The sequence below is a fragment of the Acomys russatus genome, chromosome 32 (assembly GCF_903995435.1).
Source record: "Acomys russatus chromosome 32, mAcoRus1.1, whole genome shotgun sequence".
Classification (NCBI taxonomy): domain Eukaryota; kingdom Metazoa; phylum Chordata; class Mammalia; order Rodentia; family Muridae; genus Acomys; species Acomys russatus.
This window is the reverse complement of record NC_067168.1, coordinates 30,870,796-30,942,884: the sequence shown is the minus strand read 5'-3', so window position 1 is coordinate 30,942,884 and position 72,089 is coordinate 30,870,796. Positions and strand designations below refer to the sequence as shown.

Here is a 72,089-nt window from a genome sequence, read left to right as displayed (position 1 = left end):
GGCTGAGAGCCCACATCTTAAATCACAAGCAGGAAGCAGAGAACGAACTAGGAATGGCTGTCTGGCTTTTAAGTCTCAAAGCTCTACCTCACCACAATGACATATTTTCTCCAGCAAGGTCAGTCTTCCTAAACTACCCAACTTACACCAGCAACTGGGGACCAAGAATTCAAATACATGAGCCTATGGGGGACCTTTTCATTCAAAAACACTCCACTCATAAAATTGGAATCTATGAGAAGTGAAGACCTGGTTCATATTGTGTCGGAAGGACCCTGCGGTTTGAGGTTGCAGTCCTCCCAGTCCAGATAGCCTTTCTGAGCTCAGCACTAGATGAAGGACTCCCTCTCGCCAGCAGAGCCTCCTATTCTCTGCCTGACCTCATCTGGAGAGTGTCTTTAGGCAGAGATGCCCCAACCACATTTGATATATGGCCTTTGGCACAGCTCCCTGCTAGCTCTCCCCTCCCTGCACCTATAGGATAATTAGGTACTGTGTTCCTTTCATTCATATGATAGGAGCATGGCTGCCAAAATTAGACCAAACATCCTTGAAGTGCCTGGTTTCAACCAATTATGTATACCTATCACGGGAGCCTCTCACCGACTCCCCAAGGACTGTATATAACCCTTGTTCTTCTCCAATAAAGTTAAACTATCTCCCTGAAGTGGTTCCCAGAAGGTCATTCTCAATCAATGTTCACAGCTTTTTGGGCCCTGCACCTCGCCTTCTGCTCCTCCTACCTTCCTGGGCTGGTGGCCAACAGACCAGCACCCCGCCCCGCCCCCCAGGGATGAGGAGACCCACAGTATTGCAACAGGTAGGAATGACAGCAAATCAGAAGAGATGCCAACCACATCATTTACAGCCCTAGAGGTCCCTGCTGGGATGGACCACAGCACTCTGAATACTTGGAGCTGAGTCACAGACATTCTAGGAAGAGCCCAAGGCAAGACTTGGACAGCCAGGGTGACACAGACAGCAACCATGTCTCTAATCCCTTGAGCTGCACGAAGGTTTTTTCCTGGGCCGAGAAATCCCAAATATCTCCCATGACTTAATATTTTATAAATGCGTTTGATTCATTTATATTGGAAATGTTATTATTCCTCCTTCAGACAGAAAAGTTAGTGATATCTTTAAAACAGGGGATCTCCTGACAACTGGGCAGTTTAATAGCCATCTGGTGGCTACTGGGAAAGTGCTTGGGTTTCAAATGGTACTACCCCAGTCTTCAAAGACAAGAGCAGAGCCAGCTCCTCAAGAAAGCCTGGTGCTCTACAACTTTGAAAAATACCTGTTTCTGACAGGGTCACTTAAGGGCAGTAAAGTTATTCAGTCTGTAGCCATGTTTCATGGCACTGGTGACTGCCACTAAAGGCACTATTGCTAGCCTTAGCTTGAGGCCCTTTATAGCACAGCATGGCCCAATCAGAGCTTTGAAACGTGTGGCGCCCTGGGAATGTTTGGGAAAGTGAGAATTATGATGCAGTAGGGTAGGACTGGGGCTGGGAACTGTATTTATAACAAGCTCCTGAGGTCTGATGCTGGTGGTGATGGTCATGGTCCAGTGACCGCACTGGGGAAATCGGGGTCTAGGGCCATGGATGGCTTCAGGCTCGCTTCCGAGTCAGATGCTGTGAAAGTATAGACTGCTGACCAATCCCACCCACCAGAGATTTAACTGTAGTAAGTAGCCTTTCCAACTGGTTCCTAAGTGACAATAATGCTCCTCCCCTGGGCATCTCGCTTTCTGAGTTACTTGCCTAGACTCGAGAGCCTACAGCCTCTCTAGACATAATAATGGTAGCCCCTCCTTACATTGGGAGAGAACTTATGTGGCCCTGTCCCCCATGAAGTTCTCAAGGGCAGGGCTGCTTCTTGTATTCATTCAACCCAGTGTGAATATGGCAAGAGTAGTTAATGCTGACTGGATGTACAGCAAAATCATCATCATCATCATCTGGTGGAAACTTTCTTTTCTCATTAATTAATTTATTTACTCACTTTACATCCTTATCACAGTCCCCCTTGCTCTTCTCCTCCCAATACCCCCCTCACACACTCCTCCCCCTCCTCCCCTCCTCAGAGAAGTGAAGGCACCCTATGAGTACCAACCAGCCTTGGCACATCAAGTCAAAGCAGGACTAGGCACATCCTCTCCCACTGAGGCCAGACAAGGCAGCCCAGCTAAGGGGAAGGGATCCAAAAGCAGGCAACACCGTCAGAGGTAGAAACTTTGTTAAGTGTGTCCTGTCTCCGCGGGCACAGAGCCAACCACCACCTGCCAGAGCTTGCCCTCAGCTCGTTCTTACATGTCCCAGTGACTCTCTCTCTTCTCTAGTCGGTCCCTTCTTGCAAGTGACAAGGTCTGGAGAGAAAGAAGCCGGGGACCCTTCCATTAGCATCTCTTACACCTAAAACAAGACCTGTCCAAATGTAGGTGGCCCATAAATACAGGAAGAGAAGAAGGAGAGACAAAGGGAGGGAAGCTATCCCCATACTATGTAGTTTGTTACCAGTGTGTTTGCAATATAATTAAATGGAATACGTTGCTAAGGAGGAGCTTTCTTCTGGAACTTTGTCTTAGCTCCTTCCTACCCATGAAGCCGTTTTTGTGACACTTCAAAGTTCTTAACAAGGAGGTTAAAACTGAAAAGGCAACGTGTTACCACACCATTGGCTGGCTGGCACAAAGTAGCTGGCAACCGGGTTTCTGGCAAGAGTGTGGCTAGAGCGTTCTCTGTTACTTGCTTGGGGCTTGTCAGAAGACTGATCTGTCCTACAGGGACGGCAGCCAGCCGCCCACCGAGGATGTCCTGTTTGCCCAGCTAAGCCACCTGGCCCCAGTAAATCAACTGTCTCTCGGCTCAATAATTAGCTTCCTTTCCTGGTGATGAGATCCAAGACAGCAAATCTATACAGGGGTCTACTACATGCTGGTGGTTTCTGGGAGTCAATCTGGGGGGTTACAGGGCAGTCAAATGGAGCCTATTCCTGCAGGAGGTCACCGTTTTCCTGGAGAGTAAAGCGAGTGACTTGGTGACTTTATTTACAGCAGCTGACGAGAAGGGTGACCATTTATACTGGTTCTTAAGGGATGTGCTAACTCAGAGGCCTAACATAGCGACACAATGCTGGCACCAAGGAGGTAATGCTGGTGGATGAGGATTGCCTTGAGTGTGAGACCAGCCTGGGTTATGGCAAGAGCATGTCTCAGAAAAAAGGGGTGGGGGGAGGTTTTCAGGCACGGTAGCACATGCCTTTAATCCCAGTACTTGGGAAGCAGAGGCAGATGGGTCTCTTGTGAATTTCAGGCCAGCCTCAACTACATAGTAAATTCTAGGCAACCGGATCTACATAGTGAGACCCTATCTCAGAGATGGGGGGAGGAGGGAGGAGGGGAGATCTAGAGCAGATCTACCACGGAGTGCACTTGACAGCTGACACAAGTCATTTTAAGGTCTCAGTCCCAGTCCAAACTACTAGGAATGAGGCGCGTGGTTACAAGTGGCTGGTACCAATTTCCTCTTTCTCACCACAAAAGAACTGTGGGAAATGGTGCTTAGCCACCGGGTGCTCTTGCTCTGTTCAACCTGCCCTTTTGTGAGCACCAGGTGATGCTCTCCTCCGAGGCTCCCACCTTCGCCACCACAGTGCGTCCAGCTCTGCTTTTTTGGCTCAGGATCCTCACCTCCATCGCCCGCCTTGGCACGTCCTCACAGGCTACTTTTGTAATTGGAACTTCGCCAGTCATTTACCATGAAGACTTGTTGACAGTTCTGGACTCCAGCTGACATGGAGTTGTTAGCCCACAGATCTCTCTTAAGCAACAGAGTGTTGCAGCTTTCTGTCTCGCTGTATTTCCAGATCATCTGCTAGTGTGTCTTTAGAGATTATAAATTTCCTGGAGTTGTACAGGAGAGAGGGGGTGCCATGTCTTTTTAGAATGGGGAAGGCTTTGGTCTCATTTTTCTTTCTTTCTTTCTTTCTTTCTTTCTTTCTTTCTTTTTTTTTTTTTAATAACAAACTTGTGTGGGTATGCCTTTGTGTGGAGGGGCATTTGCACATAAGTGTAAGAAAGGTATGTGGAGACCAGAAGTCAATTCCAGACAGTGTTTTTTGTTTGCTTGTTTGTTTGTTTGAGACAGGATCTCACTACGTAGCCTTGTCTGGCCTGGAACTCATTCTGTAAACCTGGTTGGCCTTGAACTCAGAGATTCACCTGGCCCTGCTCTTGAGTGTATGGGATGCCACACTCAGCAACACCTGGCTTTTTTAAAAAATATAAGTCAGATATTATAACTAAGGTGATCAAAAGCCCATATACATCAGTACAAAAATCAGAATTGTATGCAATCTTTATGATACTGTTAGATTTGCATGAATCTCTTAATATAATTACTGACTAAATGTTTTGTCTTGTTGTTTTTCAAGACAGGGTCTCTCTGTGTTAGCCTTGGCTGTCCTGGACTCGCTTTATAGACCAAGCTAGCCTCGAACTCACAAATTTATTTATTTTTAATTTCTTCACTTAATATCCCTATTGTAGCCCCCTCTCTGGCCTCCTCCAGGTCCCCCCTCTCTCCCCCTTCCCCTTCCCTAGCTTTTTATATGATGCTAGAAATCAAATTCTGGTCTTCATTTTCTCACAGCAAGCATTCTACTACCTAAGATGTCCCCCAAGCCCCACGATCCCCTTCTCAAAAGGGCTCTTGTGTTTGTTTGTTTGTTTGTTTGTTTGTTTTTTCGAGACAGGGTTTCTCTATATTTGCCTTGGCTACCCTGGACTCGCTTTGTAGACCAGGCTGGCCTCAAACTCACAGTGAAATGCCTGCCTCTGCCTCCCAAGTGCGTGCGCCACCATACCCGGCCTCTCTAAAGGGCTCTTAAGTGGGGCCAATGTTGCTGGTATATGGGCCACTTGCTGATGCAATGACATTCTGACGGAAGACAGGTAATTGGCAATTACATAATAGTAAGCTAATACATGGAAAAAACACAGGATAGTGCCAATGAGATGGTTTAGCTGGTAAAGGCACTTGCTACCAAGCCTGACTACCCACGCTAGATCCTCAGGACTTCATATGGTAGAGGAAGGTAAAGGAAAGGTAACAAGCTACCCTCTGGCTTCCACATGCACAGCACTACCACCATCCCCACATGCTCATGCTGCACACAAAATAAGTGAATAAATATAATTTTAAAACAGTTTAAATGAGACACAGAGTAGCAAGATAGCAGAAGTGGGGACCACAGTGAGAAATGAAAATGGGGAGAGAGTGTTAAAATTAGGTTCTTAGAACCTGACTGTTGTCCAGGGGGAAGGGAAGTCTGGAAATGAGGAAGAGACTAAGGACACAAGCTAATAGTCATTTCAACAATGCTAATACTTAAGGAATACTTAGGTCATTTTGAGCAAGCACTAAGTACTCTATAGAGTCATGTAGCTGAGGCTCCTCGATAGCCCTATGACATAGGTGGCTGTGGTAGGCGGGACAACACCACGTAAAATGCCTATGCTCTGAGGCCATGTAAATATGGCGAAGAACAATTAAGGCTGCAGGTTAAATGTTATCATCTAAGCCTAAGCTAGAGAGGTTGCCTTGGATTTTCTGAACAGCTGTAATGTAATCATAGACTACTGAAGATAAAAGTAGGAAGGAAAAGCCGGACATAGTGGCTCATGCCTTTAATCCCAGCACTCAGGAAGCAGAGGCAGGAGGATGTCTGTGAGTCCGAGGCCAGCCTGGTCTACAGAGTGAGTCCAGGACAGCCAAGGCTACGCAGAAAAACCCTGTCACAGAGCCATTTCAGGCTTTACAAACAGAAGCAAGTCTCAAATCAGGCTGCCTCCAGGAAAGAAAAGCGTAGAACATGCATTTTGCCCTAAGACCCCAGAAGACTGACAGCTCTGCCACCATCTTCAATTTAGCTCCTTAGGACCCCAAGCCATAAGATAACAAATTCCAATTGTTTTAAGTCACCAAGATGTTAGGTCTTTGTTATAGCACCCACAGGAAGCTAATATAGCATCCTTTGAGACTAAGAAAATGAATCCCAGGGTCCCTTTACTTGGCAGTAAGTAACCGCCTAATTTGGAGTCTGAACTCCGGAGATGTACTTGGCATCAGTGAACAATGTATTTCAGTCAGCAAGCATCTGGATTTAAGAAATAAGTCTTGGCAGGATTTCGTGACAACGTAATATGCATAGATTCAGAAAATGAAATCTAGACTAGGTGTGTGGGGATACATTATAATCCCAGGTAATTGGGAGCTAAAGCAGGAGGTCGGAGTGTTCTCAAAACTCAATTAACAGGAGGTGATGGAGGGAGTTGAGCAGGAGGGGGAGGAGGAAGAGGAGGAGGAGAAAGAGAGAGGGGAAGAGGAGGAGGGTGGAAGAGGAGAGGGGGTGGAGGAGAGGGAGAAGAGGAAGAAAGAAGACAAGAAGAGGCAAAAGAAAGGAGATCTAGGGTAACACCAAGGTTTTCTAGTTTACCTTTTTGCTGGAGAAATGACATCTTTCCACTGTTTACAGATAAGCAGCAGATGAGCAATTGGATCTTATAGGGAGAGAGTGAAAATGTATTTGCGTTTAATGCCCATCCTCAAATCCAGACTTGGCCAGTTGTCGAGCCAAACTAGGATAGCTTCTCTTCAGGAGACAGGTGCTCAAGATAGTCTTCACCATGCTGCCCCCCCCCTCCACCCGTTCAAGTTCAAGGGAAACAAAGTGGGGGTGGGAGATGGGCACATGGCCTGTGGGGAGACTGTCAAACAGGCTTGGACTCTTAAGGGTGAAGCCAGGGCTTTGTACATGCTATGAAACACTGCCACTGAGCTGTACCCCCAGCCCTTTAAAACAATATTATGTAGAGACAGGGTCTCACTGAGCTACCCAGGCTGACCTTGAACTAACTCTGTAGGCCTGACTGGCCTTAAATTTATGATCCTCCTGCCTCAAACGCCTGAGTAGCTGGGATTCTTGGCCTTTCTGTGCCACCAGACCTGGTTTATCCTTCAAAGACCTCTTAGCAGTAGGAGAATCAGTATGGTTAAGCGCTTCTCTTTCACATCATGCGCTTTCCTCAAAGTCAGACTGTAAAACACCTGCCTGCGAAACATCAATAGATCTTCCTTCTTTAATTGACAGTACAATGTGAGGACAAAGTTGTTTTAAGTTCAGAGAAAAAAAAAACCTGATGTTAAACACAGCCACAAAGTGCTGCCAGAGGGAAGCGATGTTGACATCTCACAGGCTTTGGTGTGGCAAGGGCTGGGTTCTGCCGGATATCACTTGTGTGGTCTCAGGCAAGTTACCTCACCTCTCTGGGCCAACCCCTCCTAGTTCTCAAAATGGAGATTCTAAAGTGCTAGGTGTATGAGACCCACTCAGTTGAAAACTCTCGAATAAGAAAGAAAAGCAGAGGACTCTACCTATAGCTTACCATCACCTGCCAAGGGCGATCATTTTCACACAGTCTGTTTTTTATCAGTCCTCAGACGTGGCTCAGTCTTGGCAGCTACTAGCCATGTGAGGCAGGGATTGCTGATATTCATTGCATAGCTTAGATTACTCGTTATCAAGGTTCAAAGTGTGGCTTCCAAAATTTGACAACCTCCCGCCCCAGCACACACACAAAAGTGGGTTCCCACCAGGCCCAGCTTCAAGCCACAACTGTCCTTTAAAAAGATAAGATTCGTCTAGAAGCCCAAGGTGGAGACATCAATTCTTTCCCTCCCTCTCTGAGTTAATTTCCTTTCATGCTTACAAACTATGGTCTTTTCTCAAAAAGCCACATATTTTCTGTTCATAGTAGTACATGCCTGGCATCCCAGCACTCTGAGAACGGAGACAGGAACAGGGGAGTGCTGAGGCCAGCCTGGCCTTCACAGCGATATCTCAGATGTGAGAGGCCTGGGGGTGCTTCAAAGACTCCATGGATAAAGGCTCTTACCACCAGGCAGCTGTGGTGGCTCAAGCCCTTGATTCCAGCACTGAGAAGGCAGAGGCAGGTGGATCTACAAGTTTGAGGCCAGCCTGGTCTACAGAGTGAGCTCCAAAAGAGCCAGGGCTACACAGAGAAAGCATGTCTCAAAAAGAAGAAGGAGGAGGAGGAGGAAGAGGTAAAGAAAAAAGACCACACAACTAGATAATCTCAGTTTGAACTGAGACCCATATGGAAGAAAAAGAAATGGACTCCTTAATTCCTGCAAATTGTCCTCTGATATGTGCTGTGGTCAAAGAGTACACACACACACACACACACACACACACACACACACACACACACACACACACACAGAGAGAGAGAGAGAGAGAGAGACAGACAGACAGACAGACAGACAGACACAGAGCGATTAAATGCAATGACAATCTTAAAGGTCTTAAAAGCCACATGCTTATTCAAAGAGGTCTCCCCGTGTCTTCACCCAGTCTTCGTGCCCTTTCCTCCTTATTAATCTTCATACAATTTACATCTGTATGAAACTGTGTCATAGATGGATGTCTGAGTGCTGTCTGTCCCTTCCGTGCCTAGGTGAGTGCGAGAAGATGGAGTCTCATAATGGTTATGCTCACAGTTCCCTGCTGCATTCCTGTCCCTTAAGACCGATCTGCCATGTAGCAGATGCTCTATGCGTTTTTATTAACCGAATGTTTGAAAGCAGATGTTCAGTTGATGATTATATAACTTATTGAATCAGGTTCTGCAAAATCCTGTGACTGAGCATTCTTTTATCGGCCTCCTGTGGTTGGTGAGGAAACAGGCTTGAGGAACTTACCCAGGACATACAGACAGAATAAGGTGGGACGGAGACTCAACCTATACTTATGTCCCGTTCCACTCTGGAGCAATGCCACAACAAGACATTGTCATTTATAAAGCTCACACTCAAGAACCACACAATCGAGGTTACAAAGGGACCACAGCCACATGTGCACACACACAGACACACACACACACACACACACACACACACACACACACCACAGAGCATAGTAAGTTAACATTTTTTGTGTTCCTTATCTAAACCTCTCCTGGTCCACAATGCAACACGCGAGCCATTACTTGGACTCACTCAAAAGGATCTCTAAGTTCCCCTCCAAATCTGACACTGATTGACATAAAAGTACTTGATAACCATACAAGTAAAAACAGGAAGTCTTTTAACTCATAGTTATGTTTCCTGGCTCATGCTAAAGCCACATAACCCAAGCACAAAGGCAAAAATGCAGACACATTCTAAAAAGGACAATATTCCTTTAACAAAACTATCAGCCAATACAGACAGACCTGTTAAGGGTCCATTTGGAAACAAGAGATACCCTCTGCTCTAAACCACAGACTGAGTTCCTGCCCATGATGCAGACCGTGGATTATGGGGGAGGGTGTGGGAATCATTCTGTGAGCATGTGAGAGCAAGCACTAGTTTATGAGAAGAGGAAAGTGGCTGTGCCTGCAGAAGATTTTGGATGTATGAGGAAGGTCACCTCCAGGGCTGGGGTAGGCTTGCTAAAGACTGACCTCAGTGTGCAGAAAGTAAAGGCAGATTGTCTTTTTTTATTAACTTTTTTTTGTTTTTACATATACATGTATATTATTATACATATGTACAATAAACTACCTCCAGCAAGAAGAACCATGAAACAATCAGTAATTATCTAAATGTTACATTCTTAGTGATTTGGCTATTTGCATTTGGCAGACTTGAAGAGAACATCTTTCCTACCTTGGTGCGTCTAAAATTCCAAATGTAAATCAATATCTAGACTATCTTGTCATTATCAACTTAAAACATCTATCTAAACCTAAAAACATCTTAACCTCTAAACAACTAAGCTTAATTGTAAAACTAAACTATCTGGTCTTCAACCCTATCAGAGACTTGAGAAGGAATAAAAGTAATTAACTGAGTATACAGGGGGCACAGGTTAGCAGCTTCCCAAATGAGAAGATGACAGAGACAGTTTGCTACCTGAGCAGTCACCCAAAACTAGCTATAACCCCGGAGCACTGCCTTCAGCCTTCTGGCCCAATACATCTGACAGACATATGTGTGACGCAGGAACTATTGAGGACTTGCCTACCCTGTCTTAGCAGAGTTTGGCTGTCAACTCTGCCTGCATCCAAGCTTGCCTCCTTTTAGGCAGAATTCTGTCTGTAATAGAAATGAGGACATTTTGCCCACTGGCTTGTTTGCCACATTTGAAGCCATCTCCATAAGGAGATTCTTTGATGCTCATCATCCTCTTTGAGGTAGGCTGGGTGTTGCCAGGAGTTAACCTGTCTCATTGTCAATGAATCTTTATTTTTAATTCACTAGTGTAGAATTTTGTATATAGATGCAAAATAAGTTTAATTTTGGATACAGTAGTATAGAATTCAAATTTAGTATTATACTTCACACACTATATATATATATATATATATATATATATATATATATATTTCTACTCTAATATGCAATATTGTACCCATATAACTCAATTATAATACAAGGTTTACTTCCAATACTTTGAAAGTGCTATTGCAGGCTGTTTAGGATAAGTAAGTTATAACAAGTTAATTGTTAGTTGATCAAATCATGGTCATATCAATCACTAGTCTATTTTTATCACAAGAATATACACTTAAGTGCAACAGATAGATATGATTCAATAGAAAGATAAGGTAAAATAGTTAGATAAGGTCTTCAAAAACCTCAGAGTCATACACAATATGGTATTTAAGGCAGATTGTCTTTAGGTTCAGCGTGAGACACACACACAGCGCAGCGGCCGCTTTTCTGGGCTCCTTGGCTGAAGCTCCTGTTAGGCAGTTGCTAGTTTATCTGATTTCACCTGCCTCGCTCTGCAATGTTTCCCAACGGTGAATATAGTTCGTCTTTCTTTCCCACACCAGAACTGACCACAGTACTTAGGGAACTCCAGACTTCAATCAGTTTAGAAATAATCTCTCAGAGTTGTTGTAAGGAATAGTGACAATATTTAGAAAGGTTTCCGCAAACACTGGGTGTTCCTTTTGGGAAGTGTGTTTGCTTCACTCTGAGTTTAAGCTCCACCCACTGACCCATGCTGAAGCACTAGTTAATAATTGACTAGCCATTTTCCAAAGTTAACTAGCTTGAACTAAATGCCAACACAATGATTACATAAGAATTTGTTAAGACTTTAGTCGTAAATAGTACAAGTAAATTGAAACAAATAAAATAGAAAATGAATTAATAATAAAAGACTTAACACTTAGGGAGGGCAGACAATAAATGTAAAAGTTGTTCAAACATCGTAAAATTGGCAAATGGTACTGACAGACAATTCATCAGAGAGGAAATTTAAGTGACCAAGAAAAGAGAAATTTGAAATAAAGTTTTCATATTTATAAAACTTAAGGACTATCAAACAAAACAATAGCTCTTTTAAAAACATCAAATTAGTAAGAATGAGGAGAGAGAGAAAGGGGAAAGGAAAGAAGGAAGGAAGGGAAGGAGGAAGAAAAAACACTACAGTGTGGAAATTGTGCATTTTCAAATGAGGTTTTCTTTGTAGAACGGTCAATGCTAATATAAATTCCCTAGAATGTAATTTCTTAATATTATGAAGACTATATCTAAAAAGGATATAATTTGATTCAGTAGCTACAGCTCTATAATCTACCCTTGGACCACGATCTAGAATTTATGTAGAATGATATTCATCTCAGTGTAATTTGACATAGGAGGGAAATACCCAAATGTTAAATTAACTACACTGTAAAAACACAATTACTAAATGTTTTTTTAAAAATATATAGTACTTTAAGAAAATATTAAGCTATTATGTAAATAAAACAATGGGAATATAAAAATATATTTTGAAATTGAAACACTGTCATGAAATTTTGTGTTTCCAATTATGAATATATATATATACACATATGTACATATGTGTGCATCTGGTATGTTTTATGTATACATATGGTGTATAACATATGTATATATAATTTTACATATATATTCTAGTTAATTGATTCCAGATACCAAATAAATATCTTTCACACTTTGAAACTGTAACCCTTCTAAATTAAAAAACGTGTGTGTGTGTGTGTGTGTGTGTGTGTGTGTGTGTGTGTGTGTGTGTGTGTGTGTGATGCTGGCGATTGAACCTAGGGTCTGGGAAAGAACGCTACCAACTCAACTACAGCCCCAGTCCAGAATAAAGAACCTGAGACTATTGTTAATGCTACCTTTTAAAACGCAAATCCAGAGGGCTGAAGTGTGCCTCAGTGATTAAGAACACTTGATGCTCTTCCAGAGAACCTGAGTTGGTTTCTAGCCTCTAAGTCAGGTGCCTCACAACCATCCGTAACTCTGGCTCCAGGGGCTCTGAGAATGCTGGCCTCTGCAAGTGCATGCACATACCCACATGCGGGCACACCTACCTATAACACAGAAAAAACGGCGGGCGGGGGCAGGGGGTGTTGTTTTATTGTAAATTGAGACTGGACCTGTATATCAGAGGTAGACTGCTTGCCTCCTGTTCATGAAGCCCTAGGTTCACCCAGTAATACCAGGGAAACAAAGAATCATCTGGACCATTTGCCAAACCCCAGGAAACAAAGAACAGAGCGTCTCCCATTTGATTGACACAGTCCTACAGTTCTGAAAACAGAAAGAGGCGTGCAACCATGGCCTTTACAAAGCAGAGTAAGGCTGGCTTGAAAATGGGAAAACAGTAACACAGCAAAGAAACTGCGGGTGAATGTTTTGTAAATACTCTTTTAAAACCCCCAAAATAAAATGCTAGAAATAGAGCCTAAGCATGAACTAAAATAAAAATGAATCACAGTTAAGGTAGAGTCACTGGAGGGTGTTGAAGTTATGATTCAACACATTAAAGATCGAAGCAAGTTAAGGACTTATGCCGGAAGGACAGTCAATTTTCTTTGAGGGTGTGGTCATACCTGGGTGGAGGTTTGTTTGTTTTTGTTTTTTTTTTTTAATGCCTCTCTCTCTCTTTCTCTCTCCTCTCTCCTCTCTCTCTCTCTCTCTCTCTCTCTCTCTCTCTCTCTCTCTCTCTCTCTCTCTCTCTCTCTCTCTCATCTCTCTCTCTCTCTCCTCTCTCTCTCTCTCTCTCTCTCTCTCTCTCTCTCTCTCTCTCTTCTCGTCTTGTTCTGCTGTCTGTGTCTGTCTCTGTGTGTGTGTGTGTGTGTGTGTCCCCGTCCGGGTGTCATGGCACACAAGTCAAGGTCAGAGACAACTTATAAGAGTTGCTTCAGGGGCTGGAGAGATGGCTCAGAGGTTAAGAACACAGTCTGCTCTTCCAAAGGTCCTGAGTTCAATTCCCAGCAAACACAGGGTAGCTCGCAACCATCTGTAATGAGATCCAGTGCCTTCTTGTGGTGGGCAGGTGCACATGCGGGCAGAATACTATATAAATAATAATTTAAAAGATCTTTAAAAAATTTCTCTCCCTCCACCATGCAAAGCTAAGGAATCAAGTTGGGCCGTCAGCGTTTGCGGCGTGTGCCTTTACCTATCGAGCCATCAAGCTGTCTCTCCAGCTCCAGCCCCTTTCATGGGTTATTAACTCAAAAAAGACATGAAGTTGGGAAAGAGATAAAATATTTTATAGCCAAAATGCAATGTATATGTGCAGGAAAATTTCAAATACATCAGTAAAAGATGAAAGGTGTAAAGATGTATACCTCTTGCCACCGATTTTAAAAAGGAAATTGTAAAAATCCCAGTATCTGCTCAACACATGTTTAGCTGTCACAGACGAAATAAACAGGCCTGGAGCTGCATCTTTCACTCTAAAGTGTATGGGTTTGCCTATATTTGTGTCTGTGTGTGAAACAAAAAGCCGTTATTTTTAGATTTACTTTTTGTGTTTGTGTGGGTGTTTTGCCTGCATGTATATATGGACACCTTGTGCATGCCTGATGCCCTCAGAGGTAAAAAGAGTGTGTTGGACCCACTGGAACAGGACTTCCAGATGGTTATGAGCTGCCCATTGGGTGCTGAGAACGAAACCCACCTAGGTCCTTTGCAAGACCAGCAAATGCTCTTAACCCCTGAGCCATCCCTCCACCCTCCCCACCCCCCCCCCCCACCGACTCAGCTTTATTCTTCCTGGAAAACACTATGAGTAGCTTTTTAAAGTCAGAGATGGGCTTAGCATGCCCCCTGTATCATGACTATGAAATCAAGTTAACTTTAGAATAGTATCAAGAAAGAGGAAAGTATTAAAGACCAGCCCTCCAGGGCGCCTCAGCACTGCAGACTCAATCTTTGGATTTCCCGGCTGTGTGTCCCAGTCCCTACATCCTAAATCATTTAAAGATAATGATCCCTTGATTCCATTTCCTTAAATGGCATAGCTTTTTTATTTTAAAACTGAGACTATAAAAGTCCTGAGAATAGCATTTCTGTGCTTTCACCACCCACACCCCCAAATAAAGTGAAGTGAATTACTTGGGTACAGTAGTAGCACACATCTGTTACCCCAGCACCGGAGCAGCTCAGCTACAGGATCAGGATGAGTTCAAGGCCAGCCTGCTGTACAAAATACAGCGGCCAGATCGAAGACTTCCTCTGTTATCTGACAGTTCACTGCACCGTGTTCCGTGTCCCACCGTCTCATCCTATTGCAAGGGACTTCTTCTGTTCCTTTTATTGCATCAGCAGGAAAACTCAAAGCTTGCACAGCGGTTTCACATCTCCAGCAGCCTCGCTATTTCCTGTTCTGTTTGTAGCTAAATTCCTCCTAAGAGTCCTTAATGGTCGCCGCCTCCCACTCTCCTCTCGGATGGTTCCGACTTTCCTCCTGTCTCCATCACATGTCCTGGACTCATTTTTGTAGACCAGGCTGGCCTTGAACTCACAGAGATCCACCTGCCTCTGCCTCCCTAGTGCTGGGATTAAAGGTATGCGCCACCACGCCCAGCTCATGTTTTTGTTTTTGTTTCTTGATAAAAACCTAAATTTTTCTGGATTTGGTAGCTCAAGCATGCAATCCCAGCTCTTGGGAGGCAGAAGCATAAAGCTCATGTGTATTCAAGAACAGTACAGGATATAAAGTAAAAACCTGTCTCAAAAAGCCATGAAGAAAGGGAGAAATAAAGGGAGGAAAGAAGGAAGATGGGGAGGAAATAGGAAGGGAGAGAAGAAGGAAAGGAGAGAGAGAGAGAGAGAGAGAGAGAGAGAGAGAGAGAGAGAGAGAGAGAAAGAGAGAGAGAGAGAGAGAGGAGTGTGTTATATTTTGTTCTGGTACCTGACCATCAAATGTTCCACAGGAGCCTCCTCAGCTCCTAGGGGTCAATCATGGTAGGCAGTATACCAATGTATTAGTGGCTACTTCTGACCCACCAGCCCATTAACGATTTGTTTAGGTGTGATGCTAGGATGTGATTTGAGTCAAGTAACTATGAGAGGAAGACAGTGGGGCACTCTAGGAAAAGTGTTCTGAGTAAAGGAGCAAAGCAAAGGGAAACACCCCCACTGTTTCTGCCTGTGTCTGTGGAGTCACAGCTGGAGCTACATACACCATGGGCACAGTAGCTCTACCATGTGGTAGACTAAGAACTGTTCTGGCCTCCGACCACAGATCTTAAGGCAAAGTTCCCCAGCATTAGGTAAATCTTCCATCCTAATATTTGGTCCCTGACCCTGGTGGCTCCCACTGAACCTTTATGACTTCCTGAAGGAAGGAGTGCCTGATGGGACGTTCTTAAAACTCATGGGGTTTCTAAGAGTATATGAAAATATCTGAGAAGGCAACTCTTGGTGGGCTTCTAGACATCTTCAGCAGAGGTGGAGAAGCTAACCAGCTGAAAAGGCAATGTGATCAGAAGGTTGTAATGGTCAGGTCCTGGTTCCCTAGACCATTGGAGAAGAGAGGAACTGAAGATTGGCTTGATCACTGATGGCTAGTCCTGAAGTCAACCATACCCATGCAATGAAAGGCTTCATATAACAAAATGATGATGACAAAAGTCATAATTTAGAGAACCGTTGAGCTACAGCTAATGGTTAGTGCACCCAGAGGGGCCACAGAAGCCCTGCACCCTTCAACCACATCTAGTCCTCCCCCCCCCCCCAAGCTGGCTATTTTCACTGCCTCTCTTAAAGTCTTCTTAAATAAATGGGTAAACATCTCCCAGAATTCTCTAAACCATACTAGCAAAAATTAACCGGACCAAAGGAAAGGGCCGTGGGAAGCCCTGTAACGGCAGGTTGCTCAGAAGTACAGATCACAATCTGGAACTCCTGGTCAGCACCTGAAGTACAGGGCAGTCTTGTGGAACTGGGCTCTGAAGCTGTGGGGGCTGACGGGGGCTGATAGGCACGGGGTGGAAAAGGCCGACAGCTGTTCCCTGTTGTTAACCCACAGCAACCTCGGAACAGTCGGGAACCAATTGCCACAGTTGGCAAAGATGCAAGCCGTTCTTGGTGGGCACCAGCTGGCCTCTCTGTAGGCACTACCAGACCCTGTAGGTTGAGGTTTCAGTCTCCAAGGCTTCTCTCCCCAATTCAGAGGTTGACTCCAGATCCTGGAGTTGGGATATAAACTGGAATCTCAACACTCCACCCTTGGTTTCAGTCACATTGCTCCAGGAGCAGACAGAACCCAGGGAAGTTGGCTGGCATTTATTTGTTTATTATGAACACTACTACAAAGGGTCAGAAGAGATGCCCAGTACAAAGGATAGGAAGGAGCACAGAGCTCTGATGATCTTGTCCATCTCCTCACTCCCTGGGAACCTCCATAGGTCCAGCTATCTAGAAGCACTCCGGCCCAAACCCTATTCTTTGTGGGTTTTGGTCGGTCAGTTGGCCAGTTGGTTTGTTGGTTGGTTCATTGGTTGGTTTGGTTTTCTGAGACAGAATTTCTGTGTATAGCCTGGCTGTCCCAGAACATGCTCTATAGACCAGGCTGAAGCAGATTCATATAGATCCACCTGACTCTGTCTCTCGAGGGCTGGGACTAAAGGCGTGAGCCACCTCACAGGGCTCTATGGTTTTTTAGGAGAAGGACATTGTATATGATGCCAATGGAGGAGGTATAGAAATCCAGCAAGGCCTGTCTGCTCAGATTCTCAGCTCGCCCTTGCAGCGTTCCCTCCTCCTGGAACAGGACCAGGAAGAGCCCTTCTGTGCTAATGAGCGCTCTCAGCTGTGGCAAAAGCAACTTAAGGGAAGAAATGTTTAACTGCATTCGCAGTCTAAAGGGATCTAGTCCGCCGAGCCAGGGGGAGGCATGGCGACAAGAGCAGGAGACCACTTTGTGTCCTATCATCAGGAAGTGGAGAGAGATGAGTCCTAGTGCGAACCTCTCTTCCCCCTATCCCTTAAATTCAGCCTGAGACTCCAGCCCATATGGTGGTACCACCCACATTCAGCATGGGTCTTTTCTACCCAGTGAAACCTGTCTAGAGACACTTTGCAGATACGGTCAGAGGTGTGTTTTCTAGGTCTTTCCAAAGCCAGTCAGGTTGACCATGAACCTTAACCATGGACAGTTTTGGAAGTCCAAAGCTTATGATCTGCTATCAAAGGTAGAAGAAAGGGCTTGTTGGTAACCAGCATCAAGGCAGAGCAAAGAGGGAGGAATAAATACCCTTCAGCTGCTTCTTTCACTTTGTGACCAAATACATGGCAAGAAGCAATGTAAGGATGTCACTGTGAGCTCTGTTCCCTCAGGCTACTTAGGTCCTTCCTCATATACTTTTAATTAAAATCAAATTATAAGTACATCACCTTTCCTCTCCCCACTTCAGCTCCTCCCAACTCCCCACTCCAATGCTTTTCGTGTCCCCAACTCTCAAATTGATATCTTCTTTCTCTTTTATTATTTTTGTTTTTATGTATGTATAAATATTCAAAAATATATAAACACAGTCTGCTGGGTCCATTTTTGTTGTTTGTGTGTATGTGGTTTCAGGGCTGGCCACTTTGTATTGATTAGTCAACTAGAAGCTCGTCCCTGGGGAAGGCCGGTTCTCCTCCCGGCAGTCACTGCTTGCCTGTAGCTCTTTGTGTAGGGGCAGGACCTAATGAGAGTTTTCCCTTTCCCTGTGGATTGATATTGTCATTGTACCAGACTAATTTATACAACAACCATTTCAAGGGGAGACTTTTCACAACAGATCTTGGTATTCTGGTTCTTACAGTCTTTCCACCCCCTCTTTGGCAACGATCCCTGAGCCATAAATGCAGAAGCTTCGCTGTAGATGTATCAATCGGGGTTGGGTTCCCTATGGTCCATTCATCTCTGTGCTGTTGAGTAAGGAGCACTCATGTCATGGACCCAGAGACCGGAGAAAGTGCATGCCTCTCTGTCGATGCACTGTGGGGGCCAATCTGAGTGTTCTCAACTTGGCTATTGAAAAGACAGAAGGATAGTCCCAGACTGACAGATGCTACTGTGCCTCAACAGTTTGGGGGCCCAAAAGAGCTAGCAGAATCTGAAAGCTCCTCAGTCTCCCTAAAGAAAATGATGCCCAATAATATGCCATCAGAAAGCCCTTTAAACCAAGAAGGTCAGAAGGCCAGGATCAAAGCACTTGTGAGTCAGCGTCTTCTTTCTCCACGTGTCCTGCAACACAAATGCCTACATAGTGTGCTGAAGAAACAAAGCGCTAAGAGAAACAGGAGGCTGCAGAATATGCTAAACTTTTGGCCAAAAGAATGAAGGAAGCCGAAGAAGAACACCAGGAACAGATTGCCAAGAGACATGGCCTGTCCTCGCTGAGGGCCTCTACTTCTAAATCTGAGTCCAGTCAAAAATATGTCTTTAAAAGAATCAAATAAATTATCATTCATATATGAATGATATATATGCATATATGCATATGAACATATAGACAGATAATAGATGATAGATAGATAGATAGATAGATAGATAGATAGATAGACAGAAAGAAAGATAGATATGGGTTGGGTGGTTATTGGTTAGTGAGATGGACCTCAGTGAGTAAAAAATGCCTGCCAGCAAGCCTGAAAACCTGAGCTCAATCCCTGGTTCCCCCATGGTGGAAGCAGAGAACATACTCCTGCAAGTTGTCCTCTGAATAAACTTTTTAAAATTAGTTTAAAACAGTGCAGGATAAGGAAACATCCATCCAAAGTGAAGACCTGGTAGACAGGGCTGACATTTCATTTTGTGTTGGGCACCACTGCATCCTGGCACTTATTCATCTGAGCTTTCTGTGTCAGAATTTCCGGGAGAACCATGAACCTGTTTTAATAAGCTTTCCTGGTGATTCTGCCATATGATCAAGTTTAAGAATTATTACAAAGATGATTACTGATGTCTCTCTCCTGCCTTCTGGGCTGGTGCACCCAGAGAGCCACAGCACCATATTGGGAGGTAGGAGAAGTCAGAGTGCAAGGAAGGAACCCAACCTCACATACAACCACATGACCTGGGAGATGGCCCCAGGCCTGGCAGACGCTGAATTGCAACCGTGTGAGAGGTCTTAAGCAAAACCACTTTAAAGCCATCCCCGGACTCTTGGCCCGGGACAAATGTCAGATGATAATTACAGGTCATTTTATGCCACGAAGCTTGTGGTTTCTTTGCTTCAAAGCAATAGATAACCTTAGCATCCTAAGTTTTCATGTACCAATATGGATCATTGTTCATCCAACTTACTCAACCGTGATATCTGTCAGTGTTAAATCTCTATAAAATATGTTTATTTATTGATGCATTCTCCTGTTATGATCTTTATATTAAATAGTAGGATATTGGCTGCACATTAAATTGTTTTCATAAGTACTTCTGCATTGGTTGTGTACTAAACTATTTTGATAGCCTATTTATTGGCATATAACATACATACCATGTGACTCATGTGTTTAAAATGAACTGTTCAATGGTTTTAGTACACTCAGAGTTGTGCAAGTGTCAGAGAATTGTCACAAGACCCAAGAGACCATACGTCCTTTGACTGTCAACCCCATCTGACACTTTCCTCCCTTTCCCAGGCAAAAACTAATCTCCATGCTCCTAAGACTTTCCTATTCGAGGCATCTAATGTAAGTAGAGTCCTGCAGAATGTGGTCTTGGTGGCTGCTTTCTCAGAGTTCTCAAAGTTCATCCACGCAGTAACTTGTATTAGTACTTTGTTCTTCTGATGGCCAAAGAATATTAAATTTAAAAAGAATCTGTTATAAAAACAGGTTTCCCGTGGCAAGCCCCGCCGCCCCCTTTACAGGTAAATAAATATAATAAAAGTTTTACTGGTTTCTTTTCTTTGAAAGTGTTTGTCTATGTGATGAGCTCTCCCTGAGGTGTGTACTGCTTACTTTAATGATGTCATATTGGGGGACACTTGAGAACATTAAATGATAAAAATATCTGTTATGTCAGGGACAAGAGAAAAGACATACATACACTCACACACACTCACACCCATAGTCACACTCAAACACTCTTATACACGAACGCACATGTGCACACACACACACTCATACACACAGCTAGATTAAAGGCAGAACAGCTATTTAAAACCCACCTTATATTATGTTTCCTAGGAGCAGCTTACCTTGGGCCAAGGTAATGTAGTAATTTGCCTTTATAATCACAGTTGCCTAGTCAATACTATCATTGGCTAGAAGTCTATGAGGTGCTAAAAGTCCAATAATATAATTGTAAAGACTTTTGGCACCCAGACAGGTCAGGCGACATTCCTACCTGGTGAAGAGCTATAAACTCCAGTCCCAACCCAACTGCCCATCAGCAGTACACACAGAGCTTCTATGGCCCTTAATCTACCAAGGACCATCATAATTTCTTTCTATAAATTTTTACTCATTGCCATAGATTTGTGTTACATCATCCAGAAATCGCTCCCCCCCCAATATATTAAACTAATTCCTCCCAGATATTTTAACTATATGCTTGTTTACTCATTTGCTTTTTGTGTATGCCACAGCTTGTGCATGTAGGTCAAAGAACAACTTGCAGAAGTTTGGTTCACTTCTTCCTTCGTATAGGTTCTGGGAATCGAACGCAAGTCATCGGGCTCAGCAGCGAGCACTTGTACTCACAGAGCCATCTTCTCAGCCCACACGCTCGCCCCAGTTGTCTCACCTCACTCAATCCCCAACCTATCTGAGGACAGCCTTCTCAAAAGAGCCACCCTCACCTTACCTTGGCCATCCTCCCTAGCAGGACCAGGCTGAAACCTGGCTACTTCAGAGGTAAAAACAACCTTGGCTCCCTTACCTGAATTCAGGACAATGCTAAAGGTTATCAAAACACCTGGCAGGAGCAGCTTGGCTTTCATTAACACTACATTGCAATCCAACTTATCCCTCTGCCAAACCTTCTTTCCTTCTTTCTTTCTTTCTTTTTCTTTTCTTTTTTTTTTTTTTTTTTTTTTTTTTGGTTTTTTTTTTTTTTTTTTTTTTTTTTTTTTGGTTTTTCGAGACAGGGTTTCTCTTGTAGTCCTGGCTGTCCTGGACTCGCTTTGTAGACCAGGGTGACAGAGATCTGCCTACTTCTGCCTCCCAAGAGCTGGAATTAAAGGCATGTGCCACCAAGCCCTGCTCCCTGATCAATTTTCATGCCCCCATTCCAGGTTGATAATGAGAGCACTCACTAATGAGCTTCCAGTATGCAAATCTGTATCTGAGCATGCGCTTTCCGTAAAGCCCCAACCTGTTCCAATGGGACTTCTTAGCTCCGGCCTAGCCAGAGGCTGGCACTCAATATATGAATAAATAAGCAGCAGGATAGACTATGTGATCCAGATGGTACTGTGTTCTAACCATGGGAAAGTATTGCTCATTTAAAAGCATCTTAAAAAAAAAAAAAAAAAAAGTTACAAGCCTCACTTAAAAGACAAAAACACACAGGGCATGGTGGCACATGCCTGTAATCCCAGACACTCAGGAAGGCAGAGACAGGCAGATCTCTGTGAGTTCAAGGCCAGCCTGGTCTATAAAGAGGGTCCAGGACTGCCAGGGCTACACGGGGAAACACTGTGTCTCCAAAAACCAAAAACCAAACCAAAACAAAACAAAACCAACAATGAAAAGGCAAAAAACACAGCTCTAGCCTCAAAAAGGGAAAAGAGATAATTTATTCTGGAGTCAAATATGAGTAACCCTGGCCTGGGAACAGTTTTATGTAACCCCAGATTCCAGGTTTCAAGATTTCAGCAGTTTTCTGAGGCTGCATAGAGACAGAGGGAAGGAAGCCACGGATCAAAGCTCTTTTCAGATAGGCTGGTGGGAAGATCAAGTAGGCGGTTAGAGCGGAGCAGGGAAGCTTCTACTTTTGCTATGAGATGCTATCCGAGGAGTTTTAACATTCCCGCCGCTGGATGTGAGGGTCTATTTATACATTCTGTAGGACTTACCTGACAGTCACAAGAATGTTACATTGCATGCAGAAGCGAGAACTGAATAATTACCGAAGGGACTGAAGATGGCCCAAGATAACCCTGCCCTAAACCTGCAAGGAAGTTCTAAGCCTTCAGCCTTTGACGTCACTGCTTCTTTCTGGAAAATGTTTACACACATTACGATATCCCAATTAGCCCTGATTCTTTCCAACATCTCCACAGAAGAGTCTAAACTGCATTTCGTTTTGTTTTTTTTCTTACTTGAAATTCTTTCAGACTCGAATTCATGGTACGCAGGATTTATAAGAGTGCATGCACAATCTTTTAATTTTTTTAATTTTTAAATTGCGTATTTGTGTACATGTATGGGTTTGTGCATGTAGGAGAGGGCACCCTTGAAGACCAGTAACATGGATCCCCCTGGAAATGGCACTGGGTGTTGGAAACTGAACTTGGGTCTTTTGCAAGAGCTATACCTGTACTTAACCACTGGCCCAATGATGATTTTATTTATTTCTAAATTTGTTCCTTCATTAATTGAGTGTTTGTATGTGCCTGCCTGTATACATGTGTGCTTGCACGCGTATGTGCATGTGTGTGTGTGTGTTTGCCATATGGGGCGGGGAGCATGACTGTGGAAGACAGAAGAGGACATCAGATCCTCTGGAGCTGGGTTTACAGATGATTATGGGCCACCTGACATGGATGCTGGGAATACAACTGAGGTCCCCTGAGACCGCAGCAAATACTCAACACTGAATCGCCACTCCAGTCCTCTACATGTATATTTTTTAAAGATTTATTTATTTATTATGTATACAGTGCTCTGCCTGCATGTACACCTGCAGGCCAGATCACATTATAGATGGCTGTAAGCCACCCTGTGGTTCCTGGGAACTAAACTCAGGACCTTTGGAAGAGCAGTTAGCGCTCTTAACCGCCCAGCCACCTGTCCAGCCCCTATGTGTATAATTTTAATTCTTCTCTCCTTATAGCATTATGATCAAAGTCTACGATTAATGAAGACTAAGATAGAAGTGAAATATAAGGCATCTACTTCAGTCAACAGAATTTGCACTTGAGGTGTTTCCATTCAAGCAGCCTTTCCCTGGTTCTCTCTTGTTATTAATGTTAGGAATAAGTTCAGAGTCACAGAGAAGGAAACTGCCACTCCAGTTAAAGTGTCTGGACCAGGCAATAGTATGCTTGTGATAAAAGGGGTGCACCACTCATGGAAGTGGGAGAGCGGCACACGGGGACTAGCTGTTCCTTTGGTTTTCATTCTAACACAGGCGATGGATGTCTTTTCCACATTGGTGGGGATCCGACCTCACAGTCTTCCTTGATTGCCTCATTTTAAAAGCGTCTGTGCTAAGGAAATGAAGGAAATCAGGCTCCTAAGTTAAGTCTTACCAGTTGTGGGTGGAGAGGTTAACACATTTGCATAAAGATTTTACAAGGTAGGAAGATAAACACATTTGTAACCCTTGTGGTAAATGGTAGGTTTGCAGTTTTTGACACACACACACACGCCGCCAAAAAAAGCTAATATTTCATGTTTCTTAAAATGTTATCATTTGGGAGGGATAGAAAAACCCAAAGGAGATGCCACAGAGAAAGTAAGGATCAGAAATGTTTACCCAGTCAACGCAACAGGTAGCTCATTGAACCACAGGCTTTACCAGGAAGGGCAAAGGCCATAGCTACAGTAATTCCAAGCATGACCCAAGTGTGGACCAAGGAAAGAGGCCGAAGGGGAAATGAGGTTGAAATCTGAGATTTTAGGATGCTCAGCAGAGTTGGAGATCCAGAGCTAAATAAGAGTTGGTGCAACTAAACCTGTGTGAACCGTAGCTGGTGGGGATTCCTTTCTGTTACCAGGTGAACACTGCAGGGGCTCATGGGATACGGCAGCTCTGTCTGCCCTGGTCTGGATGTACTAGCTGCTTTGGCTGTTGCTGTGACCATTAGAGGAAAGACTTGTTTGGGCTTACATATAAGGAGATACGATCCATCCGTGTGGCAGGCACCGTGATAGGTCTACGCATCTAGGACTCTTGACGTCTTGACAGACCCGGAAGCAGAGTGAGTGAGCAGGAAGTGGTGCCCAGCTCCAAAACCTCAAGGCTTATCCCTAGTAACCCATTTCTAGCAGCGAGACTTCACCTCTCCAGGGTTTCACAATGTTCTAAAACAGAGACACAAACTGTGTCAGAACTCATGAGCTTATGCGGGGGCGGGGGAGGGGGACACTGCAAACCAGGATGCTGGGCAGTCTCAGTCTCCATTCCCTTTTGTCTTGCACCCATCTCGGCGGTGCACTCAGTGAAAAATCGCAATGGAGCTATTTGGTGGAGGATGCAACCAGCGAAGAGAAGATCACACTTCCCTTTGAATGCATAATCCTACCACACATATACAAATTCTTACTTCCCCATACCAGGAGAACCACACCTCTCCCACACACCGCCTTCCTGGCCTTCCTATGACCACATGGCGATACAACCTGCTGTCCTGGTAAATTTAATGAAATGTTGAGGACGCTGTGGGCAAGCCATTGCTCTCCCACTACCCTTGGGGCGGAAACATCACAGCAGGTCATTCCACCCACATCTCTCCAGCAGGTGTTCTTTCACCCACTGAAGAGACTGACAGGGCGAGAAAAAAAAACAGGAAGACAGGTTTCAAGGCCACATACTGTCTTCTTCCATAGAGTCCCAGGGAAGTCATGGCTAGAGAATTAGGAGCAAGTTCCCCACCCCCCCGCACCTCCTCCCCCTGCACCTCCGCCCCCCCGCCCCCGCCTCCGCCTTGACTTCCCTCCCCCGACCCGCCCTCCGCCCTGACTGTCCCCCCCGCCCTGACTGTCCCCCCCCCTGACTGCCCCCCCACAATGAAAGGTTCATAATCAAAGCAGATGAGTGTCAACAACGCAAAGAAGTGTGGGCTTCTTTGGTTTTGCTTAATTTTTGTTTTGTTTTGTGGTTTTTTTTTTTTTTTAATGTTTGTTGTTAGGGTATGTTAGTTACACATCATAATGGGTTTTACTGTGACACTTTTATACACGCACATAATGTGTTTGGATTCTATTCACCTCCTCCAGTATCCACTCCTTGCTGCTTGCTCCTTTGTTGCTGTTTGGGTTTCGTTTGCGACCTAAGGAGTTTGCTATTGCTGTTCACAAGAGCTAGGGGGGTAAGGGGGACGCAATTGTAAGGTCTTTGTTCCTAATCGTGTGTATTCTTTTAAAACAGGGCCTCTAAACCCAATTTTGCATTGCCACGAATGTCCCCAGATGCTTGAGAAATCGTCAACTTTCCTGCCACTTTGAAAATGCCTTAATTGGCTACGTGAGACTCCACGTTTGGCAGGAGAATAAGTCATGTCAATACATGCCCACAAGTGAGGTTCCCTCACACACGAAGAGCTGCAGCCTCCGCCTTCCAGAGGCAGGGAGGATTTCTTCCCAAGAAACTGCCACCAAGACAGGACAGCATCGCCATCCAGCTAGGGAAGCGATGAAGTTGAGCTGAATGCAAAGGAGAAAGCTGGGCAGGCGCAGAGAGGCCTTGAGCTGTTCCCAGCTGTGCCTGCTCTGGGCCTCCTGGTCCTAATTGAAGAGGAGGAGGCTGGGATCTGTAACTCACTTCTGACCTGGCATTATTTGCATGCCAAGCCTTGCCCCACCCTTCTTGAAATCCTAAGAGAGAAGAATGTGGCTCCACCTTCCTGTCAATCTCTTGATTAAATAGGCACTTCCCTCCAGAAGGCTTCTGAAGTGTGGCACCTCCCACAGCTGCCTGAAGCTGCTCTCCCTCATCATGAATGCTGGCCCTCAGCACCTGACCTTGACAGCAAGCCTGGGCCTTGGCTTCTTGCTCCTGCTTTCTCTCTGCCCGGTCCCAGGCCGAGCCAAGGAGTTGAAGTTTGTGACACTGGTAAGTACACTTTTCTCATTGTTTTCCCTGTGACCAGAGAATCAGAAACCAAATGTCACCTTTCATGTTTCCTGTCTGTTATCTGCCTGAGACCAGGCGCTGTTCAGCCTCAGAGGGCGAATAGTCATGCGAGTTTGCTTTAATGAAGACAGCAGTCGCGTTTGCTGTTGTAAGTACTGTTGCCTTACCACAGCCACCCACCGATCCGATTCCCATAGACCGACAGGTCACTGCAGGAGAAGGCACAGCCAGCTCGGGTCACGTTCCAGGAGCTAGCCTGGCTTCTTTCCAGTTAATGATCATTTGTTTGCGAATCAAAGAACAGTCCCTTTCTGAAGTTAAGTCACTCCTTACGTTTACCGTGACATTGGAGCATACATTTCTAGTGTATATTCAGTAGCACAAAAGAGAAACGGAACGCAGAATTTCAGAGTGACTATGAGATAAACTGATTCAGTTGATCATTAAAACCATAATTCTCCCGACATCTGGTAACTGTGACAAGCCATGGAAAAGAGGAGAGGGCTGTCTGCTGCCTGTTGTCAAGGAAAAATATATACATTTGGATGTATACAGTTGGGTGTTCAAAACATGGAAAGAGCATTTTCAAAGTTACAAGGACTCTCTCTCTCTCTCTCTCTCTCTCTCTCTCTCTCTCTCTCCTTCTTTTACTTCACAGCTTCCATTGGTGTCTACTTTTTATTCGATATAGTGAAAGTTGGCCGACTCATAGCATGTTTTCTTTCTGCAAGAATACTTAGAAACTATCTTTATGAGTTACAGAAAGGACACTTCTTACTTAGCATTTAAACACGATGTTCCTCTCCTGTCAGGTTGAGATGTTCAGAACATCCTTTTCTTTTTACAGAAAAATCTTTACTTTTACATAAATCATGATTCTTAGTCCAGTAAATCTTTACCAGTCAGGAGTCAGGAGCAAAAGAGGAGAGAAAACCAAATAACTATGGCATCCTCTTCCCCCCAAAACCATTTGCCAGCTGCACGGCCTCTGTGTAGATAAAGCAACAGAATGCCCCATACCGTCTGCAGGGACAGCCATGCAGGCAACTTTTTCCCTTCAAGGCATGGTCTTATTGCTAACGAGCTCATTAGAAGAGTGGGGGTGGGGGGGTGTGCCAGAAAGATGGCTCAGTGGTTAAGTGCACTCTCTGCCCTTCTGGAGGTCCTGAGTACAGTTCCCAGCAAGCACATGGTTTATTGGGATACAATGCCCTCTTCTGGCATGCAGCCTATATATGCAGATAAAATGTATAATAAACAAACAAATATATAAATAGGTTTTAAAATTAAATTTTTTTAAAAAGAGGCCAGGGGTGATGGTATATGCCTTTAATCCCAGCACTTAGGAGGCAGAGGCAGGTGGATCTCTCTGTGAGTTCGAGGCCAGCCTGGTCTACAAAGCGAGTCTAGGATACTCAAGGCTACACAGAGAAACCTTGTCTCAAACAAAAAGAAAAAAACAATTTTTTTTTTTTAAAGAAGAAGAGTGTAGGGACCATGGAATTATGTTATGTTCTGTTGGTCCTGTCGTACTGTGTTGGAATAGAGCAGCTCTGAGTTCCACACACAGCCCAGATAACTTACCTTGGCTGTCAAAAGGTTGTAGGCTTCTTTCTTTTCTCTCCTTTCTGCCCTTCCACTCTCAGTTAAAGTATGGTCAGGACTACCAGTTAATTCTTCCTTACAGAAAAACCAAATGATGAAGGTCTTAGAACTCAAAAATTAATCAATAGTACATAAAGCAAATGTTAACTATTCTTCTTACAGTGGCTCCTGCTGAGAATATTAAGTGATGGGCGATTTAATCCATCTTCCTTGGCCTCTAGCAAAACAACTTCTCTCTGATAATATCGGCCAGAAGCAAGACTAGCCAGCCTTGCCTACATGAGATCTGATCTCAAAAACCAAAAAACAGAACAAGCAAACCTAAAACACAAAATGAAACCCACAAGCTTGTTCCTACTTTTAAGATGAAGATAAAGTAAAAGCTGTTAGGCAACTTGATGATGGTCACACAAGTAGAAAACCAGTCTCAAATCTACATTGCATGATGTCACTGGCCATTCCCCTCATTGCTAGACGCCATCTATTTCTGTTGAGTGCATATAGCCCAGAACCTGGAGCTGGTCGGAGATGACTACACAGTTTGTAGCATTACCCCAACTCAGCAGCTGTAGATCACTGCCTTGTTTTTCCTCCATAATCCAAGAAAAATAATCTCCAATTCTGAAAAGTTGGTTTTCATAGAAAGAGAAGGAGACTATCCTTGGCTCTTGTTCTCACCCGAGAACAGTCAGCTACCTGTGATTTATTTTATTTTGGTTTTTGTTTGTTTGTTTGCTTGCTTGCTTGCTTGCTTGTTTGTTTGCTTTGTTTTTGTAGTGCTGGGGGCTGAACCCAAAGTGTCATGCATTGATCCAAAGCTTCATATATGCCAGACAAGTAGTCAAAAAGTATACATTCTCAGCCTGCTACTACATTGAACACACAGACACAGGAACACACACACACACACACCATCATCACCCCACCACCACCACCACTACTATCACCACCACAAAGAACATGTAGAAGTCAGAGAACAACTTCTGGGAGTTAATCTCTCCATCCAACACCGAGTGGCAAAGATTGAAATCCAGTCACAGGCTTGCATAGCAAGCACTTTTACCTACTGAACCATTCACCAGCCATACATGACCTTTTGTGGCTTTTGTTTGTTTTGGTTTTTTGAGACAGGGGTTTCTCTGCATAACCCTGGCTGTCTGGATGCTCACTCTGTAGACCAGGCTGGCCTATAACTCAGAGATCCACCTGCCTCTGCCTCCTGAGCGCTGGAATTAAAAACATGCACCACCACCACCACCCTGCTATCCTACATGGTCTTTTACAGCAAACTTATGAATGTATTTATTTCCCATGAAATTGTGGTCTGACCACTTATTAAGAGTTGTGTGGGGGAAAAAATCAGTCTAATAGAAGTTTAAATGTGTGGAAAGGGTCTCTATCAACTGTTCAATGGAGTGCATCTTCAACGGGCACCGTAGATCTCAAGAAGGGAATCTACTTGTAAACTGCTTCCTGGGGTGACTGTGGCGTTCACCTCCCCAGACTATAGAAAATTAGTATTTTTGACTTTGTAGAAAAGAAGATGGTTAAGGATGCTGAGTCTCGATGTAGCATCAGCCAGCTTTGGTAATTATCACTCAGGGTCAAGCTTGTTTTACCCATGTACCTACTCATTTCCCACACATGCTCACTTGCCTTTCTCTTTACAATAATCTTGTGCCTATTATTTCATCAGAAAGAGAGAATGTCATCATGAAGCATCTCTCCCTCCAGCCAGAGGCTGGGGAGGGGGGGGCAGGGGGGCGGGAATCACAAGTCAGGTGACCTTAGACAGACAGAACTTCTGTGTTGTTCCTCTGGGTGTTTATAAAGAAAGGAATAGTGACAACACAGAGCCTCCTTTTATTCTTCGTGGCTGACCTTATTGCTGCAGAGTCTTACCTGAGTCATAGTATATTCTTGGCTCAAAGAGCCTCCAAGCCCTGTGCACACTGTCTCTTCGGCAGGATGAGTCACCTCCTGATCAACATTGGACCTGCCCATGATGCCAGCCACCGCATACTTCCAGGACCGACCCATCTTCATTTCCACTCCTCAAGGATTAGCAGAATAGAAGTTGAAAGTGATATCTAGAAAAACACAGCATTTTTACTAACCCAGTTCCACTACTGTTGACCAGGTCTGGGAGCAGAGGGAGGCCGTTTAACAAAAACAGCTGAGTCTCAAGTTCCCTAAACTTAAAGTTGGGGATCACAACCACGGCTAAGCTTTCCACGTTCACAAGGTTGTCTTCAGGATCAAGGGACATGACTGGTGTGTGGAAGTGTCAAAGTGTGAAGGGGTCCCACAGTAAGTGCTGCTGGGAGTCACCATCCAAAATGGAGAGTTTCTAACTTGTTGGATAAATTAAAGATGATCCCTTAGTTAATTTTAAGGTTTGCTGTCTTAATCATTTTGAGTAGGCTTCATTGGTGTGCTTCCACTACCATGTATCTCTGGAACTTTCTTTCAAAATGGAAACTTCTTACCCATTACATAGTAATTTCTCATTCTGCCATCCCCATCCAGGCCTATCCAAACTTCAGCTCATGATCAGCAAACCACCAAGGACAGATAGGACTGTGGCCCAACGCAAACCTGTAAACTCATCTAAATCTTTTTCAATTTATTTTGCAGACGACTGCGTCTCATTACGATGTCAGAAGGTTGGGCATACTTGCTAGGGCCCCTGGAAAGCATTGTTCTTCTTTCTGTCCCTACGACTTAGACTCTTTCCAACTGGCTCCTATTGTTCGAACCTGCCATTGTTGCCTGTTGTGACAGAAGACCCTTCATTATTAGAGAGCGTGTTTGACGAGGGGCAAAGAAAGGATCAGATGTTAGTCAGTTAGCAGCAATGCTAGGATGTGGACCATGTGTAGGCTGATCACACAGTTCATCTTCCCCTGCTACTAACTCCAGCTAACTGTTTTTCCTGGGGCACAGTCAGCTCTGTGCATCCAAGTGTACTTTGTAGAGAGAGACTAGGAGTGAAAACAAAACAAAACAAAACAAAAGCAATCACACCACAGTTCAGACAAAGAAAGCACTGTGAAGTCCGGACTGGATCAGAACGTAGCAAAATTGGAAGGCAGAGGTAACATTTTAAATTTTTCAAACAGAATCCAGTAGGTTGGATATAAATATTACAGGAAATGGTGAATAGCTAACGACCCCATGATTTCTAATTTGGGTTACTGGAAAGATGAGTATGCCATGGAGGTAGAATACATAGAGGGCGTTAGAAAGTAATCTCTATACAGCACCATACAATATTGCACAGCAGCAAGAAGTGAGGACCCAAAAGTCAGATCACAGGCTGAGCAATGCCAGCTCGACCCAGTGTTAGTTGTATGGCCCCAATGAGCCACCTAGCCAATCTGTGATTCATCACTGGAAATGGGGCTAACAACGCCTCATGGAGTTGTTATGGGGCTTAAGGAAATGCATGAAAAGTCCTTAAGCCTCCCTGGTGAGTGTCAGATCATTGCGACAAAGCACTAATCTCCAGAGACTGATCATTCTCATGAGCAGCTCACTACGGTGCCAGGCCTTGCTTTATTTATTTATTTATTTATTTTCCCAGTTCTTATTTTTATTCTCAAAAGGCTCAAGTAAGTAGTTGTGTATCTTTTAAGTTCATTCCTTCCTCTTCCTAGCTTCAGGCTTTGGTCCAGTCAAAGCAAGAGAAGCAAGTATTGGCGAGTGATTCCGAATCACAGACCCCTGCATCCTCTTTTCCTTGGGATGCTGAGCCGTTAGCTTCCTTCATGGCTTTTGGTTGGAAGAGACCTTGGATTTGCCTTCATCTTCACTGCTCGTGTTTAGACAATGCCTTTGGCCACAGGCAGGGACTTTGCAATACTTATTCGCCTTTTCCTTTTTTAACTTCAGTTGAAGTAGAATTTCAAGTGTAAGTAATAGGTTGCAAGCATCTACCAGATGCCAGGCACCTTACTTTCTGAATCTTCCCAATTATCCAAAAGGCATATAATAATGAACTTAGTGCTATATAAGAGTCAGGAGGTTTTGTTGTTTTGTTTGGATTAGAACTAGATCTTGTCTTTAATGGCTGAGGCTAGGCCTAAGCAATATGGCTCTTAGGTAAGTGCAAGTAAGGGGAGATGGCTGGATATTAATAGGGATGTTTCTTCAAAGAGAAAGCTGGTTTCCTCTGCTCAATGGGTAAAACCCTGGATGCTACAAACTATGTTCAACAAGAATGGAAGCATACGGCACAGTTACAGGTGTGAATAACATTAGTAACAAACATAATAATAAATTCCAGGGACTGAGTGGAACCCGTGTGCTCTGCGCTCACTCATGCACCACGTGTGAATCTTCTGTTGCTCTTGTCTGGTAGAAAATGATTCTGTTGTTACCTGGAAAGAGAAAATGAGACACAGAGAACTTTGAGTTCAGGCATTTATTTTTTTCAGGGTCACTTGGCCAGTGTTTGGCAATGCTGGCGTTGGAAACTTGCCCTAGGTAACCAGAATGAATGTCAGACCGTTCTGTTTACAGCTTGCACACACGATGTAACACACAGTTTGCACCACTTCTCTTTGCTGCAGGCTTCTTGTTCTTCCTGGCCTGGAGAAAGGCCTCCCTCTCACATCTTCCTTGTGGCCAGTGCAGGATGTAGCTGCGTTCTGACCCTTTTCACAGCCCACATCCCCTCTTGCCTCTTACAGCATCTGTCTACAGGAATCATCATTTCTTTATTCTAATTATCAGTCGATGCATTTATTTCTCAGTTCCTTGAAAGAAGAAAAATAAGACTGGGGAGATAGCTCAGTGGTTAAAAATGCATGTTTGTGAGTATGAGCACTGGAGTTTGCATCCAAAGTCATCCCAAAGTTTTTATGCTGCCTTGAGTTCTAAACCTGATTTGGCAATGTGGTGGTTTGTTAGACTCCAGCGTAGACCAAGGGAAACTTCATTATTCCAGAATCAAAGGCAGAAATGGGGGTGACCGAAGGGGAAGTTGAGGCCAGGGAAGGAAGGAAGAAAACAGCATTTCCTTGCACAGCATAGTTTGTTGATACATGGCAGTGAAAATCAAAAGCTTTCATGAAATGGGAGGGCTAGAGATGCTGTCACCAGCCTGGAGGAAGGACACCCAGCCCAGGGTCCATTTGCTCATCCAGATCTGCCTTGTGTGTGTTATTATAATCTAGATAGTGGCCATTTCCCCAGGGATTCTACATCCGAGGACTTCCTGGGAACAGGCAGTGTTAGTCGCCATTACCAACTTGGCTGGCTTTGGCATCACGCAGGGACACTCCTCTGGGCATGTCTGGCAGCGTTTCCTGAGGGACTTCCCTGAGGAGGGAAGACACACTCTGAATGCCAGCAGGTCCATTCTATGGCCCAGCGGCCCAGACTGGATAAAATGGAAGGTTTAAAAAAAAGAAAAAGGAAAAATCTGACCGAGCACCAGCATCCCCTCCCCATCTCCAGTGCTTGACTGCATATGTCGTGTGAATCTCTGCTTTCCATCCCCGCTACCATGCCCTCCTCACCATGAGAGATCAAAGCTAACCAAGAACCGAAGTCAAACTTTCCTTCTTCTCCTTAGGTGTTATTGTCAAGTATTTTATTACAGCAATGAGAAAGCTAGTATGGAAGAGAAGGAGCTAGATTTTTTTTAAATTATTTTTTAAAATTTTCTAATGCAGATGGGCTGGAGAGATGGCTCAGAGGTTAAGAGCACTGGCTGTTCTTCCAAAGGTCCTGAGTTCAATTCCCAGCAACCACAGGGTGGCTCATAACCATCTATAATGAGATCTGGTGCTTTCTTCTGGCATGAGGCAGAACACTGTATAAATAATAAATAAAACAAATCTTTTTTTAAAAAAATTCTGATGATGACCAGAAAATATTAGAGATGGAAACAAAAAGAGAGATTATATAGGGGCTACTTAATATGAAAGGTTCCTCAAGATCCCTGGACAAACCTGCGTGTAGAGAGTGGGTGTGCGTGCCAGGAGATGCAGACGCTGGCCATACAAAGCAGATAGAAAATCTAAGGCAAAGGCACTGGGGCTGGGCAGGCAGGAGGGCTCCTGCCTAAGCACATTTGGCAAGAACGTGGGCTGAGGACATTGGTGTGAAAGAGAGACCAGATCAGGTAAAGATTTGGGGAGAAGGGTTCTTAGGGGGACTTTGAATTTTTTTGCGAAGAGCAGTAAAACAGATATGATTTCTAAGAGTGATGAGGTCCTAAGGTAAACACTAGCTATGTACAGACTGACCTCTGGAGCCACCTGTGTGCTTACAGGGTCTCTTTATAAAAAACCTCAAGAAGAGAGCAAGAGTGAGAGTGGAACAAAAGGAAGTGATGGAGAGCGAGACCACAAATGTGCTCTGTCAAAACCTTTAAACACCTTAAAAAGTTAGACAGAGTGAACATTACCCTGTAATCCTACCACATACGAGGCAAGGGGCTGGGGGATCAAGAATTTAAGGCCACTAGGTAACCTGGGAAATACAGTGACACTCTAACTAAAAGAAAGTTCTTGTAATTCAAAAGAGGTTGGTGACTGCAGTCTGGGTGTGTCTGGGTGTGGGGAGGAAGCACAGTGGACCAGCCATCCTGGGAATTAGGAGATGCGAACAACTCATCTTTCTGAGCCTGTTTGCTGATTTTGCTCCGTGTCGAAATAAAGCCAAGCTGTCCTCCAGGGAGTTGAGAGATTCACAAGAGGCAGTGGGAACCCAGGTACGGCGGGTCAGGCCAGCCATGCCAGTGTTTGGGAGGGTGAAACAGGAGGCTCACTGCAAGTTCAACCCAGCCTGAATAGCACAGTTAGAGCCGGGTATCCAGAGGGAGACCTTTTCGAAAACAATCAATCAAGAGAGATCAGAGGAAGGGCTCTCTAAAAGATGGCAGAGTGTGGGGTTGGTGGGTGTTCACGGTCTCAGATTCTTCCTGCTGCAATCATCACTAGCTCTGCGGAAGCTCCTGGCCTCTAATAACATAGCTTTAGTTTCCTGAAGGTTTGGGTAGAGTAGAATTGCTGGACCGAGGTCAGAAGCAATATGTAGTAGAGCTGAGAGACATAGTCCAAGGGCTGTTGTTGACTTGAGAAGCTCTGAGCTCCAAGGAGACCATCTGCACACACAGACATGGACACTCTGATCCAAGCACACACAGGGACAGGACACACACACACACATGTCCACACACACACACACTCACTCACACATACGTGAATCTTAGCTTGCAGTTCGTCACTGGAGCAGGGACATTTAGTGTTTCTATGGCACACATCTTCCAAAGAAGTTCACAGTCTGAGTCTGCCTGTAATGTAGCAACACTGAAAATCTACTCTATCACCTGAGAATACAATTAGTCCTGGATATAGTCAGTTTAACCCCAGTTCTCTGCTCCTTATTAATTTTATTTGTTTTATTTTATTTGTGTTTGTGTGTGCGTGTGTTGTTTTGTTTAGTTGAATGCAGTTTCATATTATCTCCTAGGCTGGCCTCCAACTCAGCATGTAGTATTCTGTACTACATCTGGCTGTTTGGTGGTTGTTTGGGGTCTTGGGGGGGGGTGTGGTTGGTTATTTGAGACAGGGTCTCTCTGCATAGCCCTGGCTGTCTTGGAACTTACAATGTAGACTAGGCTAGCCTTGAACTCACAGAGATTCACTTGCCTCCGCTCCTGAGTGTTGGGATTAAAGAAGAGCACCAACACACCCAGTCTTGTTTGTTTTGAGACAGGGTCTCGGTGTGTAACTAAGGTTAACTTTTTGTCTCAGTTCCTTGGCGCTGGGATTACAGGACAGAGCTCTGTTAAGGAAGTCACACGTGTCTGTTTGTTTTTGTGTCTCGGCTTTATTATTTAAATATTACAGAAAGCTTATGATGCCTTAGAGATTGTTTTTAATAGCAAGAGTTTGTGCTCTTCTTGTGCAACACACACACACACACACACACACACACACACACATGCATTCCAGTCTTTTAGAAAAAAAAAAGTATATTGAGAAGAGTTTATTAAAAAGAAAATCTTCAGGTCTCAGATCATGCTGAAGTGCTATGGGCAGCTGGTGAGCAAGAGGCCAAGGGCTAAACAGTGCACCCAGCAGCTCCCTACGATGGAGACTTATCTACCCCTGAACATGTACACTGCTAATTGAAAAACCGTGAAACATGAATGTGAGGTCAGTAATCTGTGACAGCCATGTCACAGTTTTAGTCAACAAACCTGGGAAGGTCTGTTGCAGTGAGTGGGCTCCAAGCAGTCTAAGATGTGCCCGGTTGTAGAAACGGAGTCACTAGTGGCTAAGCTTGATGGTTCCTGCTCATGACCAAGTCACTCCTACACACTGGCCCTGGCAGCTGTGCTTCCTGGCAGAAAGAGAACCTTCACAGCTGTGTTTCCTTAACTGCCCAAGGACTCCTTAATCACCCACTCTCTGCCTTGTTGCCCTGGTATCCTGTAGGCTGTCCTGCTGAGCTTTGCATTTCCCACTGGTTTAGGGCAGCAGAAAACCTGCTCGGATCAGCTATCAGAGACACAGCATGGGTCTCAAACGGTCCCTGCTGTCCTAGAATTCCTTCCTCAAGGTAACTTGAGTTTGAGGTTGTTCCTTTCTTGGTGTCTACTGAATTATTCTGTAGGTGTTCAGAAACACAGCCTGCTGGCTTATTTACAGGAGAGTCTCTCTAATCCAAGCAACAAGCAAAGGTGATTTCAGATCATATAAAGTATTTATGCAACCATTGTCTATGTTATTATTTTCTGCATCCATGTAGAACTTTATCATGTCTCCCTGAGTGCTTTTCTTTCCTTATGTTTTGACTATGAAATAGCATTGAGTTTCGGCCTGACGCGCTACACTAAAGACTTGTTAGAACCAAAGTACTGAGGTTTCAGAAACTCAAACATCTCTCTCCAAAAGCAAACATGCAGTCAGAATAGCATGGTGCCTATATGGACCCAAAAGCACATTATTAAAGTGCTGAGATCTAGATCTCCCAATCTCCCAATCTATACATTTGTCTGCTCCTAACCTCCTGAAAATAATCACTGAGCCCAAATATCCACAATCGAGGGTGTCATTTCAAAGCCACTGTTTTCATTATACATAAAAATTTAAGAGCATTGTTGCTGTTGCCATAATTAAGAGAAAAAAATATCTCTAACCATTCCGTCTGCACCAAATGATCTTGTGTGTGTGTGTGTGTGTGTGTGTGTGTGTGTGTGTGTGTGTGTGTGTAATTTGCTTTCCAATGGCCAATTATCCTGATGTTATAATTACCTCAAGAACAATGTTCCTGGTTCATCATCTGAGATTTAATTGAACAGAATTTTAGAAGACTGGTAGTACCCTTGGTCATAAGCCCAACTAATGAAACCAGAAATCACTGGGGGGCGGGGAACTTTGTCATTGGAATTTCCTATTGCTCTCCAGGTGATTCCACTGGACAGACAAGGTGGCAGCCATGGTTTAAGAAACTCTATTCTTAGGAGTAGAGACAAAACACTCAAGTGAGCTTTGTCTTGTTGTTTGTTGTCTTTTCTTAGACGTTTCGGCATGGAGACCGGAGTCCCATTGATACCTTCCCTAACGACCCCATTAAGGAGTCCTCCTGGCCCCAAGGATTTGGCCAACTCACCCAGGTTAGTTTGATCTATTTTGTTGTTATTTTGCTTTTTGTTTCTTTGTTTGTTTGTTTCCTGAGACAGGGTTTCCCTGTGTAGCCTTGGCTGTCCTAAACTCACTTTGTAGACCAGGCTGACCTCAAACTCACAGAGATCTGCCTACCTCTGCCTCTGCACTACACCCAGCTGTTATTTTGGTTGTTTTTTGTTTTGTTTTTTTGTATGTTTGTTTGTTTGTTTTTGCAGCTGGGTTTATACAGTGCAGGCTGGCCTTGAACTACTTATGTAGCCAGAAATGACTTTAAAATTCCTCATCCTCCTTCCTCCATCTCCCAAGTGCACACATTTCAGGTGTGAGTCATAGCTTTGGTTATAAAGGAGAAATATGTACAGAATTTTCCACTTCAATGTATTTATCCTACTGACTGTATTTAAGTATGAGAGGTTTCCGTGGAGATTGAGTAGAAATGTTAAAAATAACAACGTCTTATTTAATCAGCATAGGATGTGGTCTGGGCATTAGGATGTTTGGAAGGTCCTCAACGGATTGTCTGGTTTTAATGTTCAGCCAAAGACAAGAATCCTGGCCCTAACCAACTGTCAAGTTTTGTAGAGATTTAAATTCAGAGAAGCTAAGGGAAGCCAGTATCTACTGGTTCAGAAGCATAGTGCCCTTCCCGCCACAGACTAATCATTTTTCTCTCTAGTGAGAAAACATCACAAAGATTCATATTTTCTTAGTACAGGTTCCTTCTCTCCTTACTATGCTTTTCTGGTGAGACCAAAAGATTTTTGAGGACAACGAGGTCCGGATTCAAACCTAGAAGTCTTTTAAGCAGCAGTCAGGTTCCAAGAGTGAGTTGTAAGTTAGAAGGCTGTTGGACCCAAAGCCCCTGCTTCTTCAGTGGCTCGGGCCGTGGTATGACATTGTGCCTTCCCAACAGTCATCTTCATCTTTGATGAGAGGTGAGCGTAGAGATGCTTCTCAGTGATAAGCAAACGAGCAAGTGTGTGCAAGCAGTAGCTTCGGTGACCACATCCTCCATGACTTGTGCATCTTTGGCGAGGCTCTGGATTAATGACAAACCTAAATGCAATGTTTCTCAAAGTGTGGCACACTGTTCCCTGAGCAGGCATCGTTTGCAGTTCTTGTTCAAATAGATTCCAGGGCCACATCCAAAGTACAGAGAGCTAGAATCTTAGGGCACGCCAATACTCAAGGACCACTAAGCTAAGGCTGATCTCGGTGTTCTACTAGACTCTCTGGGAGAGATGGTTAAAAACAGATGCCTGGGCCTGGAGGGCTGGTTCAGTGGTTAAGAGCCTTTGCTGTTCTGGGAAATGATTCAGATCCAATCCACACCACCCACATGGTGGCTCACAACAATCGGATGCCCTCTTATGACCTCTGTGGGTACCAGGCATACGTGTGCTGCACAGACACATGTGCAGGCAAAACTCTCATACACATAAAATAATAAAATAATCTTTTAAAAAAGATTTCTGGGTCCCACTCGCAGTTTCTAGCTCAATACACCAAGAGTAGTGCCCAAGAATTTGATTTCTGACACACTCCCAAGTGAGGCCAACCCTGCTGATCCACAGACCACACTTTGAGTAACATGCTCTGTTTTTTATGAGGCAACCACAGATAGACTGTGAATGTAATAAATGAGTCTGTTTACTATAAGGTTCAGCAAACTCCGCTTTATCAGGCCGTTGGATTTCATTCACAAAAATCCCTACAAAGTGGTCAACCAATCACATTGAATATTCTGCCCACACGAATCCCACCCGAGGTGAGCTATTTACCTAGATAAACTGCCAACTAGCAATTGAACCCATACTCTACACAAGCATGCATCCACATGTGTGCAAACAAAGACGAATAAGTATTTTCAGGGAGTCCTGATGAAGGCAAGTGTTCTCTCTTGTTTTAGTTTATATAGATGGTCTTACTGTGGAACTGTGGTGCACAACTTGTTCATGTTACAGATAACAAGAAGAGACACATTTCTACGATAATATATACTTTCCCTAACCTTCATTTTCATTCTCTTTCCCCATAGTGGGGCATGGAACAGCATTATGAGCTTGGAAGTTATGTAAGGAGAAGATACGGAACATTCTTGAACGAGTCCTATAAACATGACCAGGCAAGTTGGAAAACCAGGACTTTGAACCCTGACTCTTGAAAAAATTCAAAGCAAATGAGATATGATAGATATTGATTTACATTCAGAATTTTAGATGCACCAAGATAGGAAGGATGTTTTCTTTAAGGCTGCCAAACACAAATAGCCAAACACTAAGAATGTAACATTTATATAATTCCTGATTGTTTCATGGTTCTTCTTGCTGTGGGTAGTTTATTGTATATATGTGTGATACTATAAATGTATCTGTAAACAATAAAAATATTTAATAAAAATAAATATGAGTCATCTCTGTCAAAAAGTCAAAGTAATTTTTCACGCATATTCAGAATTTATACCTTTGCCTGTTTTCTAGAGAATTTATATAAGTCAGAGATCTTGCTTACCGATGTATTTCTCTTTATGGAACATTTTTCCCTAAAAATATGATTCTTAGTTCAAGTTTTTATGGGTATTCTGTGTAAATATTTTGGCTTGGTGTTACTGATCAACTCAACTATTGGCCTACTGATCGCTTTGTCCCATTGTATTTTTGTAATATTTTCTATCCAACGACAGATAGGATTATGACACTCCCACAGTGCCTACTGATACTTTATACCGCTTTCCAGCTCTTTCCTGATACCCTGTCAGCCCCACAGAAAGAAAACTCGAGTTTTCTCTGATTTTCCATCTCCTTTGACTTCTCTCTAGGTTTATGTTCGAAGTACAGATGTTGACCGGACCTTAATGAGTGCTATGACAAACCTTGCAGCCCTGTTCCCCCCAGAGGGCATCAGCATCTGGAATCCCAGCCTGCCCTGGCAGCCCATCCCAGTGCACACCGTGTCTCTCTCTGAAGATCGGGTCAGTGTCCTGGGTAACCCAGGAGGAGAAAACCAGGCCCCTGGGGACTTACAGATTTAGCACACTGGATACATAGGACACGAAGGGCCCAAACAAGCAAGGCTAAGAGCTGAGTTTTTCTTTGGATTTATTTTGCCTTACTATCATTTCAACTTTTGGTAATCTTCCTTTCTCCATCTATACACACACACACACACACACACACACACACACACACACACCAGTCCCCACGATTTTAGTGCCCAATGTAGGTTTCGTATCTTCCCCCCCCCCCCCCCCCCAGATATCCAAAGACCTCCCCGCCCACCAAACGCACCTCTTTCAATAAAAGCTTATATTCTGGAGCAAATTAAATAAAGTACTCAGAGAGGAAAATAACAAACAAATTCTGTCCAGTGCCGCATTGCTAGTTGACAGCAGGCAGTGCGGAGCCTCTCCCATTCAAAGCATCTTCTTCCCTGCCAAACAGTGATTCTAGACTTAGCTGCCTGTGAGAACCACCTTGAGAGTTTTCAGAATACCCAATCACTAGGGGCATGCCTCAAAACAAGTCACTCTTGAGGGTAGGGCCCCTGCATCAGTATCTTTTAAACTATTTTATTTTATTATATGTATATAAGTGTTTTGCCCGCATGTGTATCTATGCACCCATGTATGTGACTGGTACCCTTGGCAGCCAGAAGACAGAGTTGAATCTTCTGGAACTGGAGTTGCAGAGGGTTGTGGACTGCCATGTAGGTGCTCGGAGTCAAACCCTAGTCATACAGAAGAGTAACAAGTGCTCTTAACTGAGCCATCTCTTCAGCCCCAACATGAGTACCTTAACTGGGTTTATGGGCAGCCGAGTTTGAGATGCAGCACCCTATGGCAAGTTGCTTAAATAGAACTATTTGAGGGAAACCCAATTTTACTCATGCATGATGGGGCTGACCCCAAAATCTTAACCTTTTCAAAGGAACTGGTATTTAAAAAGCATGAATAAATAAATCCAAATTTCTGCTGTAGAATGTAAAGGACTCTAAATTAACCAGTTTGGAACAAAGAATTATTCCTTAATTTCCCTGAAGTTGTACTATAGGCTTGACCATTTTATAACTTTTTCATAACTCTTTTTTTTTTTTTAATTACTGATCATTGCAGAGTGGATAACTTATTTAATCATAGAGGCTCATTTAGGTCACGCTTGTGAAAACTTGAGGTTCAAGGCATGGCACCAGCACCTGCTCAGAGTCAGGTGAGAGCCTCTTGCTGCGTGGTAACCTAAAAGAGGATGTGGGATGGTGAGGCAGGACAAGTGTATCCAATAATGTTTGCTTTTATAACACATCCCCTCCCACCCATAGAGATCCACTAATCCATTCCTGAGAGCAGAGCTCTTGTGACCCAGTCACCTCTCACAGTTCAGCCTCTGAACATAGCCTCACAGGAAGCCAGGTTTCTAGCACATGACTCCACTAGGGGGTGTGTCCAAATCACAACAGCACCTCACACTCTACATACTAGCTTTGACTAGAAGCTTTTTCCCAGGGACTTCTGGGTAATATTGTTCTCCTCTCTGGCCTAGCAATACTCCTACAAACTTGGCTTAATGGATGTATGAATTTTTCATACCTGCTTTGCAGGATTTTTCAAAAATGCTTTGTGGAAACTGCACTTCCCCTGTCAAACCCACTCAAGGTTTTTTTCCCCTGATGTTTTCTGAAAAAACTAGAATAATGCATTTATATTCTTACCTTCACAGAATCAGAAGGGAAGTATTACATTACCAGTGTTCTAAAAAAAATTTATGACAAATACTTTCCAAAAAGGAAAAAAGAAAATACCATGTTTACCGCAGGCTTTTCTACAGAGATGAAATATCAAACAGAGCCAGTGTGAAGCTAAACCTGTAATCCAGACAGATGGTAATCAAATTACACAATAAAGACACTGGGAGATGAAAGGAGGAACAGAGAGTGAGGGAAATGGAGAAAGAAGCAAAAAACAAAAACAAATCTATCATAGGTTCCAGCTAAGGCAAACAAAATTCTCTGATTGATGAAGAAATCTAAATTTATGAAAACACTGTTACGCTCTGGGTCATGCTGAATGATGAAATTAATATAAGACCAAGCGTCATCCCTAGATGGGTTTGATGGATGACACTTAGCATGTGTCAACCACATGACCAGTGCAAGGCGATGGGTGATGGTTCCAACACACGCTGAATGTGGTGAAGAAGTTCAGAGAAGGGGCTGCACAGGGCAGGCACGCAAGTCCTCACAGAGTGAGACTGTGAGTGAGACCTCTGAGGTAAGAGAGGAGATGAAAGCATGCATTCTTTGCATTGCACCGCTAGCCTGACAATGCTTAGAAGGAGGAGACGTGGGAGCCTCAGAAGATAGTTGCTATAATTCAGGCATGAGGAAATGAAGGCCTGAAATACATGCTCATAAAAAGGAAAGAAGCAAAGATAAAACCAGGTGACATACAGAGTCAGACAGGACAGACAGGAACCGACTTGTAAACACTCTCTGAGTAGCGACTAACACAACACCCTTGTCCTAGTTGTTGGCAACGCGGCGGTGAGCGTGACAGAGATGAGACTAGCTCATTTGAGATTAATATCTGATGGGAAATAGATAATAAGGAAGGAAAGCAATAAAGTGCTTTTAGGTTGAGATAAGTTCCATGGTGGAAGGAAATAAGTTCCTGTAGTAGCTCAGGCAGGATGGCTTGGAAACCTAAGGTGGGCCTCGGTGCCATGCAAGAAGGCCCCCAGTATTTGTGGACAAGAGAGTGTAAGAAGTTAGGCAGTGAGGGAGTAGGGTAGAGCATTTGCTCTTAGTTACTAAGCCACCTCTCATAGACTCTCAGAAGCCATGGCAAGTTTGGAGGTTGACTCCAGGTAACATGAAGAGTCTGTGAAAGTTGAGACCCACAAACACGATTTGGGGCACCTTGAAAGGAGGAGCGTGGCTTCTGTGAGGACAACGGACTGGGAAGTCAGAAGAATGGACAGCAATTGACCAGACAGGAAGCATGGTGTCTGAAACACAGGCTACGCCAGTCCAGACTGGAAGTGGACAGTGAAGAGGAAGGAAGGGAGTCTGGCTGTTTAGCTCTGCTTTGAAAGCGCACCAGTTCCAGTGACTGCCTACAAAGCAGGTTTATAAGCTTTTTTTTTTTTTTTTTAAATGGGCAGAAGTAAAGACAGTGGCAAGAGGAGATGATGGAAGACGAAGTTGACCTCAGCTTTACGCACCCGACATTTCAGAACGTCGGTGATCAAAGAGCGGCCTGCGAGTAGCGCTCTTCATCATGGGCTGCAAAAACAGAGTGGATGAACCTTAGAGCCACAGACCACAAACCCCTAAGTCGGTAGCCTGTGTGACACAGTTAAAGCAGAGTGATTGTGAAATGTACACGGATTTCATGATGATGAGCGTTTCGTCTTCCTAATCGATTTTTAGTTATGCTTTTCATACAGCTAACCCATGCTCTTATCTTGACCATCTGCAGATTTGCTAGCAGGAGATCAATGAACGGTTGATTCCTTTTAAGATTCTATCCCAAACCTCTAATTTATTTCGCCTTACTCCTGGGGAGGAGAGGGCACACGCTGATATGCACTTAGCAGAAGAGAGCAGTTATCCACATGGAAAATGAGCAACTGTGAATATTTACCAGTAGCAAGCTCATGAAAGGAAAATGAATAAATCATGGTTTCCGCATCAGGATACATAACCTATGGCCGTAGAACCTGGCGACCATTTCCTCATTGCCTCCAACTGTAGAATTTCTATTCAAAGGACTCTTGGGTCTTTCAAGGGCGCTTTGGACCTAATGAAGCTTAAAATGTTGGCCCAGAGTCTCTGCCCGTGCTTGTCTGACTAATCAACATCTTACGTTTTTTTCTTTTGTCCGCAGTTGCTCTACCTGCCTTTTGCGGACTGCCCTCGTTTTCAAGAACTCAAGAGTGAGACTCTGCAATCTGAAGAATTCCAGAAGAGGCTCCAGCCGTATAAAGTCAGTCCTGTCATTTAGTGTATACTGGGGTGTGATGGTCAAGACAGAGGATGAAACTTGGCCTTCTTGAAAGAAGTGTGGGTGTGAATGTGTCTGGCGGAGCTCTGCCTGCCTCTGCCTCCCAAGTGCCATGCATAAAGGCACGCACCTGCACACCTGACTCCTCTATTTTCTGAATTTTCATGACTATATTAAAAAGACTTTTAGGCCAGGCAATGGTGGCGCGCACCTTTAATGCCAGCACTCGAGAAGCAGAGGCAGGCAGATCTCTGTGAGTTCAGGGCCAGCCTGGTCTACAAAGTGAGGCCAGGACAGCCAGGGCTCTGTGTAACAGAGAAACCCTGTTGAAGGGGGAAAAGAAAGACTTTTAGCCAAGCATGGGGGTGCACACCTTTAATCCTAGCACTTGGGAGACAGAGGCAGACAGATCTCTGTGAGTTCAAGGCCAGCCTGGTCTACAAAGTGAGTTCCAGGACAGCCAGAGCTATTCACAGAGAAACCTCATCTCGAAAAACCGAAAGAGGAAAAAAAAGACTTTTAATTTTATGTGTATGATTCTTTTGCCTGCATCTATGTATGTGTAGCACTGTATGCCGGGTGCCTGCTGACGTCAGAAGAAGCATCCACTCCCCTAGAAGTGGAGTTACTGATGGTTACAAATCCCAAACCATGTGGATTCTAGGAACTGAGCATGGGTCCTCTGCAAGAGCAACAAGTGTTCTTAATCACTGAGCCATCTCTGCAGACTCTGTCTCTTTATACTTTGGGTGTATTTGTTCCAGTTTACCATATCTGTAAATAGCAATGGCTTATCTCTAGTTTTCTAGTGTCTACCTCTCTGATTGTTTTCTCCTGTGTGCTTGTAATGGCCATTACTCACAGCACAGTGTCACATGGCAGTGTTGTAGTGTAGTGCACTTGTTGTATTCTTAATCTATATATTTTCTCCCATTAAGTGTGCTAATGTTTTGGTCTTCGTATGGGTATTTACAAATGAGGTTGAACTCACTTTATTTTCTGAGCATTCTTCATTAGCACTGGTGTTACAACTAACACATAAACATGTTGAAAGTTATCTCTCTCTCTCTCTTCAATAGTCCTGAGCAGTTAGAATAGAATAGAATAATTCACCCTTGGAGAGCTTGACAGAGTGCCTCTGAGAAATCATGCACTGTGGAGTTTTTGTGTTTGAGGCAGAAAGAATAGGAATCATCTTTCATATCCAGGGGGAAGAGGTGTGTGTGTGTGTGTGTGTGTGTGTGTGTGTGTGTGTGTGTGTGCGCGCGCGCACGTTCTTCTATGCCTGTGTATACACACTTATATCTAGAGCCCAGAGTCACCCTCAAATGTCAGTTCTCAGGTGGTCCTCTTTGTCTTTTTGAGACAGGGTCTCTCGCTGGGAACTGGGGCTCACCTTTTGCCTAGACCAGTGTCCACCTCCTCGGTGCTATGACTATGGTACAAGCTCACTGTACCAATGGGATACTCTTTAACGCTTACTTCTGTTTATTTGCTGGAAGCCTGTTGAGGTCAACATTGGCAAGGGGTGGTCTCCTGGAAAATTCATTCATCAAACTGTCTTCCAAAAGACTTCCTAGAAATGGCTGCCAGCCTCACAGCCCAACATGCATGTATCGCCTTATGACAGTGTAGAACCTTCTAGTGAGTGAAATGCTTGCATCTCATCCAGAGCTCATTTTATAACTGGAGACTTCCGGGTGCTTTGCCCATCCTTTCTCTTCTTACCTCAGGACATTCGTTTACCCACATTACACTTCACCCACTTCTTAAAAAGAGTCCCAGGCCGGAGTGTGTGTATTGGCTTCCAGGACACACCAGGAACATGTGGCACTGAGGCAGCGTGTATCTGCAGTCTTAATGTGCTATGAGAAATAAGCTCGCATCAAATTCCTTAATCACCATTATTGTTGTCAGTGTCACTGGCTGCATCTTGCTGCGAGAGACATCAATGTCTGTAGATGATGAGGAGCCCCTGGGTAGAAATGTTTTCCTTCTGCTTGTGTTCCAGAGCTTCATAGAAACCTTGCCGTCGCTGTCGGGATTCCCCGGCCAGGATCTTTTTGGAATTTGGAGTAAGGTTTACGACCCTTTATTTTGTGAGGTAAAAGAACTTATAAAAGATTTATTCTCAATCTGATATTATGATTTGATACATATGTTGAATCTAATAACTTCACTTTCTCTTTTTAAAAATGTGCTGCTTATATGGCCTTTGATATTGATTTCCTTAGATAAGATTTCCTTAGATACGCTTGAAAATCTGTACTTTTCCCATTACTTATGGTTTTGACCCTTTAGAAAACTGAAAACAAATTTGCTTTCCTTCAAAACATTGCCACTCATTTATTTTTCAGTCACACTGGAATGCCAGGTTCCTTTCTGTCATTGGTTTTAATGAGGAGGAAAAAAGCAATGTTGTTTGGGGTTTTTTGTTTGTTTGTCTGGTTTTTTTTTTAAGACAGAGTTTCTCTGCTCAGCCTTGGCTGTCCTGGACTCACTGTGTAGACCAGCTGGGCCTCACACTCACAGTGATCCTCCTGCCTCTGCTCCCGAGGGCTGGGATTAAAGACGTGCACCACCACACCCGGCGCAATGTTGTTTTATATATAAAAGGGGGAGAAAATTTGCCAGCTTTCTGGATATTAAAATAGGCCAGACAGCTGTAAGCCAGGCTGTCAGACATGGCTTCAGAGAAAAGAACTCCCCTATGTGGTGTGTTTGAAATCATCTTCCTAGCTGGATAAAGCACTACTATTTCCACGATGTGATTGATGCTTTTCATTCACCAGGCTCCATCTTCTGGCCAAAAGGAGTACTTTTTTATTCCTGTCTCTTGGAGCAAAATTCTAACCACTGCATGCCTCATGCCCACTTGTGACATGAAGGTCATCATGAGTGTGGGGCGTAGGAATTGCCTTCCTACTTCTGTCTCCACGAGAGATGACACAGTTTACCCATCTCTGTAACAGTTCGGTGACCCAACCATGCATTCTCCCGTATTTTCTCTTTATCTTCAGCATTTGTTTAAGACTCCTTATTAGTGTCAGTGCCTTCTTTCTTTCTTTCTTTCTTTCTTCTTCTTTTTCTTTTTCTTCTTCTTCTTCTTCTTCTTCTTCTTCTTCTTCTTCTTCTTCTTCTTCTTTTTCTTCTTCTTCTTCTTCTTCTTCTTCTTCTTCTTCTTCTTCTTCTTCTTCTTCTTCCCCTCCTCCTCCTCCTCTCTCCTTTCCCCCCCCCCTTTTTCTTCTCCTCCTTTACTATGGTTTTCTATTTCTTCATTGGCTTGTCTTGGAGATGAAGGCCAGGGCACAGCCACGCTACCTGCAAGCTGTACCACTGAGCCACACACCAGTAACTTCATATGGTTTGACCTGAGCTGTTCTGTGATAAGACCGTGTTGCCTGGGGGCACTGTCACATCCCTGCATCTTCCTTCTGCATCCCTTTTCTTCACTCTGCTCCTCTCATAACCTCTCCTCTTCCTTTCTCTCTCTCTCCCTTCCCCCTCCCCCTGCCTCCCTCCTATTCTCCAACTTCCTAATAGGTAATAAGCATCTGCATGAGCATCTGTAGTTTTACTGCTCACAGCTCAGTCATACATGTAGCAAACATTTACCAGTACTCGCCATGCGAGAGGTACAGATGTTTCCCCAGCCAGTGAACTGGAAGTTTGTAGTATACCTGTTCCAGAAATACGTGGACTTTTATAACTGCCCTCTTAAACAAGTCCTTCTGATTTCTAGGAAACAGCACCTAACCCTCTGTGCTCTTTTCCCCTTTGTCCTGGAAACAGGCCACCAGGGGATGCCTCTCGCTGTCTTGCTCCCTCTGACTCACACGTAGCCAGCTTTCTTCTACAACCTAAGACCCCCTGGTATGGTGGTGTTGCCCACAGTGGGCTGGCCCCTCTCGAATCAATTCCCAATTAAGAAAATGCCCCCTACACCTACCTAAGGCCAATCTGAAAGGGGAAGTTCCTCAGTTGAGATCCCGTCTTCCTAGGTGACTCTAGTTTGTGTCTAGCTGAAAAAAACTAACCAACACAGCCTCCTTTGAAGGTTCGTGACACTATTTCTAACCATTTCATAAAGGGATGAGGGGCACCCTCACCTTGTGCCACCATTTACTGCAAATTCTGAATTATGCATTAACCCAGAGTTAAACCATAACACTATAGGTTTGGAGGGAAGAACAGATTAGTTTATCTAGACTTTCTATCTGAACACCATGACTGGTTCTCATAAGAAATGGCAAGCTCAGCAAGGCTGCCTAGGCTTAGTCATCCTAGTTGTAGGATGAAGGGGGAAATGGAGGTCAATGGAGGAACTCACAACTGTGTGCACACATTCTCCTCCTTTCTCCTTTCTGCAGGGTGTTCACAATTTAACCTTACCCTCCTGGGCCACCAAGGACACCATGACTACATTGAGGGAGTTATCAGAACTATCTCTGCTATCCCTTTATGGAATTCACAAGCAGAAAGAGAAATCTAGACTCCAAGGGGGTGAGTATTTTTTTTTTAAATAAGAATGTTGGGCTTGCGATCTGACAGTCTGGGTCTGGGCTTCAGCCCTACTACCCGCCCGCTGACTGGCTTTACAGGGGCCACTTTATCATCCTGCAGTTTCTATTCTGCAAAGTGGGTGCAGTAAGAACACTGTGCAAGAGACTGCAAATACTAAAACGAATGTATGTTTAAGAGACTTAGAACAAACAGCGCCTGGTACCCAACACGCTGTCCGTCAACACAACATTGCCATAAGAGATTGACATTGCCCATGCTGGGTGTTAATTTTTACTTCTGGACATGAAAGTTTGAGACTACATCCAAATGGTCCCTCCCATTCCTTCCAGATGGAATAACTGAGGATTTAAGTCTGAGTTCCCGGAGAGTGTATTGTGTCTGGTAGCTGGTAGGGTGGACCGCGCAAGCGTGAAGTTTGGCAAAAGCTTGGTATGTTTTGCAAATGTCTGACAAATATTGACAAATTTCTACAGCTTCCTCTGCCGGTATTGAAAGATATCTAGATATCCATCAGTGAGCCCACATCACAGTTGTAGTCTTTGACACCCTCCCATTGTGAAGGCAAAGCCGGGAAGGAGGATGCTGGGTCCTTAAAATCAGGATAGGGGAATAGAAGAAAGAAGCCAGGATGGATAGATACTGGGGCCTACAAGGACGGCAATGTAAGTAGGCCACACATGGGTTAGGGATGGTCAGGTTCAGACATGGTTCATGTTGTCATTAACAATGAGGGTAAACAAGAAAACGAGAGAGGGTGCACCTGTGTTAACTGTTGACACGGTGAAGCTCTCTCATGCTGGCGTGACATGCTCTAAATGTTTTGAGGGCAGTGGTATATTTAGATCAAGACTTTGGCCTACTAGTAGATGTCCACTGCTCGATCAAGACCATTAGAGAAGGCGCAGAGGCAAAGTGCCTTAGGAACCAGACCAGACTGGGAGGATATCCACTCAGGAACTGGACAACCAGGGAAAGCACTCAAATCGTCAACCAGAAGAGGAGGTGACCAAAGCTAGAAACGTAAGGTTACATGTCAGCTGTCACCAGAAGAACAGTGAAGGAGGTCTGAAATAAAGCCAGTCAGGAAAAAAACAAAAACAAAAACAAAAACAAATGAAATGAACGAAGCAGGTTGGGGCTGATGGCTCAGGACAGTGGTCATTAAGGATCTAAAGACATTTACTTAGCTTCTGTGGCAGACATCCTGACTGCACAGCACACAGAGGCAGACCTAATGGAAAGGTTCTAGTCTTTTCTCCACACTAATGGCAAAAGCGGCAAGTTCCAGCCTTCGAGGGAGGCAGTTCGCCACACCAGAAGGCAGTCTTAGATGGAACCTGGTGTGCCAGGATTGTTTTAGGCTTTTGTATAGTTTTTGCCTGTTGATAAATACCATGGTGGGGTGAATGCTGTGGACATGTGGACAGCTGTGCCCTTAGCCTTTGCCCACTGTGCCACACCTATTCCTTCCTGAGAATTTGCCCTGCTGTGCCAATCTCCAGACATTTATGGCAACCTTGTATGAACTGAGCATCATCATGCTTTCTGATGGCCACAAATGGAATATGGCACTTCTGCCTAGCCCTTCTGAAAGAAGAAAAATCAGTGTTCTTCCCAATAGAAAAGACATTGAAGTCAGAAGTCACAAAGGGATTGGTGGCTGATTGTCCAGCAATGAATACAAAGGAGGTTCTAATAAAGTTTTATTGAAACAGCCACACTCGGATATTCTGTTCTGCCTATAGCTGCATCTCTGGCACCACTCTAAAGTTGAGTAGCGGCAACAGACCTATGCCTCACAAAATCTAAAATATTTACTATCTGGCCTTGTACAGAAGAACAAAGTTTGCCAGTCTTGGCTGTATATAGCTTAGGAGTCAAGGATGTAGAGTTTGTGTCCTTTAATCAGCGATGTTTTGTCTGATTTATGTGGATTTAGGAAAGAATGGGCACAAGATACCTAGGAGCGAGCACCATGCTTCAGTGTGGGCTACACTGGCTTCAGAGCCTGGCTTTTCTGCTTACAGACCACATAATGTTGGACGTGTTTCCGAGTCTTGCCGAGCCTCGTTTCCCCAGATATACGAGAGTGTATTAGAACTCCAGGGCCTGAGGGTACTTAGGATAGTCAGAACAAGAGAAGGACTGCCCCAAAACTAAAGGGGGTGCTTCATCGTCAGGGCTACAGCCTGCCAGGAAGGCTCCTGCTAACTGGGAGCCAACTTCTCCTTGCAGATGGTTTTCCTGATTCTCAGAAACTTAGTGACTGGGGTTAGGGTTGCTGTGGCTTGAAGAACAAGATGAAATCCCTCAAGTGTCCCACGGGACAGCCTTCCCTGGGGCAGAGACATGGACCCATTCAAGATGCAGGATCCAGTTTCTTCCACTCACAGCCAGGAAACTCCAGCATCCACAGAAAGAAGAGGCCACCAGTCTTCTTTGTTAACTTATCAGTTCATATGTTTTAAATGTAACTATTTCGTGACCCTTTAACAGGGCGGGGACTGTGTCTGCTTCACTTAGCGTCGTTCCTGGTCCTGTCATAACTGCTTGGTGTGCATTTCTGAAAGTTCCACAGACTGGGATTATAGTCAGACTGTTGCCTTCAGTTATGCTCATTAAAAATATACGTCATCACCACTCATTCCTGAGCCAGACTTCATACACCAACAGGGGTTCAAAGACTCAAATCTCTTGAGACTCCTCAACAGAGAACATTGTGGGATCTCTAAGGCAATATGTCCTCAAAATAGACTCTTCCATTGCTATACTGCCCCCCCCCACCACCATCAACCCCACACCCAGCTTTCAGTGTCTACAGACAGAAAGATGTCATTTGTTTGTCTCCCTCGCTCAACACCCAAGGAAAAGAGTCCGGGTTTTGGATATAAAAGAAATGAAGATAGACACTGCAAATAGCAAACATAAATGCTATGTGAAAGCCAATGATGCTGGCTGACTCCATGTAGACAGACAAACAGACAGACAGACAGACAGACACACACACACACACATACACACACACACACACACACATACACACACACCATGGATAAGCTGAAGAAATGGTCCACAGGAGCCAATCCATGGTCTGTATATACAGATGGAGAGTTGCTTTCTCCCATGGCCTCCCACAGGTCTGACTACCAGAGAGTAGAAGCCAGAGGTGAAGATTCAAGTACCTGCCGTGCCATCGTCTCAGGTCAACTTTGGAAGAGATCTTTGACTAACAAAGAACTACCTTTATGCTCTGAAAGGCATGATAACTTCCTAACTGGAGCTTTAAAAATGAAAGCTGGGCTAGGAGAGGGTTCAAGGGCCCAGTCAGCACTCCTCTCTGAACTGGGTAAGGCATGTATGCCTCTGAGTTCGAGCTTCTACAAGACCTAAATCATACGGTCTGGCATGTAGCATGGTATAAGCTAAAATTAAGTCTTTATCTAGTCTGTCATCTCACAACAAATAGAAGCCTTGATTGTGATTAGACAAGAAGCCCTCAGACCATTATCTAAGCCTGTGTCTGATTTAACTCTGTTGTTTATCTTGTCACCTTTAAGGTGTCCTGGTCAGTGAAATCATCAAGAACATGAAGGCTGCAACTCATTCGCCGAAGTACAGGAAACTTGTCATGTATTCTGCAGTAAGTACCTCTGTGTTCATTTAACGTAGGCATGTTCAAGGGTCTGACCTCATCATCCTCCTGTCTATCCAAAGAATGGTAGAAACATGCACAAACATTCTAGCATTAAACACATCACTCTGCCCTTGAGGAATTTACAAATGCAACACTAATCCCAACAGCAAGAGAGACATACACACTAGACAATGCACCATGAAATCCACTAGAAGCAAGTGAGTATGCACCTTCAAAAAGGTAGCCAGCCTTCCTTCTGCTGCAGGGTATGGGAGAAAGATGCATCAGGCACCCTGAATTAGGCAGCACCCCTGAATCATTAAGAGAGAAAGGATAGTAAGTGCTTCTTCATTGGTGTATATAGCTCATAAAAAGGACTGCTAAAGCAGTGAACAGCTAGAAACATTTTGTGGAGACTCTGGTATGGGATTAACAGATAACTGGCCTACCTGGTACAGAACCATGTAGCTGCATATAACTTTTAAAATTTAAATGTATTATAATCACATAGAACAAAGTCTCAGGCTGGATGTGGTAGTTCATGCTTGTATCCTAGCACTTACCTGAAAGGCTGAAACAGGAAGATTGCTATGAGTCCAAGGCATGTCTGGACCGCATAGAGCAGTGTGGTTCTCAACCTGTGGGTCATGACCCTTTGGGGATGAACAACCCTTTTTACAGGGGTTGCATATCAGATATCCTGCATAAAATACATTTGCATTATAATGCATAAAAGGAGCAAAACTACAATTATGAAGTAGCAATGGAATAATTTAATAATTTTATGGTTGGGGGCCAAAACAACCTTCGGAACTATATTAAAGGGTTGCAGCACTAGAAAGATTGAGAATCGCTGGTGGAGAGTTCCAAGCTAGTCTGGGCTGTATAGTGAAACCCTGTATGAGAGAGAGAGAGAGAGAGAGAGAGAGAGAGAGAGAGAGAGAGAGAGAGAGAGAGAGAGAGAGGAGAGAGAGAAGAGAGAGGAGAGAAGAGAAGAGAGAAGAGAGGAGAGAGAGAGGAGGGAAAAAAGAAAAGGAAGAAGAGTAGAAAATATAAGGGCTTCACATGCACTGGCCACATATATACAGTTCATGCAGCCATGCAGCCATGCCGCCATGCAGCCGGCATCCCCTGGGCTGGACAGCATAGACAAGAAGCCATCTCATCATTGCCGTTTTGTTAGGCAGCCTTCAAACAATGTGGACTGTCTGAGCTCGAAGGATCTTAAAAGCCACGTCGTCCTTTATTGCAGCTATGGTATAATATGTGAAACACCTCCCCCAAAGGGTTCACTCAGAAAAGACAGGATAGGGAGGCAGGATGGGGACTGCATCCTCCTGTAGAGGACTGGGGACAGGGTATAGTATGGAAGCCTTGTGTATGTGGAGAAGTGAGGGTGCAGTGTAAACCCAGGCTGACAACAGGAGAGGAAAGGCTTAGCTGAGTTACAGGGGGGGGGAGGGGGCGGGGAAGCTGTGGTATGTCTGGAGAAGGGGGAAGAGGTACCTGGAGGAATGGGGGCGTTACTACCTGCCACCAGGGACTCCCAAGGGAAAAGGCTAGAGAAACCATCCATGGAGGAAGGTCAGGGGCGTGCCTCCGAGAGAGAAGTGGACCAGGGTTTAGACAATGCTGCCAGTTTTTAAAAGTTTCCAAATGGGATTCCAGTCCTAATTTGTGTGAATTCTAGGAAGCCTTAGTTAGCCCTGAATCCTCTTCTCTCACTAGATTGGATCTACCTTCTTTTGAATATGTATGCACTGACATACAGGGTAGGCATCCGTGTGTGTGTGTGTGTGTGTGTGTGTGTGTGTGTGTGTGTGTGTGTGTGTGTACAATACTGTGATTAAGCCCAGGGATTTGGGCCAGTCTACCAACGGAGGTAATCCCCAGAGCCAGACAGTTCAAGCGGTCTCCCATTTTATAGATATGGAAGATACAGGTTACCTAAGATTACATAGCAGATTCATGCCAAAAGTGGTACTAAAAGCCACTGTGAGGTAAATAACTATTTCATTAATCATTTATATTTTTTAATCTTACACTCTCCACTTCCTTACATCTTCAAGTTTCCTAGACATCCTTGGTCTCATAGACTATTCTTTAACTTTAAAATCAAAGACGTTGCCAATCTGTGGGAGATGTAACTTAGCGTATGTTCCAGACTTCTTAAATGTGTTAACTCACTATAGCATGCAGTAGGGAGGCTCTCTGCAAGCATAAAACTTAAAGTCAGAAGATTTGCTGCACATTTGTTCTTTTTGTGAAATCAAGCAAAGTGCCTAATTTCTCTGGCTATCAATCTATTCATCTTTTAAATGAAAACAATATATGAGTAAATCTTACTGCCCAGACATGCCAGAGAAACTCATTCCCCATTTACATGTTGCCATTGACAGTATGGAGGAACCAGGAACCATCATTGTATCTTACACATGGTGAAGCCTGCTGCTACGTAGGTTTAAATCTACTAACAGTAAAATTGTTTCCAATCTCTGTAGCACGACACTACTGTGTGTGGCCTGCAGATGGCGCTAGATGTTTATAATGGAATACTACCTCCCTATGCTTCCTGCCACATAATGGAATTGTACAGCGATGAGGGGTAAGTGTCTGCTTTGCTGTTATTTGTTTGGGTTTGAGGCAGGGTTCTACTATGCCCATCCTTCTCTGACCTCCTCTTGAATCTACTTCACTCGCCCTAACCTCCCTCGTACACACTCACACACACACATTTTTCCCAACTTCGTGTCTTCTATATGTTACCCTAAGAAGTGTAATATGTGGCCATATCTAGTGCCCATATATTCATGGGTGTGGCGCTGTCCACTGGAGAAGGGTCAGCCAGCCAGGACCACACCTTTAAAACAAACTAACTACTCCTCTTCTGCAAGCCATCAACCCTCTAGAACACCTCAACTAGGAGTCTCATTCTTGGCTTGTTTGTTTGTTCAGACACTGTCTCACTACCACAGCTGGCATCAGCCTTGAGCTCAGTTTGTAGCTTGAGCTGGTATGGATCCTCCCACCTCAGCCATCAAAGTGCTAGAGTTACAGGCATGTAGAGCTATGCCAGCCGGCTATTATTAGGTTTTGTTGGCTTAAGGCCCATTGTGTTTATCTATAATCAGTTTGGTTTTATACTCAGAGAGAAGAGATAGTAATAACAGGACTTCTGGCTCTTTTCAATTCCATAAGCCTTTTATTGGGAAATAGTATACACACAGTAGATGGTTTGAGAGAACCAGCCAAAGTGAAGGAAATTAATTTTTTTTTAATGAAGGCAATATAACGAGTACGCAGACATAGTAATTTTCCCTTGGAGGAAAAAGACTGTCTGGTACAAGACGCCAAGAGGGAAATAAAGATGCTTAATGCGTATGTAAAATATCTTTCAACTAAATAATCCGAGCCTGTCACGCAGCTCCTGGTGACTCATATCTGCCAGCTGATAGCCTTAAAAGCACAACAGTTGAGCAGCATTTACCCTCTAGTGGCTTGGTGTGACCTTCCACCAATGACTAGCTTGGCCTCTGAAAGAACACAGAAAAGTCAGGTGAGAGGTTTCAAATGTCCTGCTTTACCTGGAGCTGAGGGACTTCAGAAGCAGAGAGTCTCCCTCTAATACAGTTCTTCATGTTGTGGTCACCCCCAACCATAAAACTATTTTCATTGCTCCTTCATAACTAATTTTATTACTGTTATAAATCATAATGTAATTATCTGTGTTTCCCGATGGTCTTAGACAACGCCTATGAAAGGGTAGTTCGGCCATAAAAGGGTTGAGAACCACTGTCTTAGATGAAGCCTCTGACTTCTTGCTTAGGACCCTGTATGTAATTTTGAGAACTAAGAAATTTATAGGACAGTCCATTCCTTCAACACAAAAGTAAAGAAGGCTATACCAAGGATTAAGTCCTGTATTCAACAGGAACTAGGGAGTGCTCATAAAAATAACAACAAGAAGAAAAACCAGCTTGAGAGAAGTCTCTGCACTGAAGAGCACATCCTGCTCTTACAGAAGATCCAAGTTTGCTTCTCAGCACCACATCAGGCAGCCACAACTGCCTGTAACTGCAGCTCCAGGAGATCTGAGCCCTCTTCTTTTCTCCATGGGTAACCCCTGCCCCAATACACACACACACACACACACACACACACACACACACACACACACACAAAGCATACACTCATGGGCACATACACATGTGAAGATAAATAAGTCTTTAAAAAAAAAAAAAAAAAAAAAAGCCCAGTAGCTCCTCATTCTTATTCAAAGTCAGCTCTTCTAATCATCTTCTCTGATGAAGAAATGTGCTGTGCCTCATCATCTATGCTGTTTATCTAAGGAACCAGCCCTCCCAATTCCACTCCCCAACTCTGTCCCACTTGTCTCAATCTCCATCCCCTACACACACACACACACACACACACACACACACACACACACAAACAAACTGGCTGGAATTACTTCTTTCCCACCAGTTCTTCCTCTGGTCCTTAGGGATGTGTTACAGTTGGGTGGAAACTTAGCATTGCGGGAACTAACAGCTCCGCCCTCTTCCTGTTGCACAGGGGCCACTTTGTAGAGATGTACTATAGGAATGAGACCCAGCACGAGCCCTACCCACTCACACTGCCAGGCTGCACCCACAGCTGCCCTCTGGAGAAGTTTGTGGAGCTGTTGGACCCTGTGATCCCCCAGGACTGGTCCACGGAGTGTATGCGCACAAGCAATCACCAAGGTATTGAGGACATTTCTGGTTAGTGAGCCCCTCAGAGCTTGCCAGGAAACACAGAGTGCTTTCCCAAGCAACAAGAGTTTCCAGAAAGTTCTTTGGCCTTTGCCCCGAGCTTGGAAGGAAATGGGTTCAAGTTGATAAACTGTATATTTTAGGAACCTCTCACTTCAAGCAGCTCCTATCTCTCTGTCTGACCGTATTCCCACCTGCCATAATCCCTAACTTGGTTGGTCTTTCTTTCAGTGTTGCCGTAAAAAAAAAAACCAATTCCCAGTGTAATCAGGAGTAAGGTTAGGTCAAAGGTGTGGGGCTGCCGTGGGATCTGTGATTAGCACAAAGAACAGTATTGTTGAAGGTCTTGGAGGTTTTGCTTAAATGGGATGGAATAAGGCTGCACTGAAAATGCCTGGCGTAAAAGAGGTTTCAGACAAAGCCCACCAGTTAGTGTACAAGCACAAAAAAGAAGACACTTGCACCCAGGCTAATGGCAAAGGAATGTACCTGACAACAGTACTCATCTGCTCCTGCCTTCTCCCAAAGAAAAACACACGGGTGAGGAGACAGGGGAGACACCTGCAGGACGATTCCATGGCCAGCCTAGAATGATCGGATCTTATATACGTACGTTAAAGCACGCTGGGTAGCAGAACTGAAAATCAAGCTTTCTGGAAAGTTCCATATGTGGCATCCATCCAATAGCTCCTGGAAAGCCCTTTGTAGCCAATAAATAACCTGACAAGAGCAAGATATCTAGACATTGCATCTCCATGGTGAGAGTGCTCTACTGAGCATCTCCCGAAACTCCGGTGCTGCGAGATGCAGAATCTAAAGCTGGTTCACAAGAGGATCTGTGAGGATAGACACACACACACACACCACTGAAACAGAATGAGAGTATTCTAGATGACTCCAAGTCCAAGCCTTATTGAATATTGAGTGAGTGTGGCTGCAGAATCTTCTCAGAGAACAAATGGAACGTTCCAGGCTTTGATTCCAGCACCTTCAGAAGCCCTAAGCCAAGTGTCAGGTCTACTTCCACTGCTCCCTGTGCACGAGGAAGCTGCGTCTAGAAGATGCTCCTCTGAGGCTCCTTTGACTGGCCATGCAGCAGAACAGAGCTGCGTTTCCAAGGTGGATAAAGATGAGGTAGCTGCTGGAGGCAGCCTCCACTGAAAGCCAGAACCTAGACCATGACCACCTGCTCTTGGGCTGGTCGTGGAATGAATATCCCAAGACATGGATCGGCAAGCATCTTCGTGGTACTTTTCCCCCATGTAAATCCGTGCTGTTGGGGCCGTGCAGCATCTACACTCGTAACTGTTTTCCAGCAGTGAGGCAAGTGAAGAGAGCAGTGAATAAAAGCATTATTATTAGGAAGTTCAAACTTTGCAAAGCTTGGTTGTGTATATTTCATTAGAATAAAAGTCCTGCAGGCAGACATGAGGGCTCTCTTCTCACTTGAGGTGGGAGGGATGTTGTCCTAATATATCAGGAATGGCTGTGTTAATGTATTATAAAATTATCCAGCTGGCTTAAGTTGGGTAAGCAGGGGATAGCTGTGTCTCATCTACTCAAGATAGAACTTAGCAAGAAAGCATCCTTAGGAAGGTTACAATGTCTTACAGAAATGATACGTCGTACTCAGAGCAAGAACATGTTTTGTATGTATGGGTTATGATACAAACAAGAATTATAGGATATAAGAATTATAAGATAAAATACAAAGCAAGAATGTTGCCTGTTATGTCCTCAATACCTCAGAGTGCCAGTACAGGGCATTGCTTGGTGCTCAGGAAATATTGTCTCACAGGCGTAGAATGAGCTATCTTTCCTCCTGAGCCTCTCTGATATTGATTAGACACAATTACCCAACAGCCTAGGAGTCCTGTTCAGCCCACTCTGCACCTTATTTCCCAGGCAGTTTGCCTGATCTTGTTAAACCTACCTGCAGCGTGTTTGCAGAACCTCCCCGTCAAAGCAGCAGCCCTCACAATTCAATACCCAAGTGAGGAGAAATAGGACTAAGCATCAGACCATACCCACCAGAAGAAAATGCAGTGGCTACTGTGCTGCAGCATCCCATGCAGATCCAGGGGTGAAGTGTGTGTGTGTGTGTGTGTGTGTGTGTGTGTGTGTGTGTGTCTTCCTGGTACTGGCTTCCATAGCTTCTCTTTGGTAGCTTGACATTGGTTGGAGCTGCTCATCACAGAAATCCAGTGACATAAACCAAAAGGTTGCTTCAGATTCAAGTTGCCTGCACCCTGCTGGTTCTAAGTAGCAGAAAGCTTGGTAGGAGTCTGTGATACAAGATGGCCTCTGATAAAAATAGCCTTTATACATGAACTTGCTAATCAAAGGGGTAGATTCCAGTGTTCAATAAAGTGTCAATGGGTGATGCTAGAGGTGGCAGGCAAAAGCTGAGACATTCCTGATATGGGAAGTGACCACTGGGTTGGGTGATGACTTGCGTAAGATATATATATATATATATATATATATATATATAGAGAGAGAGAGAGAGAGAGTGCACATAGTATATGTAATATATATATATACTATATACAGCACAAGTTAAATGTGGAGGGGGTAAGGGTTGGATGTCCATTTAATGGGACCACCAAATTTAGTACAGAATTTAGCAAATAAAAAGTATAGGAGTCCAAGATCAATTTGACAAACATTTCTAACAGTTGAATTATCTCAATTGGGGGTGTGTGTGTCAGGAAATGAAATACAGACCACATGTTCTAAGAAAGCCAATATATAAAGCAAGATGAAAATTCTATATATGTATCCTATGTGTGTGAGGTGCTGGCAACCGTGCAGTTGATGTTTTCAGTCTGAATAGTTGACCCTCCAGATTCAACCTGACTTCCTCATGGAGCTCTAAGCTAGTTGGTCGGTAATGGGAGACAGAAGCTATGGATGAGTCTCAAATTCAGTTGTTTGTAAAGGCCCAGTCACAGGCAAACCCACATGCCAACCGATCTGTGTCCTTTAGCGTTTATTTTGTATAGTCATTGTTAAGAGCCCCTGATCCACAGTGCCCCTCCCAGCAAGGCCAACTGATTAAAACCCCCTTTTCTCCCCCTGTTGCCATTGTCTTTAGTTTCCCAGGACATATCCATCATTAAAGGTCTTGGTACTTGCAGCATTACTTGGTATGTAGCAATCTAACCCCATGCCTACTCCTGCCCTCCGTGGAGGCAGCCGTGGCATGTGTGACAATGATCTAGCCTATGCCCTGCCCACCAAACCAACACCCAACCCGGGGTACAGGCAAGACAAGCAGGGAAGGAGTTAAGAGACATTGCCCTAGACGTACAGTAGCGCCATACTGAAGGACACATAGGCAACACTGAGGACACACCGCAGAATCAGTTAACTGAGTCTAGCGGGTCCAAGAGGTCTCTCCAATGGGGTAATGTTTAAACCCGAGGGAGAAAAGGGACCAGCCAGGTGAATGGAGCTGAGCGGGAAGGAAAATGTCCTCGGTAAAGGGAGAGCTAAACCATAGAGGTCAGGAAACTTAAGACAACACGGAGCATTTTAGGAAGAGGTTGATGTGATGCGGGATGCTCCCTAGATTGAGCTGAGCTGTCCTGGTCACTGAAAAGTTTTGGCCAGAGGACCGATGCTGCCCTTGGCTTCTTGTTTTAGGAAGATCGCGTCTTCAGAGGAAGTCTGGGTTGAGTAGGAAAGAGGCTGACGGCATAGAGGAATTAAGAGGATACTATAGTGACCAAGGCCCAGAATGAGGAAAAGAGAGGGTTTGGGGTGTAATCTGGGTGGTAGAGTGCTGGTGTAGCATGCTGGGATATGTGGGTTTGATTCCCAGCACTGCAAAAGAACTGGGTGTGATGGTGCATGCCTGTAACCCCAGTACTTGGGAGATGGGGGCAGGACTTCAAATCCATCCTTGGCTATATGTCCAGCTGAAGAGAGATTGTGTCAGGACATTTCCTTTCTATGTGATGGAGCCTCTTTTCAGCCTTTGCTTGCACCAGACCCCTTTGCAATAAGAAAGACTAGACCACTGTCATTTTTCAGCTTCTAGAACATACCTGCCAAATTTCTAAAGTCGTCTGTAGTTCAGTTGAGCGTATAATTTTAAAGCTGTAAGGCTTCCCAGGAGGGTTGGGGTGGTGGCGCATGCCTGGAATGTCAGTGCGTGGAGGCAGGATGATGTTGGGTTCAAGGCAGGAAGTGTACCTCATTGGAAGAGTGCTTGGCTAGCATGTGTACAGACGGCCCTGGACGCAATACTCAAGATGGGAGGGTAAGGAGAGAAAAGGGGGGGCTCTTTCTGGAGGGGGGTTGTTGTTATTTGGTTTGGTTGGTTCGTTTTTTGTTATTTTTTCCTCTTAATCCCCTTGTCCAGGTTCCTTTTTAAAATTATAATTTATTCATATTACATCCTGAATGTTATCCCCTTGCTTGCATCTTCCCATTCCCACCCTCCCTTCCTCTTCTGCCCTATTCCCCTCCCCTAAATCTCTGACAGAAAGGGGACCTCCTCCCCCACCATATGACCACAGTCTATCAGGTCTCATCTGGATAGCCTTCTTCCCCTTCCTGAGTGTCGCCAGGCCTCCCCACCAAGGGGAAGTGATCAAATCAGGGGCCTCAGAGTTCATGTCAGAGGTAGTCCCTGCTCTCCCCACAACCACGGAGAATGAGCTGTCCTTTGACTAAATCTAAACCGGGGTCCATGTTTACTACCTGCATTGTCCTTAGTTGGTACAGCAGTGTGTACAGGGCCCCCTGGATCCAGATTCACCAGCCTTGATGGTCTCCTTGTGGGGCTCCTGGACCTTCTGGGTCCTCCCACCCCACCCCCTCATTCTTCCATACCACTGTCACCCAGAGTTCAGCGAGTCCCAGCATCTGTCCCAATCCCCCACTGGGTGCAGTCTCTCAGAGGACATATATGTTGGGCTAATAGTGAGGTAACCCAGACCCTTGTCCAGATTCTACCAACTCTAAATAATCACATCTCAAGATTGTGTAACTACTGTCCTCATCCCACGCGTGCCACCAGCCTCTGTCTCCTACATATGCAACCCTTATTGCCACCTCCAAGTGAAGAATTATAGACCTGTTTGGTTGTTTGGTTTTACTGGCTCCCTCTTAGTCACATCTATCCACAGAAGAGCTCATCTCATTCCCTCTTGACAATAAAGGTCATTTCCTCCTAGAGTCTGTTATCAGCCTTTTTTTTTTTTTTTTTTTTTTTTTTTTTTTTTTTTTGTAGTGGTAGTGGTGTGCACCTCCAGTCACACCACAAACCCACAAGATTATCTTAACCTCATCATCCCCTTGACTAGAGATTTAGTCTGTCACCAACATCTTTGGTTGGGTTCAGGGTAGAAGCCAAGAAAACTCACTTCAGACACAGCAGCTTCAAATGAAAGCTTTATTTTCTGAGCTCAGGGAGGCGGCCAGTTCAGGATCCGAACCACATCCTTGAGGGGGAGTTGTATTGCATATTTAAAGGGATAAAACTGCAATTAGGTCATGAGGGGGTGGTAGATGGTGGAACTAGGTCAAGTTATTTTGCTAACAAGCAGTTCTAGCTAACCTTGAAAGTGTGCCTGGCAGTTGGGGACAGTTGGGCTTATGGTTAGGGGATTTTTTTTTTTTTTTGCTGATTAATAAGGGTATGCTGATCATAAACATAGTTTATGGTCAATCTGACCCGGTGGAGAGTCTTTTACATCAGCAACGAGCTGAGATGATGCGGCTGGTGCAGCTGAAATAAAAATATTTATAGTTATGCTACCCAAAAGGAGCAGGCCTCCATACTTCCAACTCAACCACAGGATTGATCAGCATCCTAGTCCCCTCATCTGTGTCCCCACATCGCCAACTCCATCTCGGAGCCACTGGTAGCTTGTCTGAGATATTCCAATAGCTCCCTATCAAACCTACCATGTCTCCACCATCATGGCATTACCCGTTGACTTTCTTAAACACAGACTAGAGCATATCGCTTCCAAGCATCATGATGGCTGGTCGTTTTCATGTACTTCAGAACAAGACTAAACCAGAAACCTGAAAAATGAGCCCCAGTATGCACATCTTCTTACCCCCACACCCACTCCTGTGCCCCACTCATATAAAACCGCTCTTTGTGTCCCAGACATACTCCGTGCAACAATTCCCGACTGACAGAAAAACCCTATTCCTCTTACAGGGCATCTTAAATTTCACAGGCTTTCCACTTTTTTTTCCCCCTCTTTGCAAATTCAATATACTCTGTTGATTGCAATTTTTCTCTGTTTGAATGGCATCAGTGACACCTCCATTTCAGTATGTGTCACAATACCACATAATTGTCTATCTGGTTCCCCCACTACATGCTGGGATTCTTGGGAACAGAGCTTACAGGGTCTCAGCACCTCCCATGGCCTGCCTGGTACAGGATGTGTCCACTCGCTGCATCAAGTGTTGGGGATGCTTGTTTCATGGGACTGCACTGGTTGCATAGCCAAAATTAATAGGTTAATTAAAAACTAATTTCTAAATTCAGAAAATTAACCATGAAAAATAAATTTGCCTTTTCAGGGACTTGAGAGCTTGGTGAGGAGTTTAAAGTCCTTCTATTTCAGCATTACAAGGGATAAGAATATAGCCCTCTATCATCATTCAAGCCCCATGAAAACAGATTTGTTTTTAGGCATCTAAGATATATGGAGAGGGAGAGAGAGAGAGAGAGAGAGAGAGAGAGAGAGAGAGAGAGAGAGAGAGAGAGACGGACAGACGGATGGAGGGAGGGAGGGAGGGAGAGAGACAGACAGACAGACAGATAGACAGACAGACGGAGGGAGGGAGGGAGAGACAGACAGACAGAGACAGACAGGTGGATGGAGGGAGAGAGACAGAGAGAGAGAGAGAGGTGCAAATCATTAGTATCTATCTCTCTGCCTTATTTCCATCTAGCCTCTTCTTTCCTTCTTCAATTTTACTTGGTTTTCTCCAGCTTTATCCTGGCTCCGTCTACAGTTCTAATAAACTGTTAGAATATAACTTTCCTGCTGAGTGGTGGTGGTGCACGCCTGTAACCCCAGCACTTGGGAGGCAGAGGCAGGTGGATCTCTGTGAGTTTGAGGCCATCCTGGTCTACAAAGAGAGTTCCAGGACAACCAAGGCTACACAGGGAAACCCTGTCTCGAAAAAACAAACAAAAAATAAATAAATAAAAGAAGAAGAAAGAAAGAAAAGAAAGAAAGAGAGAAAGAAAGAATATAACTTACCTAAAATTAGATTTTTTTTTTAATGGCACTAAGAAGTATCCTGATCATGAGAAAACTCCTGGACTAAAAGTTGACAGTTTAAGAGTTCTAAGTCATTATTTTTTGGTGGCTTTGGGGGGGGGGGGTGTTTTGTGTTTGAGACATAGTACCTCAGGCTAGCCTCAAGTTCCCTGTGTGACTAAGGAATGTCCTCGATCTTCTGACCCTCCTGGCCCCACCTCCTGATGTATGGGATTATGGGTGCATCTCTACCTGCACCAGTCTGCAGTACTGGGACTCAAACCCAGGCCTCACCTCATGCTCTGCAAGCACTCTACCAACTGGACCATGCCTTTGGTCCGTAGGTCACTCACTTTAGTATTAATACTTATTAGCACCTATGTCCCAGGTACTGATACATGATCCATAAATGCAAAGTTCTTGTGTCCAGAAATATATAGCCAACCAGAAGAAATAGGAGACAAATGATAAATAACAAATGGAATGTGTTTTGAAAGGTTCAGATGACAGGTGCTTGTTGGTGGAAGGGAGAAGAAGATGAGGTATGAATTAAACTTTGAAATGGGAAGACTTAAGCAATGGCAGTAGAGCGCCCCATCTGGGGGCTCTGCAGGAGAAGGATTCCAGCAATGCCAAAAGCTGAAGCAATAGCCCCGAGCAGGGATGCTCAGGGATGCTTGCAGAAGAGCTGGAAGGATGGTATGGCTGGAAGGCGGTCATCATCAGGACCTCGACTTCTGCTCTGCTGGATAGAAGCATCCATAGCAGACGTCACCTGAAGGATTCGAATGATAAGATTTGGCTTGTAAACCTTTGGCTGCCGTGTTTAAAACAGATTGGGAAGCAAACCTCATTTTTCCCCCTCAGCCAATGGAAGGGAGTTTTCATCATCCAAGGAGAGGGGTAGCTGTGAGAAACCGATCTGTGTGGAGGAGGCTTGGGGCTTCACTTCTGAGCTTAAGATTGAAATACCTGTTAGATGCCCAGGGGAATTCACAGCCCCTCTTATCCAGGAGCACAGGTGCCGAGATCCCAGCAGATGCTTGAAGCAGCATGTGGTGCTTTTCCCCCGTACATAGAGACCTAGTTTAACTCACAAACTCGGCAAAGTCAGAGATGAACAACTGACGAGAAAATACAAGATTGAAGATGTAGGTCAACGGCTAGAACACTTACCTGCCTAGCACACCCGAGTCCCTAGGTTCAAGCCCCAGGACCTCATAAAAGCCAGTGCAGTAATGCCCTCCTGTGATCTCAGTACATGGAAGACGGAGGCAGGAGGATCAGAAGTTCAAGATCTTCCTTGGGTGCAACATAGCAAGTTCCCACCCACCTGAGCCACATGAGACCTGGTCTAAAAACAAAGCAAGAACAATTGTTTAAATATACTGCAATGAAGAGTATTTAAATGGGTCCTCCCCCCAGCCTCTGTCTCTCGTATATTTTCACCCTTCACTCAAGGAAAATACATTACAGCTTCTTCTCTTCATGAATCCAGTTTCCAGAATTATTACTTCTGTATCTTTAACCATTATTGAATAATAGAAGAGTTACTGGAACACAGGCACGTGACATACATGACAAGAGCCTGGTAACCAAGGTGCTACGGTGTGATTAGTGGTGGGCAGGACATACAGCATAGACCTGATGGACAAAGGATGGCTTACATCACATCCCAGGTGGGATGGAGCGGGACAGCATGAGGTATCATCCATCATCCTTCTCAGAGAGGTGCAGCCCTTAAAATTCACGAGTATTTTCATTTCTGAAAATATCCACTTAATAGTCATACAATGGTTGACCACCACGGGTAACTGACAGAAGGTGAATTCACAGATAAGGGAGACTACAACATGCCAAGTACATGCTGGATGTGAGTCAAGCTTAAGCAAAAGTCATAGCTGGGAGGAGGGAGTAAATTTGGAAGTCATGAGCATGTGGATGGATTTGAAATCATGAGACCGATAAGATCCTGTATTTCTAGGACAATAAAATTATCTGCTGAGCCTTAACCAAATGACCTCTGCTTCTTCCTTTCCTCCCTCTGCAACGAGTTAGGCTAAGTCAGTGATGCTCGTCTGTGGTCTTGAAGCATTAGCATTCTGTAGATGAGCCGGAGGGACCAGAGATGTTCTCTTCCCATTGCCAATAAGTCAGCCCGTGCTTCTACAACAAAAAGATGTGTGGCTGGGTGGGATGGCACACGCCTTTAGTCCCACCACTTGGTTGCAATGGTAGGCAGCTCTCTGTGTTTGAAGCCAGCCTGGTCCACAGAGTGAGGTCCAGAACAGCCAGAGCTACACAGAGAAACCCTTTCTCAGATTTAAAAAAAAAAAAGAAAATAAAAAATAAGGGGCAACAACAAAAGTGCAGGCTGGTATAGTGATATGTCCGCTGTGGTGAACAACGTGTGGAGGGGAGAGACTTTCTAAAGAATTTCTTTTTTTTCGTTTGAAATACGACCTCGGGCTGGAGAGATGGCTCAGAGGTTAAGAAATATGACCTCATGCATCTCTTCGTGGCTGCTTATCACTATCAAGGGGTCTTTGTCAATAATTACACATTCATACTACTACCTGCTTATGCAGAAACGATGATCCCCAAAGTCAAACTATGATCAGATTCTCCATAAAACATGGTTTTTGAAAAAAATCAATTTTAAAAATGGGATGATACCACTCCTCTTAGTCAGTTGCTTGAATTATTCAAATTTTCCTCTGAACTTGTAAGTAGATTCAGTTGATAAGTTAACCATATAAATATGCATGAAACTCACTGAGGAAGCTGAGGCATATAGGATTGCAAGTTGGTGTCCAGTCCATGGCGGGGGGGGGGGGGGGGAGGAGGGAGGGAGGCAGGAAAGAAGTCATCATTATTAGAAGATCTTGGAGGCACTTTGTCAGTTTCCTTCCCTTTGCAGTGGAGAGCTGAGGTCACATGTCAAAGGTCATGCTGAAACTTGAGCCTAGGTTACCTCCTGACTCCTAGTCCTGTGTTCTATCCGCCACACTCTACTAAGTCCAAGGCTGCTTCAGAGACTCATCTAGAATTTAAAATTAAGTCAGAAAAGCTGGACATGATGGCGTGTCCATGACATCCCAACATTTGGGAGGTGGAGGCAGGAGGATCAAGACTTCAAGCTAACTCATCTTTGGCTTCATAGCAAGTTCAAGGCCCCTCTGGGCTATGTGAAACCCTGTCTCATAAAACAAAACTGCAGAAGACAAAGACGGTAAAAGTTAAATAATCTATATTGCTATACATGAAACAGAGCACCCTTTTAATTTTTAAATTAAGGCCAAAGAGTCAACAATAATGTGTGATTTCATCTTCTTTAGGGTTTTGGGTTTTTTTTGTTTTTGTTTTTTGTTTTGTTTTGTTTTGTTTTTTTCTGTTGCTATGATCTTCACGTGTTCTTAACATACTCATTTCACATCCGGGTGTTTCTCATTCTCACAGTGCTGAGGGTCATCCTTGCCATCACGTTTTGCCTGGTATCCAGTGTCCTAGTGATACTTCTGTTTGTCCTCATCCGCCATGGGCCCTGCTGGCAGAGAGACGAGTATCGAAACATCTGAGCAGACCGTCACAGACCGCCAGTGGCAACGTCTCTCGGTGACGCAGCACCTGAAGGACGGTGGGCGTTGTCCTGCCCGCACCCTCCCTTTACAACCTGCCTAGACTTGGTGTGGGCTCACTGCCACGGGGAGAACGCAGAGTGGGCAGGTGAGCTATGTCTTCTCACTGCCGAGCTGTGGTGTGGGCGGCTCCCTGGGCTAAGACGGGGCTCTTGTGCAAGGGATGGCTCTGTTTTCTCACACAGAGGTCCTGAGGGAAATACGAAGCCAAATTCCAACCCACCTTGTGCCTACAAAGAGGACAGAGAGAGAAAGTGGGACAAAGACATAGATTAGACCACACTAGGTAATCCAGAATGTTAGACTAGTAGAGTGCCCACAGAAAAATGACTTTAGTTATTCAGTAAGCTTCTCTCTCTCCCTCTCTCTCTCTCTCTCTCTCTCTCTCTCTCTCTCTCTCTCTCCTCTCCTCTCCCCTCCTCGTCTCTCTCTCTCTCTCCCCTCTCTCTCTCCTCTCTCTCCTCTCTCTCTCTCTCTCTCTCTTTCTCTCTTTCTTCTCCCTCCCTCTCCCTCTCTCTTTCTTTGAAAAGCAACTCAAAACCCAGTGCTTCATGACTGGATGAATTGTATGTGTACATCACACACGTATCAATATCACTCATACACACACACACACACACACACACACACACACACACACACATCCATAGTCAAAACATCTTTAGGTGCGGTGTCTGATTCTCAGAAACTGTAATATCATTCCCTTTAAGTATAGCTCAAGCCATTTTCTCCCAACTTCCATACAGAGAAATAACTGAAAACCCCATGAAATAAATTCAATTTACCCCCCCCCACTGCCTTATTTTTATACAGTTGGTATTACCTTCACTTTAAAATTATGATCTCTTACACTTATAAGGGCTGTTCATGGCCACTATGAAATGATGGGTTTATTTATTTATTTATTTATTTTCTGGAATGCTGGAATGCAGCCCCTGAGCCTCATGCATGCTAGGAGAATGCTCTACCAATGAACTACACCCTTAGTCCTTGCTGGCTTTTCTAAGTGTCAACATAGAAAGGAAAATACAGTGTGGGGATGACAACCTGCCTTAAATCATAATTTCCTATTCTAAAGTAGAAAACCCTAGACAAGATGAATATAGAAGTCACATATAGATTTCAATTTTTTTGTGTGTGTGAACAATTTTATTCCACTTTCACTACATATAAGCCATGGCCCAATCAAGCACCTCCTTGGCTGGCACCATTCGTGAAGTCATTACTTTACATAATTATAATCTGCTGTGGACACACAAGCATTCAGTTGGTATACATTTCTCATTCTGAGTAAATCTCATTCCTCAGTAGGTTGCCCTCCTTCCTCTCAAGGTATACTTGGTGGGAGGAGTCACAGAAGGGTCTCTGTCCTCTCTCCATGCTCATATGCTTTTCTGAAGACAGGCAAAGACATTTGGGCTGTGGCTCCCAAGGCCATATTTAGAATTCATCTTGCAGGACTGTCTAGATGTGGGATGCTGGGACCTCTGACACCCAGCACAGAAATCTGTTCTCTACTCAGATCCCTACCCCATCCCTGGAGATGCACATGTCCTCCTGTTAAACACCAGTCACTCACCTCTATAACCTGTGCTTTTAATATCATTCTCAGCGAGCCAAAGTCACCAAAACTAAAACCAGAAGAGCTTTCTTCTCTCCCTCCCTCTCTCTCTTCTTCTTCTTCCTCTCTGTCTCTGTGTCTGTCTGTCTGTCTCTCTCTCATATATGTGTGTTTATGTGAGTATGCATGTGGTGTGTGCACACATGTGTGTGCTGTTTTCTCACACATGCTCAGAGAACAAAGGAGGATGCCACATGTCCTGCTCGATTAGTCTCCTCCTTCTCCTTCTTATGACCTTGAAACAATAGCTCTCATTGAACCTGGAGCTAGCTATTCTGGCATCCAGGAAGCCCCAGTGGTCCTTCTGGCTTGTCCCCATCAACACTGGGGTTACTGGAATACATGGGCCACACTCAGCTTTTTATATAGGTGCTTGGGACTTGAACTCGGGTCCTCACTCTAGTATAGCAAGGGCTCTTACCCATCAACCCACCTGCCCAATCCCCAGTACCTATCATGTCTGATTACTGTACAGAAAGCTCTCAGGCTCAACATCACTGTTTCCTTTACTTTCTTCTGTTGGTAAATACTACAGCCAGTTTCCACACAACATGGCAGAAGGAAGAAACCCAAGTGACCGATGATCCATAGGAATAAAGCAAAGAGAGCAAGTGAACTGTGGGGCTGCTCAGGAAATAGTCTATAAAAACGCAGCTTCAACAACAGGGGGTGTGAACTCCCAATGCTGACAATTGCTTGGCAGGTAGGACAGATGTGACCATTTCGGTTGCCATGGTGATAGTGTTGAAAGACCATCACTAGAGCTGGTATCTCCTCTGTTCTGATGTATGCTCCTTGCACTTGAGAGGCCTTTGTGTAGAATTCACATGAAGCAATCATTATCACGTTAATAATAATTACATAAAAATACTAGTGATAACACATACAGGAAGGTACTGAGAGAGAGATAAGTTGGTTATCCCTAGCTTTAATGGAATAGCACAGAGAATTAAGGGAATATTATTGTGGGGGGAAAACTACTGCTTAAGAAATGGCATACATAGCTGGGCATGGTGGTGCACACCTTTAATCCCAGCACTTGGGAGGCAGAGGCAGGAGGTTTGCTGTGAGTTCAAGGCCAGCCTGGTCTACAAAGCGAGTCCAGGACAGCCAGGGCTACACAGAGAAACCTTATCTCAAAAAAAACAAAAACAAAAACAAAAACAAAACAAAACAAGAAATGGCATATATTAGGCTCCAACTGGCATTCACTTGGGAGCTTTTTATACTAAGTCTAGCATTTCTTCCCTGAATTTGCTTGTGTTTCCTATTTTCTCAACTCCCGGCCCTTTTCTCTCTTGTTCTAGTATTGTTAGCAGTGACTCCTCATAGTCAGGGATGTTTCTTTTTTTTTTAAGATTTATTTCTTTATTGTATATGAGTGCTTTATCTGCAGAAGAGGGCATCAGATCACATTATAGATGGTTGTGAGCCACCATGTGGTTGCTGGGAATTGAACTCATGGCCCCTGGAAGAGCAAGTGGCGGTCTTAACCACTGAGCCATCTCTAGCCCCAGGGATACTTCTTAAATGAATGCCAAATTATAACTGTTTTCTCTTGTTAAAAAAAACCCTGTACAAAAACCTACTTGAGCAATAATTCACAGAAAATATTGGTGCCTTAGATTAGAGCTAAGAGACACATACAAGTCACATGTGTGGTCTTAAATGTTCTGCAGCCACATTTGTAAAAGTAAACTTTTTTTTAAATGAAATAAATTCCACTGTGAAATGTATTTAACACAATGCATACAAAACAGCATTTCAACAAAAAGTGTTTATGGAATATTTTTAAAGGAGTTTTTTTATACTAAATATTTAAAATGTGATGTGTTGTTTGTTTCACCCCAAGTTGGAGCAGCCACCTTTGAGGACTCGGTAGTCACAAGTGGCTTAGTGGCTCCCATACTGAATAGTTCTGGCCTTGGCCGTTAGATGACAGTCTTATTAAAGCACAGACAATACATTCTTTATTTGTAAAATAAACTTGGTGTATTGGGAAGAAATAGACATCATCATTAGGACTGGAACATAGCTCGCTGTTGAAGGGCTTGCCCAGCATGGACAAAGCCTGAGCTCTACCCCGGTACCACAATAAAGTATAAGGAAACAAACACAGTGAAT

The 72,089-nt window shown here is 44.3% G+C and overlaps 1 protein-coding gene across 1 annotated transcript; it reads left to right on the top strand.

Annotated features, from left to right (window-relative positions):
- The first annotated feature begins 25,796 nt into the window (after positions 1 to 25,796).
- Positions 25,797 to 68,747, top strand: Acp3 (acid phosphatase 3). Its single transcript, XM_051140199.1, has 11 exons — positions 25,797 to 26,277; positions 37,445 to 37,540; positions 39,592 to 39,678; positions 40,372 to 40,524; positions 44,434 to 44,532; positions 46,562 to 46,654; positions 48,921 to 49,053; positions 52,632 to 52,714; positions 55,210 to 55,313; positions 57,284 to 57,453; positions 68,166 to 68,747. Exons 1-11 carry the CDS (start codon positions 26,161 to 26,163, stop codon positions 68,282 to 68,284), a joined length of 1,254 nt encoding a protein of 417 aa, XP_050996156.1. The 5' UTR covers positions 25,797 to 26,160; the 3' UTR covers positions 68,285 to 68,747.
- The last annotated feature ends 3,342 nt before the right edge of the window (positions 68,748 to 72,089 follow it).

Bases quoted from the DNA above. Each gene is read 5' to 3' on its own strand.
- Acp3 (XM_051140199.1), top strand. From the start codon at position 26,161: ATGAATGCTGGCCCTCAGCACCTGACCTTGACAGCAAGCCTGGGCCTT. The intron at 26,278-37,444 runs GTAAGTACACTT...GTCTTTTCTTAG, and splicing joins AGTTGAAGTTTGTGACACTG to ACGTTTCGGCATGGAGACCG. The intron at 37,541-39,591 runs GTTAGTTTGATC...CTTTCCCCATAG, and splicing joins GATTTGGCCAACTCACCCAG to TGGGGCATGGAACAGCATTA.